Raw genomic sequence first — 72,089 nt, 5'->3', positions numbered from 1 at the left:
CTTTTCTTTGTCAAGAGCCACTTAAACAGACAGGAAACCGAATTCTAGGCAGTCAGTGGGGCTCCTCTTACTTAATCCTCTGTGACGTCATCTTGCTTTGTTTCCTCATGTTTTGAGAAAGACTGTTATCTACCAAGAACCGTTGCTGTGGCAGTTCTGTCAAACATGAGTCATTCCGGAGACCTTAATATATGTAGCACCCTTCACTCATTCAAGAGTTCTCACTATGTGTACCGTTTGCAAATGACACATAGTTCAGGGATTTGGAGTCTGCCATTGGAAGCCTCTACCATTATTCTGTAAAATTTTGTACATGGAACCAGAGAATGACTTTCACAGTAAAAGCTGAACATAACATTTTTAAGGATTTCAACATGAGAAGGCAAACTAGTACAGAATGATATTGGGAACAGTGTAGACTCACAGGAAATACTGACATATCCCGCATGCGAAAGCACAGGTGTGTGATCTGCATTCTACTCAGCACCGTGGCGGAGTGGCAGGTGAGGGTGTGATTCTCTGACTCTCCTAGATCATTAACATGTGGCCCTGTAGCCACCGTGAATTTGTTTTAAGGACATCTTCCCTTCAACTTCTTATATACTCAAGGTGTACAAAACATATCTTGGAAAAAAATCAAATGTTTTGTTTATGAGATAAAACGCTTATAATAACTATAAAAATAGCTAATACAACTGAGCCTTTTAAAATTATTTTTGGAAGGTCAATGAATAAAAATAACTGACTAAATCACAGAAATTAAAAGAAGTTGTATTCATCTCATTGTTAAATTTTCAAAGTACTTACTGGGCATGATTAATTAAAATCAATACGAAAAGTGTGCATAAAGTAATTCAGAACAACCTTCTGTGTCCACTACCACTCCCCCCAGTGCCATTTCTCAGATGTAATCACTGGTATCCATTTGTTTGGGGTTCTTCTGGTGGTTTTTATAACTTTACATAATAATATAGTGGTAGCTCTATCCTTGAATTCACTTTTAGACATTATTAAGTTCCACCAACAAAGGAAAAGAAATGAAATGCCTAACACTGTCTCCCAATCCCATTTGGTTCCCATTTTTTGGTAACATACAGCATAGTTGTATTCTTCTTTATTAAGTTGCCTATATAAAGGACTTTAAACAATATACATAAAACACTGTTTTGGATTTATTGACTTTACATAGGAAATTTTGACTCCCTCTAAATAAAAAAGAGAAATGAATGCATCTTACTTTTTTTCTTTCTTCACTTTTTCACTTCCTAATCTCTTTCCTGACTTTATTACATTAAGATTGCCTTATTTTTTAACTCTAATATCCTATTCTATTACTATAATTAGGATCACTCTGCTTTTTTATGTAGATTATAGAATCAAGTAATACAATGCACCTGTGAAGAAAGATGTAATTTAAACTCTGCTCCTCAGAAGAGAGTCTGCCAGGAACCTCCGTCTCTCAGCCTAGTTTAAAGTGTCTATTCTGTTTCCTTCACTTCTCGGGAGTTCTCTGCTACTCTGTATTCTCTGCTACTCTTTTTTGTACCACATGGCATTCTCTTTCATGTTCTTCCATTAATTTTTTTCCCTCCTAGAGTATCTCCTCAAATACACTTTTTTACATTGGGTGTGTGAGCAGTTAATGTTCCAAGTCCTTATACATCTTAAAATGTATTTTCTTTTACATTAGATTGATAGTTGGCTGTGTATCACATTCTAGTTTCAAATTATTCTACTCGGAACATTATAGTCACTGCTTCATTACCTTCCAATGTTCAGTGTTGCTGTTGAGAAGTTCAATATTATCAGTCTGACATGTTATCACACCTTTTATTTATCTCTGTGAATACTTTTAATTTTAAAGCATATGGTAATGGTTTTTGGATGTTGTTTTTAAATTAAGTAAAAGATTAGCATTCCATCCTCATGAATTATTAAAGCTTTCAAGTGTGTAAGTAAATTTAAGTTTTCCAGCTGTAGTTTTAAGTGAAATTTTAGTGCAATAAATAAAAAAGCTTAATAACTCTGACAATAAAATGCAGAAGGGCCGAGTTAAAATTTCTTGATGTACCTTTAAGTGGGAAATGTATTGGGATGCATTTTTCCATTTTTATTATCAAATATTCTGTACAAACAAAAGCATGTTTATAATGTATATGTAATTTAACAGGGGAAGTGTTAAAAAAGAAAGAACACTTGGGTATTATTTATTCCCTAACTTCAGTATAATTGTTACCCACATGATGTTAGGAAATCATTTGAGATAGATTCCTCATCGGAGGTAGTAATTCTTTTCCCAGATGATTATTATTTAAACCACTGGCTTTCACACTTACTATTTTCTTCTACATGTTTTTTAATGCAGGTAAAAAACATAGAGCTTCAATAGACTTCAGCAGGACCTTGACATAAAGAGGAACTGTGTGGGATCCAAAGAAAGAGCCAGACTGGACTTTCTATGAACACCTTGTATACTGCGTCTGAGTCATAGCCATTTTGTTGACTGTTTACTTTCCCTGTTGTCAGCACTATAGAGCTGACACCAATGGCCTGGAAGTGAGTTACACACTATTCTTAGGTTATTACGACCAGCTCTTGATAACTCGGGGACTCATCATGTACTTTGTGAATTGGTTTCTTTTCCATACTGTGGCCTGCAATATGGTCTTATGCTGAGCATCAGACCCCTTAAAACCAGAGCGTTCATCAGTGTTAAAGGCCAAATAAGGGTAATGAGAAAAGACTAAATTCAGACTGCAAGTATGTTACTGACTTCACTCAGGTTAAGAGATTTGACCAATCTTTGGTGGACATAGAAATCTGTTACCTCTGTGGTACTTTCTAACTTAAAATTCTTATGTATATTGGAGAGGAAGCTTAAGTTTTTGGTTAAAGTGATGGAGACAATTATTAGCCAAGAAAAAAAAAGATACCTTGATTTTTGATGGAGAGGATCTAGTAATTAGAAGGGCTTATACTCTGTATTTTTATTTAATATATAGAGTTATCTAAACAACACAGAATATCACCAACATTAGGGAAATGCAAATCACAACCTCAATGAAATATCACCCTATACCTATTAGAATGGCTATTATCTAAAAGGCAATAGATAATAAGTGTTTTCAAGGATGTAGAGAAAAGAGAACCCTAGTGCACTATTGGAGAGAGTGTGTAAATTGGTGCAGTCACTATAGAATACATGATAAAGTTTCCTCAAAAAATTAAAACTAGAACTACCGTATGGTCCAGCAATTCCACTTCTAGGTGTGTATCCAAAGGACATGAAACCAAATCATTATCTTGAAGAGACCTTTGCTCCGCCATGGTCGCTGCCTCATCATTCACAATAGCAAAGACACGGAAACGGTCTAAGTGCCCGCTGGTAAATGGGTGCGGAAAATGTGAAAAAATATGTATGTACACACAGTTCAACATAGTATGTACACACACACTATGTACACACAGTTATAGTATTCATACATAAAAAAGAAGGAAATGCTGCCAATTGAAACGACATGGACGGGCTTTGAGGGCACTATGCTAAATGGAATATGTCAGACACAGAAAGACAAATACTGTATGATGACCACACTTATGTGTAGAATGAAAAAAAAGCTGAACTCACAGAAACAGAGAGTAAAATGGTAGTTGCCAGGGGCTGGGAGGGTGGGGAAAAATGGGGAGATTTTGCTGAAAGGGCTTAAACTTTCAGTTATAAGATGGATAAGCTTTGGAGACCTAATTCATGGCATGCTGACTGATAAAACAATTAAAATAGCCCTGACTGGTATGAGTGGATTGAGTGTCAGCCTGCACACCAAAGGATCGTTGGTTCAATTCCCAGTCAGGGCACATGCCTGGGTTGCAGGCCAGGTTCCCAGTTGGGGGCATATGAGAGGCTACCAACCACACATTGATGTTTCTCTCCCTCTCTTTCTCCTTCCCTTCTCCTCTCTCTAAAAGTAAATAAATAAAATCTTTTAAAAAACAGTTAAAATAAAATAATACAGAATAATAAGATAAATATCAAATAAAATGAACATTATTGAGTAGTATATAAAAGTTTAAATTTGGGGGCCTGTCTTTAAATCTTGATATTTCTATTTCATTTGTGTATGACTTGAAAAGTTACTTAATCTTTGATTGCCTCAATTTACCAGTCTGCAAAACAGCGGTGTGATTGTGTCTCAATATACGGTTGTGAAGGTTAACTAAAATGATCCATGTACAACACTGTATTTGGCTACTTACAACATGCAAAGACTTTTTTTCTTAGATGCTTTTCCCTCTCTCTCTTTGCCTGAAACACATTTTCTCACTCACTATCTTTTCTTTAGCCTTCAGTTAGGAACTGATTCCTCTAATGAAGCCTTCTATGATTTTTGCCCTCAAATCCAGATTGCGTGCCCCTTCTATGTGTTTCCAAGGCATCCTGCGTTTTCTCTACATATTGTTATCCCTTGTGACTGCCGTTGTTCCCGTCTGCACTGAGATCTTAATGAGACCAGGGCAGTGTTATCTTGATTGAATCTTCAGTGGAGGACCCTTTATTTACCGAGGTCTTAGCACACAGCTTAGCACAGAAAAGTGCTAACTAAATAATTATTTAGCATTTGTATAGTTCATTAGGAATATTTTCTTCATCCACACTTATACAGTCACTTGATTTTTCCACCAAGGTGACAAATCAGCTCATGGGGGAAAGGACAGGTTTTTTTGTTTGTTTGCTTTTTAACAAATCTTATTGCCACAACTCGATATCCATAAGGAAATAAATGTATAATGCTACTTTCTCACTTAACTTATGAAAATTAATTCCAGATCCATCCTAAATCGAACTCCTGGAACTTTAAAACTTCTTGAATTGTTCTTTTGTACAATATTCACTAGCCACAGGTGTCTACTTGAATTAAACAAAATTTAAACATTTGTTTCTCAGTCATACTAGGCACATTTAAAGTGCTTAGTAGCTAGATATGCCTCCAGGATATTGTACTGAATAGTGTAGTCATCTAAAAGAAAATGTGGAAAATTCTTTATGATTTTGGCATGGGCTAAGATTTTCTGGACAAGAAAGAAAAACACTAAACTGTAAAAGAAAAAAAAATTTTGTATTTTTTCAAAATTTCTGAGTCTCAAAAGTCACCATTAAAAAAAGAACAATCTAACAATAGCCAGGGGGGAGTGGGGAGGGGACAGTGAGAAGAGGGGATTACGGGAACTACTATAAAGGACACATGGACAAAATCAAGGGGGAGGGTAGAGGTGGGGGGGGTTGGCTGGGGTGGGGTAGAGGGATGGGGAGAAAAGGCATACAACTGTAATTGAATAACAATAAAAATTAAAAAAAGAAAATAAATAAACCCACAGATTAGAAAAATATATATAGCACACATATCTGACAAAGAGTTTGTATTTAGATTAACAAAGAAGTCAGTCAAAGTGACAATACAAAAATGAACCATCCCGTAAAGCAAAGGGCAAAGACATGAAAAGACATTGTACCAAAGAATATATGAATGAGCAATACATGAATGAAAAGTTACTCAATATCATTAGTCATCAAGGAAATGAAAATTAAAACCACAGTGAGATACTATTTCACAACCACAAGGAGGTTAAAATTGAAAAGACTGACAACATAAAATGTTGGTGATGATGCAGAACAGCTGTCTCGCCTTCGTTGCTGGTGGGAGTGTAAAATGGTGCTACTACTTCGGGGAATTTTTGGCAGGTTTTAATAAAGCTAAACTTACATCTAACTTGTGACCCAGAAATTCCACTCCTATGCATTTATTGAAGAGAATGTAGAAGGCTATTCACAGCAACCTTATTAATAATTGTCCCAGATGGAAACAATGCAGTGCCCATCAACATCAGAAGCGATAAACAAATTCTGGTATATTTGGATAGTGGAATGCTACTCAGCAATAAAGAAGAATGATACAGACCATAACATGGCTGAACCTCAAAATCATCATATTAAGTGAAAGCACTCAGACACAAAAGCTTAAATACTATATTGTTTCAATTATACCAGGTCCAAGAATAGGGAAAATGAGTCTGTGTGTGTATTCTGTGCCATTGAGTGTGGTCCGACTCCTAGCAACCCTGTGAATGAGTGACTCCACGATGTCCTCGGCTCAGCAGCCGTGCTCAGCTCCTGTAGAATAAGCCTACTGCTTCTCGCATTTGGTCTTCCTCTTTTCCCACTGTCTTCTGTTTTTCCCAGCTTTCTGGCCTTTTCCAAAAAAACCCTGCCTTCTTATCATGTGCCATAAGCTGGACAGCTTCAGTTTTGTAATTTTTGCTTCCAACGATGTTTCAAGCTTAATTTGTTCTAGAACCCACTTGTTTGTCTTCCTGGTGGTCTATGGCATCTGTAGAGTTCTCTCCTGACGTCATAGTTCAAATAAATCTATAGTGGTATCATTCAGAAAGTGGATGCTACCCATCAGGGGAGTAATGAATTGGAAAGTGGCCTAAAGAACTTTCCAGGGTGATAAAAATATTTAAATGTGGTTTTCGGTGATAGTGACATGAATGTATTGTCCATGTCAAAACTCCTCAAACTTAGGTCAGGGGTCCATAGTAAGACCCCAGGTGGGAATTCAGGAAGGGCACAAATTCAGGGTCCCAGTAGGAAGAACAAAATAAAGGTCTAAATACTGGAACTATGTCAGCATACAGTTACCATAATCAGCGAGGACTGGAGGAGGCACCAGTCATAGAAGGACCAGCAGCAAACATGGTTTGATGTTCAACCACTATACTGGTGGTCACATACACTTTAAAATGCCCTCTACCTCACTGGAAACACAATTGCCCCTAGTGTATGGTACAGGGGTGGGGTTGTTAGAGGAGCTGTGAGAGCAAAGCGCTGACCAGATACATGGGAACTTGAGACTTAGACCCCACACTTACATGGCCACAGCGAGATGCCCCTGCCCAGCTTAGGTAACAGTCTCTCCTGCTCCATCGCTTCTCCAGAGCTGAGTTGGGAGGACTGAGGTTTCTGTACACTCCCCAAGTTTTTCATGAAAAAACAAGTTTCGACACCTTTTCCCCTCCTATCTCCTCCTCTCCACATTCCATATGCTAACTTCTCCCTAACCTTGCTTAAAGATGTGATTATTTCCTAACAACTTACAAAGATAGCAAAACAGAATCTCACTGTTAAAAGCTGTTTGACAGAAACCATAAATACCAAAGAGGCCAGAAATTGAATGAACGGAGAGTGATAGATGTGGAAAGAACAACACATACTGTCTAGACTGATGCTGAGCCAGATATTTTGGTGCAAGATGTAAATGCAGGAAGGATGGCTCTCTGTTTAGCCCCACTTTCTGCATAGGAATTATAGCTGTTTATATAAAACAGGCCCCCAAAAGATTTCTAAAACACAATAGTCAGTATTCTGCTGCCCAGAGCCTTGAGATAGTTGTTTCCTTCTGTCCTTTCTTTTCTTCTTTCCTTCATCTCTTTCTCCCTCCCTCTCTGCCTCCTCCTCCTCTTTTTCCTTCTTTTTCTTCTTCATACATGGTAAATTAAGTCAAAGTCACAGTGGAAATGAGATCTTAGGGAGAGAAACATGTTCATGAAGAGGCAGAAGTACATAATGTATGTTTTTCAAGGGATTCTATCATTATCAAAAGCTGTCATATTTGGATACCACAGGGAAGGTGGAGGAAGGAGTGGGAACAATGGAAAGCAAATAGAGTTGGTTTTCCTCCTCACTTGCCATTGGTCTTCTGGAGCACATTGGTATAGCAGAAAGCATTAACTTTGGAATCTGAGCTAGCTTTGATTGGGTTGGCCAAAAAATCCAAATGGTTTCTTCCATAAAAGAAAAGACATTTTTCATTTTTACCAATAACTTTATTGATTAGTATATTTTGAGTATGTTGGCTATCTCCCACATGGATTATTCTTGATTATGTCTTGATTTGATCACTATCAACTTCAACTGGTCTAACCAACTGTGGAGTGTTGTCCAGTGACAAATCTCCAGCATGAAACTTTGCAAACCACTTTTGACACGTTCAATCAGTCACAGCACCTTCTCCATACACACTGTACACATCTTTTTTTTGCATTTCAGTTGCATTTTTACCTTAATTTAAATAATAAAGCATAATATGCTGAAAATGTTGCATATTTTTTCCATCTTGAATATTAAAATGCCTACGCAAAAATTCACCAATTTTAATGCTTTTTATTATTTTATTTTTATTTTTAACAATACATTTTTAATTTTTTAATTTTTAAATCATTGTTCTATTACAGTTGTCCTAATTTTCCCCCTTTGCTCTCTCCTGCTCCACCCCCCTTCCCACAGTCAATCTCCACCCCGTTGTCCATGTCCATGGGTCATTCGTACTTGTTCTTTAACTAGGCCTTTTTCCTTCTTTGTTTCCTTACCCTCTCCTCCTGCCTTTCCTCTGGTCACTGTCAGTCTGTTCCTTGTTTCCATGCCTCTGGTTCTGTTTTGCTCATTTGTTTGTTTTGTTCATTAGGTTCCTGTTATAGGTGAGATCATATGGTATTTGTCTTTCACTGCCTGGCTTATTTCACTTAGCATAATACACTCCAGTTCCATCCATGCTATCGCAAAAGGTAGGAGTTCCATCTTTCTTTCTGCTGCACAATATTCCTTCCTGTAAATGTACCACAGTTTTTAGCTGTCACAACACAATCTAAGAAAATTGTTTTGAATTAAGTTAAAGACCACTAAGTGCTTCTAGAACCATCTTGTGGAAAAAACACAAATTTTTGGCCAACCCGATATGTTATGTGATCTTGAATGGGCTAGTCAAAGCTCTCTCCATCTCAATTTCCTCATCTGATGAATGGGAACTGCAAGGAGTATTTTATATGATTATTCTGAGAGCTGTGATTGCACCCAATCCATGGTAGACTGACTCCTAGGAAAAATTGGTTCCTTTCCTTGTGCTGCACCTTCACACAGCTTCTGCCTATTTGCCCCCACGTAACACCAGATTGTTTTCCTCATCTCCAGCTAGAAAGTAGGGTGAAAGTAAGATGACTCTTAGTAATACAAATTAAGACGTTTTATGTTTACAGAGCACTTCGCAGTGTACAAAGAGTTTTCACACATGTACATTAAGAGCATCTGGGAAGAAGAAATGAAAAGGGGAAACCTGAGGACCTATATTCATCTTCTGAGTTTCAGCTCATAAAAGGACCAATCCAGAATTTTTTACTTTTATTTGCTTCAGTTTTCAAATGACTAATTAGTTGCAACATCTAAGCTTTCTTCATTGCTTTCCATTAAATTATTCTATCAGTAAATTTTGCATCACTTTTTTGCTTCATTCATTCATTATTTAACTTAATTTAATATAAATAAATATATTTTAAATTACCACATACCAGGTGCTTATCTAGACATTGGAGATGAGTGGTGAACTCTACATATGAGGTCCCCGCTGTCACTGTAATGTGGGGACACATGCAATAAATAATTAAGTAGACAAAGGCAACAATTTCAAATCTAGAAAAGACTATGAAGAAAATGAAATGAGTAAGAGAGGCCTAGGGTGATTGTGGCTACTGCATGTTGAAAGGGTGAGGGAAGTTTTCTTTGATTATGTATTTGACCTTGGACCATGCAAAGATTTAGGAGGACATGTTCAAGATGGAGGGAACAGAAAGCACAAAGCCCTGAGGCTGGGACTGTTTTCAGGCCTAATATAGTTCCCTAGAAGCCCTTGAAAATAAGCATATACCATTATGTGAGGATAAATAAGAACAAGCATATAGTGGGACTAGTAATCATACGGAATTATGTGATCTGTGAGAAGGTAGAGTTGCAAACATTTCCAGCCAACTGGTCCCAAATTAATGGAATCTACTAAGATTTTTTTTTGGTATCCAATTTAATAATCTATGATCACCTCACACTCACAAGGAGAATCTGGTTTATATGTCCCCAGAAGAGATTGGATAAATCACTTCATGTAGTGAGTTCTATTAACTTTTATTCTTTGACTTTTTCTTTTGACATTTGAGGAACTGTCCAGAGGAATGTAGGGGTGAAAGAATTTTTTTCACATACCCACCTCTGCTTTCACCCCCACTTGCTTTCTCACTCTCTACAGAGGCAGCTGTGACATCCTGCAGGGATAAGGAAATGACATATATCTTCTGCCACCCACTTAGAAATACTTTGTTGTCATTGGCCATGATTGTTCATCTCTCACTCCCACCCCCATCTGAGAACATGGAAACTTACTTTGGAAAATGTGCCCTAGGTGGTCCCCCAATTTAACCTTGCTTATTCTTGGGTGATTATATCAAGGATTTTTTTATTGTATACTACTGTTTTTTTGCAATAAATACAACAAATTATAGTTTTCTTATTTTTAAAAGATACATCATCTCATAGAACTAGACAATATCAGGAAATGATGGATAGACAGATTTAAATCTTTACTTTAATTTCTTTATTTTAAAGCATTCTTCAGAATACCCTTTTCAATAGCAAAGATGTTGTAGTGCATTTAAAATAAATTTGACTCAGTCACACAAGTTAAGGGCATCTCCAGTACAAAGGGAATTAAACTTTCTGGATGTAGGATGGGCAAGGGGTAAGCTAAACAGTTTGGAAAGGATGTGATATCACTCATCTCTTTAGGAAAGCATTTCTCTGTCTTAGAGTTAAAGCTCCAGGCAGAAGAAACGGGAAGGCAGGGAGAGGACATGGACCAGTTCCAGAGGAGATGATGGGTCATGGGGAATGAATGAGTCACCAGGCATCAGAGGGCGTGGAGCAGGGATTGGAAGGAGGGAAGAAAGGAAGCAGTGGGGCCTTTGAACGCCCCTACACCTACACCCAAATACACACACCAGGCTCTTGGTATCCTCAAAGTCCTTAGTATCCTCAAAGAGAGACTGTGTACCCCAAGCAACCGAATCACTGACAGAAACCGGCTTGGCTCTGGGGCAGGATCTGACACACCAAAGTTAGGGAGGTGATGAAAGTAGAAGAATCATTGCAATAGAAGAAAGAGCATTACAAATTGTCAGCATTTCGGTCTTTTGTTCAGAAAGGTTGGGAAGGAAATGAAAAGTCACTTCTTGAAGAGAAGCATTGCAAAGAAAATTGGCAGCATTTAGTTGTAGCAAAATTAGTTGTTGAAGGTACCCCAGAGATCCCTCTGTATCATCTGTATGAGATATTTTCATTTCCCAGAGAACATGATGAGGAGAAGGACCATTGTCTCTATGAATATCTATGTGTTTCTGCACCTCAGGCGTCTAGCACATACACCTGACATTTGACCAGGTCTTTTATCATATCTTGTTCATTATATCCACTTTCTTAGCATTAAAAAATTCTATGAATTTATGTAACATTGATAGTCCAAGGATCTTAAAATTGTTTACAGGAAGTTCTTACTTCACGCTTATGCACTATTAATTAAACAAATGGAAACCCTGTTTTCACCCCCATGATGTCACATAGCATTATGGAATCTTACGTACCCTCATGAAACAAATGAACACAAGAGTACGGCCTCAGTCTTTCTCAAATCAATGTTCTATCTTTTTGACACTACTCCTGAAGAAAGCCAAATATGCTAGGAAATAAAATGAAAAACCTTTGATTCCACTATCCCTACAGCTTCCAGAGTGATCTATTAAACCATACATGAGATTATGTTACTTCTATTAGCTAGGAATTTTTTCCATAAGAGGAAAAAAACCCTAACGATTTTCTTATGGCCAAAAGCCTGTACGATCTGGCCTCTGCCTACCTGTCCACACTAGGGTGGTCACGATACACTTTAGTTTATATTGAATTGTCTTAATGTAATGAAGAATGCGTTCAGTTACTCTCAAAAATATTATTTCATATATAACTAGGTGGTCACTCAACTCCAACCTCATTTCTTTGCTTCTGCTCAAGATATCATTCCTGCCTGGGACACATTTCTCCTCTTCATGTGAACAATTAGGCCTCTTTGGAGACTGCTGAACTCACTTCTGCGTATCCCAGTGTATATGATTGCACCTGTCGTGATTTATGGCGATATATTTGCCATATGTTCATTATCTTTAATGTTGTCTTCTCCACAGGACTCTGACACAAGCACAGGACTGATACTCAGATGGTTCCACTGCAGCCTGTCAGGAGCACTGTGTCTCTGCGTTTCCCTCCATGGATCCCGAGTGCCTCGCACAGGGACGAGAACATAGCGGGCACTCGATACATTTGTTTAGTAAACTGAAAAATGACAAAGCCAGAGCATGCCCTCATGAAATCAGTTTTCTGAGTTCAATTAATCCAGCCTCTGTTGAACTCCTGCTCTTCGTCAGACTTGAACAGAGTAGTTCAAGAACGGTCAGCAGCAGCTGGTGTTTGATTAAAAAGACTGAATCTCAGGTCCCCACCTGCTGAGTCACAGTCTGCTGTTTAACAAGACACTCAGGTGCTTCCGTTGCGCATTAAAGTCTAAATGCAGTAACAGTGCACATTTATGCAATAAACATAGAAAAAATAACCTGACCACTAACACTCTTCATTTTTAAACAACCTTCATGGCCTATCAATTGGGCCAATTCCTGTTTTAAATGTGGGTGAAAATTTTGCCAGTTGTTCTAAACTTCCTAAATCCCATCAATGGTCTTTCTAATGAATCACATAATAAAATAAATAATCCTATTAGAAAGTTTCTAATTTCCTTTCTTGGCATGTTGCCTTCATCTAAGCAAAAATAGTCAGATTTAGGGCCTAATCTGAAATAAATATAAAGGTACACTTATGTCATTTAAAAAATACTAGCAATTAAAGGTAAAATCATAGCGATACATAATGAACTCATCCAGGTTGGTGACTCACATGTCATTTATGCATGTCTTCAAAGTCTCAGTGGACTTTCACATAAAAGGAGTTTTTGCCTTTTACTTATTTCAACAGAGTCCATTGACTTCCTGTTAATCAAGATTTGAAAATGTCACTGAGGTTTGTTGTAGAATAAACTAGGACAATTTAGGAGGATCCATGCCAATATCTGGAATGCTGGGGTTGATCAAATGAACTTTGATTCAGAGCAAACAATGTCACAAATTCCATAGCTGTTCCGGCATTCTTGCGGGCTCAGGAGGCTTTGTTATCAAAGGGCAGAGAGAGAAAACTATTTCACTCGCCACAGCACGCTTAAGCTTCACATTTGGCACGCTAGGTAGCTGCCAAATACAAATCTTGCATATTAAGCAAATCTTAATATATAATTATCATTGTACTTATTAAAAAATGTTTGACTCAGAGTACTGAAAAAAACAAGGTAAGGTGCTAATCTGTCCTATATGGCCCCTAACCCAGAACCTAAAAACACAAGAATGTAAATTACTAAATTGAGTACCTCACTGCAGTGTCTATTGGTGAAATAGGATGCTTTAGCTTACTGCCATTAGCTTCTGTACCAGATGAACAGAGACGAAGAACTAAGTTCCAATGAATGTGAATTTAGGGCACTCCCTAGGTGTGCAAGTGTCCGAGGCTTTTCAGAAGTGTCCAAGAGACCCATGAGGGGCTCCAGTATGCTGAGGCGGTACAGTGTAGAGGCTAAGGCACAGGTTTGGGAGTCAGTGGGGCTGGACTCAAATCCTGATGCCGGTTATCTGCACTAAGCCTGATCTATGAATAACTGATAATAGTTATCTCAGAAAGGTTTTAAAGGATTAAGTCAAATCACAAGATAATACCTGAGAGTTACTATTAACAATTAAATAGGACAATAGAATTAAAACAAAACTATGTGAAAAATCATTAAGCTTTCTGGGAACTTCAAAATCACTAGTGTAAAACGGCTGTATCTTAACACCAGTCTTACTAGTGGTTAGCTTTGGCCAGCTCATTCATTCATTCAACACATATTGATTGAGAATCCACATTGCATTGTGACCATTACTAGGACACAAAAAACTCCACAAAAATGTTGTAAAATAGAACTTTAATGGAGATAAGGTTTTTAAAATAATTGTTATACTATCAAAAACTATATGTATTGTGATAAATGTTATGGAAAAAAATCCTAGAGTGCTATCAGAAAATACATCAGAAGAATTAAGTTGCCAGGTCAGGAAAAGCTTCTAAGAAAAAGTGGCATTTCACTAGAGACGTGAAGAATGAGTAGGACCTAGGTAAGGCGAGAAGGTACAGACAGGGTCCTTCCCAGTACAAAGGTCAGCATAGATGTAGTTTCGAGTTTGACACAGTTTTCACTATGGGAAGAGCTAATCTGTCAAAGAGTGGTGGGAAATGGTGTAAAACCCTGCGGTTGTTTGCCCTGGACGTACGGGCTGCCACCGAATGGCTGTAAGCAACTGTGGTCTGGTCTCCCGGGCTTGAGCGTGGTGGATAAATTAGAATGTGATTAAGCTGGAGGACTAGTTTATTAAGGAAATGTCTCAAAACATTGGAACGTGAATTTATCTTTGGTAAATGTGTGTGTGTGTGTGTGTGTGTGTGTGGCAACTTTGCTGGAGCCTGAGAAGCACAGGGCAAGCTCACACTCCAGTTCCCTTTTAGGCCATGTTAAAATATGTGTTTGTTGGGAGGAGGAGGTGACTGCTAGGAAGAGGAGGGTGTAAGGGGACTAAATGGTAATGGGAAAAAATACAATAAAGATTAAATTAAAAAATAAAATATGTGTTTGCTAAGGGATTGACTAAAAACTGTCTATGTTAGCTCATCCACTTCCAACAAATATTTATTAAGATGTCTCGTGTGCCACTTCCTGTCCTGGGCACTGGGAATACCATTGTGAACAAAACACCAGAAGACCTTGCTCTCATCAATGTAGTGGAGGAAGAACTTAAGTAAGCAAATAAATATATAACATATAATATGGTAATACCTATCAGAAAAACTAAAACCAAGTGAGGGCATAGAGAGTAAAGGAGGGAGGTTTAAATTTAGAGTAGTCAGAAAAGATCTCTCAGAGAAGGTGATTTTTGAGTCCACACAAAGAGTAGGTAATTTAATATCTACAGAAAGATTATTTCAAAGAACATAAGTCAATGCAAAGGCCCTGAGATGAGTGTTGTGTTTAATAGTTTAAAGAAACATCCTGGAATTTTGTTCAAAATGAATATGATTCCATCACCACCACCGCTACCACCTCCACCATCATCATCATGCTCACCACTGTCTCTATCAGCACCATCACCCTCAGCATCGTCTTCATCACCACCTCCACCATCATCATCATCACTATCATCATCACCAAGTAACTTTGGACAAACTGACTAGAGGCTTCATAGGACATGCTCTTGATGCAGCTCCAGTAGAGATAGTCTTACATGAGGCAGAGCTTAAAGCCCAGTAAAAGTCTAAATCTTTGAGTACTCCCAGGTTTTATAACACTTGGATTTTAAAAGTTAGGAATGGAAGTCATTTTTTAGGCAGATATTTTCAGTTTTCAGCATGACTAAGAATCAACTGAGGCACATAATAAAAATGTGCATTTCTGCATAAAGGTTTTGATCTACTAGGTCTGGAGTGGGGTCCAGGACTTCGCATGTGCAGCAAACACTTCATCGGTGTCTTGATGCAAGTGGTCCGAGGGTGATGCTTTGAAAAATGCCATTTTAATGACCTTTTAGTGGTTGAGATCTCACAACTCGTACAGTTTAAAATCACTTTTACCATTGCACATCTGTGCTTGAACTCAATAAAGGGGACCGAAAACATTGTTCTCCAAATTGCAAAAGTGATGGGCAAGTCAAGACAAACCAACCTGAATGAGAAACCATCTAATGTCTGAAAACTGAGGAAGAAGGACACCGAGGAGTCCAAATTCATTGTCACTTGAAGTAGGAGACTGATGACACTTATTAATATTTTCTAATTGGCCTCAATGGCAATTTTTTTCTACTAATATAACTTAAGGGGGAATTCTTCAAATAGATTTTGTAAGTAACAAAAAGCCTGGCATCTGGCATTTCTCAAAAGTAATTTCATAGTTAAGATTTACCAAACATGATTTACATAAGTATTATTTATTTCCAAGTATTAGAGTATACAAATATGCTTGGCCTTTAAATATTGGCCTTTTTTACAATATTTCAATATCTCATTTTTTGTTCCTATAATAATGAATAAAAACTATATATGTACTGGGAATTTAAGAAGCCCCAATAAATAGAGAATTCTGGTTAATAAACTTCCAGGTAGTAGAAAACTGATGACTATATTGTTAGTCAAATATCAATACTTGCAACATAAGAATGTTGTGCCTTCAATAAAATATTCCTTGTTTTCATATCGAGCATCAATTGATCATTTCATCTTGCTTAATTACTTGGTAGTAGCCAAACTCCTCTCTACACAATCTTCATGCCGAGATGATTATCTCAGTTTCCAATTTTTAAAAGTAGTTACTTGATCATCATCCTGTTCTGCCTGAAAAGGAAAGTGATACCCAGTGTGGCTCAGCTGTTTGGATATGCAGTGGCTTTATTTTTCCCTAATACTTAGGGCTATTTATTATCTCATTTCAAAAGGGTAATATGGGACTGGAAGACATCTGTTTTTGAAAACATAAGCCTGAGATTAGCATTCATAAAACACGGCAATGGATACTAACAAAGAAAACACTAATTTTATATCAGACACTGCGATTCTGAACTTCAGATGAGGACCATTCCTTTATAAATATTTGTTAATGTGCTTTCTAAAGTAATTATGATTACTATGATTATTATGATTATATATAATTTTGGTTGAAAATAGACTAATTTTTTTCATTTATGTATATCATTTTTAAATTTGAACTTAAAATTCAGAATAACTCTTCTTTCCCCCCCCGCCTCCACACCTCAGCTCTCCATGTAATGGTAATTCTTTAATCAGTAGTTTGCATTGAATATTATCCTGGCTCCCTGTTAAGCACAAAGAGATTTTTGAACAGAATCACAGCCATTGCTCCATCAGGCCTGCCAGCACTCCCGAAAAGACATTTGATCACACAATTCAATAAGCTTGAATTCTACAATCCAAAGAAGAATTTTAATAGCTGCTGGCAAATTTTTCACCAAACATCTCCCAGCCAACTCCACAGTCTAGGTGCCAGTAAATCAGGATGCTACTCTGAGTTAAGTGGGGGCATTTGTGATTTTTCTTCATTTCTCCTCCCTTCCCAAGGTAGTTTTGATCAGAAAGGCCTGATAAATCTGATTCTCAAATCTCCTGTCTTCAGATCATGCTGTAGCTCCCATCTGCCCCTCTGATGAAACCACATTTATTTTGAGAGTACAGAACTTAATAGAAAGTCATTCATTTAAAATAATAGAGAGAGAAAAAGAAGATCAAAAACTATGAACAGTAAAATGACCCACAAATTCACAGGTATCAATAAGTGAACCTAAAAAACAAAAACTAAGCAAACAGCTAGAACAGGAATAGAATCACAGAAATGGAGATCACATAGAAGGTTATCAGTGGGGAGTGGGAGCGGGAGAATGGGGGAAAATGTACAGGGAATAAGAAGCATAATTGGTAGGCACAAAATAGACAGGGGGAGGTTAAGAATAGTATAGGAAATGGAGAAGCCAAAGACCTTATATGTACAACCATGGACATGAACTAAAGGGAGGGGGGTATGCTGGAGGGAGGGAGGTGCAGGTCGGTGAGGGGTAAGGGTAGAAAAAAATGGGACAACTGTAACACATAGGCAATAAAATATACTTCAAAAAATATCCCTGGCTGGTGTGGCTCAGTGGATTGAGCACTGGTCTGTGAGCCAAAGGGTCACCAGTTTGATTCCTGGCTGGGGCACATGCCTGGGTTGCGGGCTGGGACCCCAGTGGGGGTCGCACGAGAGGCAACCACACATTGATGTTTTTCTCACTCTCTTTCTCCCTCCCTTCTCCTCTGTCTAAAAATAAATAAAACAATCTTTTAAAAAGTAAATAAAACAAAATGATAGAGGGATTGCAACAATGTGACAGGCTGATTCTCCACTCTCTTAGCGAAGGGGAGGCACATGTCTCTGGAGTTTTGGGGTTGTGCCCGTCTGCAGCTCTGCTGCGGCATGTCGGTAACGAATCGCATACGCGGTGGCCCTGGAAGCTGAAGTCTTAGTATTTCATTCATTCCCTGGAATGTTAGCTTTGTGACCGTAGGAACTGTGAGTGTAAGGCTCACTGTGTCTCGAAGGCCGAGAGAGAGGAAGGCACAGACGTGCTCAATAGTGTTAATCGAAGCAGATGGAATTTTCTATACATTTGTTGAAGATAGATTTACTGAACTCTTTCCAAGTAAAAATATTTGTGTAGCATACAAGGATAAATAAGATACAGAAGTTAACCTTAACTTTTTTAGTTTAACCTTAATTTTTAGTTTATTAGAGGAGCGAAGTATGATAATGCAAAGTAGAAATGAAAGGCCGTATTGAGAGGTATTGGTTTTGTATTTTAAAAATCATTTAAAAAGCATTTCCATACCAATTTAATGCCTCGCAAAACACTCTGACATGTACTGCATGCTAAATAAATGCGAAGGATTATTACAGTTACAAATGGCTCTTTTCTCTGGAGAGATCCACTGGTGGAGCCGCCGTTTTAGGAAGCTTCCTTTTCCTAGACTTTCACAGAGGTCTAGACGGAAGATGCAGACACTTTATAAGATCACCTTCTTGGCCTGGCTTCATGTTAGAATCACCTTCAGAGTTCTCAAAACCCCCAGTATTCAGGCCACACTCTAGACTAATTAAGTCTGAAACTCTGGGAGTGGACCCAACATCGCCACTTTGTAAAGCTCTCCAAGGGATCCCATTGGTTAAGACCATTGTTCCTAATCCTGTCTGCTCATAAGCACCATGAGGAGTTACTAAAAACCAAATGTTGCCTCAAGAGATGCTGATTAGTTTGTCTGGAATAGGACCCATCCATAGATACATATTTTTAATCTCTTAAATTCAATAGTAATATATTAACAGGGTTGATATGAACAGAGCTGGGGTATAATAAGAATTATATCTAATTGTGGGAGAAAATACATTTTTGTCAGTGCATATCATTACTAGTCATCTGTAATAACTAAGTAATAGCTGGTTTGAGAGACTACCCTATTTAACTAATTTTTTTCCAATTGTAAGTGATTATGAGGATGATCAGAAAGGATTTCCATCCCTGAACCTATGACAAGTTAGGTCCGGGCAGGCAAGGAGTCTGTCCTGGAATTCTTGGCCCCTGAGCTGGTATGGTCACCCTTAGTCATTTCTTTTTGATGGAAAAGCCCAGGCATGAATAGCGTGCAAGTGTGTGTGATCATTTTAACACAGATGTTGCCACCCATACAAACCACCATCTGGGAAGGAACTTATTTACCCCTTGCACATCTTACATAGATAAAACAAAACATTGGGTTATTTCCACCGTCATTAGCTTATAAATACTCCTATTGTGTACTCCATGATAAAGTGTGGATATTTCTTGGATTGTCAGTTTCTCAGAACTATTGATATGAATGGATCCTTGTGATGCATTGTATCAGCTGTTTATAAAAAGAAAGGACTGCAAAATTCAAAGCTTATTGATGAATTCATATATCTTCTATCAAAGGCAAAATTGCCAAGTGTAATTCAAAATCTAAATAACAGTATGCTGCTGGTTTTACGTGCTGAGAGAGTCTGTGTGGGTTAGTGTACAAGAGAGGCGTGGAAACCCTTCCTGTCGCCGTGCCAGGCGGAGGAAAAGGTGGCATAGTTACAGGAAGACTATGATTCTCGGTGAAGTCAGCGGGAATACTGTTGCTCTTGGAGAACAGAATTTGACTCATCTCTTGACATTCACTTGATTTTAGCTACATCACTTAATATAATTTTTTCCTTTAGCCTTCAAGTAATTTCCGTTCAAATGAATCACACGAATGTTAGCCTAGGGCAGCTTATTTTACTAGAAGTTTTTTTTGTGTTTTTAGTTCAGCTCCACCTGGACAGAGTTTGGCAAGTTATTATGGATTCATAACCACAAAGGTCATCTTTGGGGAAAGCAGTTTTGATGAGAAATGGAATCCGAGATAGCGTTTACGGGTGCTTTCGTTCCACTTTCTTGCACATTGTCTAACTGACCACAGGCTCAAATACAAACTTCTTTGTGACACTTTTCCCATGGAACTGAAGAGAATGAAAGACAGATTTAGTGGGTCCACTCCTTCTGCTTGGCCTTGGCTTCTTCTCAGAATAGTCCTTTTAGCGGAAGGGAACACGCATGTACTGAATGACCACTGGACATGTTATTCCATGTAATTTTCACCACCATCCTAGAAGTTAGGGTAGATATTATACTAATTTTAAAGAGTAGAAAACAAAAATTATTAGAAAAAACTAATATTTGTGTTTTTAAATTATTTTATACTGTTAATTTTTATAGATGTAAATATATAGTTTGGAAACACTCTACATCCATATTGTAGACTATTCACTTGTACTCAGTGGACCCCATACCACTTAAACTAGTTGGCAGCTAAATGAACTACAGGCACTGAAAAAAATTACAGGCATGGAAAGAAAGAAAATCTATGAAATACTGGACTCTCAAATATAAACCTAAAATGTTAGGTCAAATACACACAGATAGAAGGATTTTTAAAAGCCTGTCGTAGTATTGTACTATCTGAAACCTTGAAAAGCTGCCTGGCCCATTGATATCCCTCTTTCTTTTCTTTTCTTTTTAAATAAAACTTTTTGGGGCATAAATTAAGCTTTTGCTAGTTGTCCAAGCTGACAACTCAAAACCCTTCATTTGGAGCCTCTCTGGGAGTAGGAGAGGGGAATAAAGAGATTAGAAGTCAAGTTCCTAATTCTAGCCCTTGAGCGTGGCTTCTGTAAAAGTTGTTGGGTAGGGAGGACACTTTGGTGGGAGTGTGTTGTTGCTCTCTGTACAGGCCAAAATCTGTAATATGACCTTAAGATCCTACATAATCTGTCCACCTCACTAGTCTGATCTCCCACCGTTCACCTCCTCCCAGTCTGGCCTCTGACACAGAGTCTTCTAATTCTCCCATGGCCTCTGCTTCTCCTTCTCCTTCTTATCCTTACCCAAGGACATTTTTTTCATTGCTTTTAGAGAGAGAGGGAGGGTGCAAGAGAGAGAAAGAGAGAGAGAGGGAGACATCGAAGTGAGAGAGAGATATTGATTGGCTGCCGGCAGTACATGCCCCAACCGAGGACTGAACCCGAAACCTAGGTATGTGTCCTGACTGGGAATTGAACCCACAACATTTTGGTGTACGGGATGATGCCCCAACCAACCAAGCCACACTGGCCAGGGCTCCCAGGAATTCTAATGTGACATGTACATTGCATTCTCAGTCTTTGCTCAAATTTCTTTTTCTGCCTGGACAGGAAAATATTCTTCTCATTCCTCCCACTTAGTAAAATGTGCTCAGGGCTCAGTTTAAACATTTGCTCCTCTGGGACACTTTCCTGGTTCCCTCAGATTTGTTTGTGTCCCTCCAGTACATACTGCCAGAGCACTCTCTGGTTCCTCTTCTGGAGCACTCAGTGGCTTCACGATTTCTTACTTAATATCTGTCTTCCGTAGTGAGGATGAAATAACTAACACGTTTAATATCAGTAACAACTTCCTGAGGAGGCTATTCTTATCCCTATTTACCGATGTGGTGACTGAGAATCAGTGATATTGAATAATTTACCCAAGGAGACACTAAGTGATAAAGCCCAGATTCAAACCTGGGACTTCGATTGCAAAGCCGTACTCTTGATCACTATTGTTCCCTGAGCTTCACCTGCCTGCCTTCTTTCCTAATCCATACCTTGTACTTCACACAGTGCCAGGAGCATCCGAAAACTCACACACATTTGTTGAGTATAAGAATAAATTAGTTGCAAAAAAAAGGAAGAATAAAATAAAATAATAGAAAAAGGCCTTGGCAGCTGGCAACTGTCAGCTAGGACTTGGTGTTCTTTATTTACTAAATATAAATGATAGCCACAGAATATCAGAACAGATAGGGTAGTGAAACATGGCAAAGATAAACCACTTCCCAGTTACGCGTCAACACAGAGACAGGTGTGACACAATCACTAAAATACCAAATGCCCTCCTGTCCTGGCTAACACGTGCGGCTATTACTTCTTTACCGATGACAAATCCAGCCTCGCATCCTGCCTCCCTGCCCTTGGAACGTTGTTCTGCCCACTGTGCCCACCGCAGTGGGAGCCATTTTCAAGGGTGTAGCTTTGAGTAAGTAACGTGTCGTTGAGACCACCCAAGCAGTGTACCTTTGTGTAAACTATATAAACTTTAAATATTCTAGCAGGTGGGCACAGAGATCTACTCATCTTGTCGCTGCCCAAGATGAGCCTTCTATGTAAGTCCCTTGCTTATTAAAACTTCCACCTACAATCTGGAGTGGTCTGCATCTTTCTTAGTTCGCTCCTTTCCTACTGTTTAAGGGGACCAGTTTGAGAACTTTTAGCAGGAAATCCATTTACCATTGTTGTCCTGAAGTGTCCAACCCACTGCTGGCAGGTGACATGTGGTCCGGGATGGCTTTGAATGCGGCCGAAAATTGGAAATTCACTTAAAACCTTTTTTTTTTTTTTGCTCATCAGTTTTTGTTAGTGTTTGTGTATTTCATGTGTGGCCCAAGACAACTCTTTTTCTTCCAGTGTGGCCCAGAGATGCCAAAGGTCAGACGCCCCTGGCTCTTACAGAGGGGCATGGGCGGCTAGATTTGTTTCCTGGTGAAAGTTCAAGCCTGAAACCAAACGCTGCACAATCTGATAAGAAAATGCAATATGATGTATTACAACCTGTGAAAAAGGCACACTCTGTTTCTTATTATATGCTAAATTTGTATTTTCTCAATGTCAAGAACTTACAAAGGAATCAAATGATTTCTTCTGTGATTTGATTTCCAAGGTTAGTTCAGTTTCTTTCATGTTTTTAAGGACCTAAATTTCAGATAGTATGAGCCTGGATTCAAAAATGGTTTCTGCATGGTTTTTTTTAAAATCTTTTTTTCTGTCATTCAGCTCTGGAGGTAATTGTTAGTAGTTTTATCTGCTTGTTGTTATGAAAACAAGGTGTGTTGTGTGTGTGCGCGCAGGCATGGGCACTAAGAGGCAGATGCTCTGTCTGTTACAGTCTTGGTTTGGGGCATTTTTACAACCTAGATTGGTACTAATGAGGAATTATTACTTGTATTCCCATATTAGTAATAAATATTGAAGTCTTCTACTAAGTACCACGGGATGAGAAATGGCCAGAAAACAAATACTTATCAAGCATATGAACCATTGGAGTTGGGTCCCACCCTACCGAATAGCACAATGGAGCTTATGACTATTGGAGACTGAGACACAAATTGATACACAACAAAAAGGCAGAAACGATGTTGTAATGAGGCGATTGATTTAGACTGCAAGCCCTTGTTAGGTTTCCCAGTCTTGTATATCAAGGGGAGCAAAAGAAGTCAGCTGTGATTTGTATCCATTAACCTGAAACTTCCTACTGAGGGTTTCTAAATTACATGACACTTCCAACAGATCAGGAGCCATCATCTGCACTGGAAGGGAATGAATTCTCAAGATACTCCCGTGCATGATCTCCAGTTCAACTTTCTGCTCCGCAGCCCAACCCATGTTTTATAAAGAGGCCCTGCCCGGTGATAAGGGGCTTATTTATATTCCCACAGCAATGTTCTCCCAATGTAATCTCGACTTCATCTTATGTAAGCACATGACTCACACGCATTGATTGGTCCCTTTCCTGAAACTTGGGGTGAGAGCCAACTCTCAGTCACCTGTGGTATAGATGTCAGAGATGACTAGAAGAGCTGAAATCCTTTGGTTATTCCCAACCTTCATTTTAACAAATAACCTTAACCTCCTCCCGGATGGCAACTTTGTTTTACTATTGATTTTAACAAACAGAAAAGTCCACAGAGAAAAGCATGGGGTCTGGTAAATTAAAAAAAATGAATTATTAAAAGTTGAGACCTTCTTGCTTCCATTCTCTTTCACAGCCAAGATTGTAGATAAGCGTTTTCTACCAGCAGCCACCACCGACTCTTTTAATCCACTGCAATCTAACCCCCATCCCGTCATCCACTAGACACACGTTTTCAACCTTCATGACATTCAGAAGTCAGAACCAGTGGCTTTTTCCCTCTTCCTCAGTTTTTTCTACATTTCTTTTTTTACGAGAGAGTGTCGACTACCTTAGATTTTTTGTTCTGTTGACTTGCGTGCCATCGGGTTCCCATAGTTGCTCTCCGGGTTATCACCATCAGCAAGTCCTGGGGATATTAAGTATATTCTAAATTCAGCTCGAGGTCAGCCGCTTCTCATCGCCTGTACTGCTGTATCTCTGTCCTAGCCCTGTTATTAAGTGGGTGATTAATATAACCTCCTACCTTTTTCTTCCAGGGTTTTCTTGCCCCTCTTTCGTCCACTTTCCACAGAGCAGCCAGACCAGATAGACTGGCCTTTTGAAATACAGATGATGTCAACGCGCTATCCCCAACCCTCTGATGCCTTACTGCATTTTTAGTAAAAGACAAACACCTTACCAAAGCCCATGCCCCTTACATTTGCTACCATTGCCTACCCCTCGCCTACCCCTCCGACTTGTCACTGACCATTGATCACGCCCCAGCCACACTGATCAGTGTCTTTTGAACTTCTGTGTTTTTGTACTTCCTGTTCCAGGTCAAACATACTTTGGCTCCACAAGTTTGTATGGCTGAGCTCACCTCCTCTCTTACATCTCTGCTGACATGTTACCTCCTCAGACATGCCTCCCTGATCACACCAGCTAAAGCAGCCCTGAACCGAGAGTATATATGTACTACTGCCTTACTTTTGTCACTCCCTGTGTGACCTGGTGCAAGTTACTGTGTGCCTGTTTCCTCATCTGAGAAATTAGTCACATAAAAGTAGTTACATGCCTCACAGTGTTGTTATAAGGATCTCCTGACCTCAAGATCTTTAACCCTAGTGACATCTGTATGTCCCTTCTGCCATGTAAGATAACACAGCCACAGATTCCAAAGACTAGGACATGGGCATCTTGGCAGGATGGTGGGGGAGGGGCATTATTCTGCTGACCATGCCAATTTAGTGGTGTGGCTCCCCTGATCGAGATCTGTAAGTGATATCCATTACCATCGATGTGCAGTTTGTCTTCTCAGTGTGGCTTCGGAGATCCTTCCCACTAAATTCTTTACTGATCCCACATGGAGATCCTATGCCACTGTCAACATGGTCTCCCTGACACACCTCACACATGCTGTGATTTTTCTGGCGTTTTTGCTGATTATTCTTCTATGTCTGACAGCCTTTCCTTTGCTTGTTAAAATCCTGTCAGTTTTCCAAGGTCCAATTAAAGTCCCATCTCCTCAATAAAACCTTCCTTTTGATGTCATCTTTCTTTAAATCATTTGATACAGTACAATTTAGTATATATGGAGGACTTTTGTTTGTCTGTTCAGAATTCACTTATTCTTCCTCTTGTAATGGTGCTCTGGTTTTTCTCGGCGGGGGGGGGGGGGAGTTTTCTCCCATTAGACCCAAGCTGGTGGCTTGTCAAGTAAAATGTACTACCTTCCTGGCCAGGAGGGGAGTCCATGATCCCGGCCAGGAAATCAGATGCTGCCTCCTTAGACTACATGCACCCAAGAACTAAGGACACTATGATTTTTAAAAGTTAACCTTCTAAAAGCAGCACATTGCTAGCCAAATCACTAGAATCGCCCTGGTTCTTTGGCTCTTTAACTCTATCTAACCCCCCATACTCTTCCTACTAACTTCTTCTTCAGCCAGAATTGTTTTCTGTTCCATAAAAATCAAACAAGCCTGACTACTAAAGCCTTGGAATTTGCTTTAAATGTCTCCGTAACTTCAAATTTCTCTTTTACTTTTCTTGAAAACAGTAGTATATTTTATACTTCTTTTATATTCAAAAGTATACTTCTTTTATATTCAAGAAGTATAAAATATACTAATCCTAGATGCAAAAAAGATTTTCAATAAATATTGGTTGGCTAATTCATAAAGTATTGATTTTTATCTTTTTTTAAAGAATGTGAATTGCTCTTGTTGGCAAGTTGAGGGCCAGAAACCTGACACATAGTTCCTTGGAGTCAATCACGCCACCCTCAAAGGATGGGAAATCATTGCCCGCTTCTGCTAGATTGACTGGAAAAGTCACCACTCCTCTGGCTCTGTCTTTTATGTGTATTTTCTTTATCTCCAATGAGCATAGTCGGAGCCCTTACCTAAAGTTTTCTACATGCTGTCACATGGCATTCATCTATGGCGTGTGATGGATCCACTTGAAATGCCTGCATTACATGAACCTAGCCTGGGCTGATTTTTTTAAATAAGTTCTTCGCACTCCAGATTCATATGAAATTTTTGGAAGGCTTTTCTCGTTTTTCAAATATTTAGAAATTGTGATATTCTACCTAACTCTGATTTCCTGGAACTCATTTTCTTCTGCATAATCTCTTCAAAGTGACCAATTCCGCCATTGCTGTGCCATCCTTTTTGAAATTGCTTGAAAGTTAGTCACTCAGCATGTCTCAGAGGAAGATATCAGGGTTTTGGTCTGAGTTATAAGAAGGATGAGGTCAAATTTAATTGAGATGGTAACACTGTAAAAGGAACAACTTTTTGGGGTTGTCACACTTATTATATATAACATGCAATGTGATCACCCTAATAAGTCTGGTACCCATCTGACACCATACATAGTTATTCACATACAGATTTTTTTAAGAAAAAATGTTGTTACTTAAAATAAATGTTTTATGAAGGCAAAAATTCTCCTTAAAGATGGGTTGTTTTGATTACAAAGGATTTATGTTAGACTTTAGCATGTTGCCACTACTTTGCTCTGAGAAATGTCAGTTTGAGAAAGACAAACAACATAGGACTTCACTTATATGTGGAATCTAAAGAATGATACATACTAACAAACAAAACAGAAAGACTCATAGGTACAGAGAAAAGACTGATGCTTGCCAGAGGGGAAAAGGGTTGGGGGGATGGGTAAAAAAGGTGAAGGAATTGAGAAGTACAAATTGGTAGTTACAGAATAGTCATGGGGATATAAAATACAACATAGAGGATATAGTAATAACTATGTAATAACATTGTAATAACTATGTATGGGGCCAGGTGGGTAATGGAAATACCAGAGGAATACTTTGTAAAATATATGATTGTGTAACCACTATGCTATACACCTGAAACGAATGCAAAATAATATTAAATAATGCTTTTGCAAACTAAGACCGTATCATCTGTATATCTAAACACACGGTGGTCTTGTTACTGCTTTTAAGTCTTTTAGTGCATTATGGAAAAAAAGAAAAAGAGACTATCAGTGAAGTTTTTCATGCATGACTGAATGCATTTTTATTTTTCAATTTACTCCAGTTCTCAATAAAAATAAATAAACATCAACAATATCTTGTAAAGTATATTCTCCTTCAATATCTTAAGGTACACAATTATCAAAGCTGATATTGAGCACAAACAAATTGATACAATTCAGTACTCTGATAAAATTCATTATCACATAAATTACTTTAATCTGCAGGCAATACAACTTTACGTTCCATCGCATCTTCTATATAAACTGTATACCAAAATGGCTCTTCAAACTTTGAAAGTGCAATTACAGAGTACAAAAAAAGCAAAGAGAACAATATATATAACATAATTCCAATTTGAATAACATGTTTTAGATAAAATTATTCTTTAGTTAAAGTATTAAAAAGTACTCCAGCTTTTGGGGAGGGGATCGGAGGGTGGAGGGATCAAGCAAAAAAGTAAAAAGGACTCCTGGACATGGACAACAGTGTGGTGATTGTGTGAATTGGGAGGGGGTGCGTGGAGGTGGGAGAGGGTGTAAGGGGGATAAATGGTAATGGAAAAAATACAATTAAAAAAAAGGAGGAGAAAAGTATTCCAGAGCACTGTTTATACATGCTGTTGCTCCTCCTTCCCCCATCTGAGTAAGAGTAGGAAAAAAATCTGAAAATATTGGGCAGCAAATCAAATGTCTTTTTCCCAAGTCTACAAAATAGATATTATAGCAAGTGACCTAAAGTGGATCAGACATAAGTTTTTACAAACTGCACTATTGATATCAATAGAAATCAGCAACTAATATGCACTTGTTTCATGGAAATATGTTATCTGAAAACAATTGCATTTAGCTTTCTTCCCGAGGATGCAAAAATGAAAGTCTGAGTTAGACACAGTCATACCAGTGCGCCACTTCTCCTACTGCTTTGACATTGGGCAGAAAGACGAGAGCAAACAAAGCGTCTAGAACAGTGACGTTCTATTGTACTATAAGTGCTCAATACATTACATAAATATCAATTTTGAGGTCAAGCCTTTCGTACCAATCAATAGAACTTAATGTCCTTGGCTATAGAGTATGCATCAGGTGAGTTATTGTGTGGCCTTCGTGGGAAGCCGTAAATCATGCATTTATGCATTGGATTTGCATTTGTTCTCAATATGTTGGCTTGAACAGTCTCTTCTAGAACTATAGTGAGAAATCTGTGAAATGAGGAAGATAGACTGTGATCAAAATCTTTCCATTGCCTATAGGAAACAAGAGATGATAGCAATCGTATTTTTTATTTTCATTTAGTACTATCCTCATTAAAGCAATTAATTTCTACTTATTTTTCATGCAAAAACAGTGATCTGGCTCGTACTTTTTTATTTAATGAGCATTTCTGAATAAACACTTAAATTTTAGAGGTTAGGGTTTTTTTTAATTCTTTTTTAAAAATTTCTTTAAAAATCTTATTTATTTTTAGAGAGAGGGGAAGAGAGGAGAGAGAGTGGGAGAGAATCATCGGTGTGAGAAAGAAACATCGACCTGTGGCTTCTTGTAACTGCCCCAACCAGGGACCGAACCTACAACCTGGGCGTGTGCCCTGGCCAGGAATCAAAACGTCAACCTTTTGCTTTGCATGTTGATGCCCAACTGAGCTGCACCAGTCAGGGCCAGATTAGAAACACCCCAAACTACTTACAATTAGATCTGTAACATGAGTTAAGATGCTTAAGATCAACCAATATAGGTCCCTTTTTGTCAGTAAAATAAATAAATTGAAGCTGACTTCTTGGTTAGTCAACACATACTCTTTGAAGCAATTAAGATCACTTACAATGGGCTTTTCACTGTTTGCAGGGGCTTTGCTTACAGGGTCAATGTGTATGCACAGGATTTAAAGTGAGTACACAGCACATCTGACTGCAGCTGTATTAAATGGGGAACAGAAATATTCTTTTTGATCTCACTAAATTTTATTCTATTTCTCTTTATCTTGTTATTAAGTTTTATGTATTTTTGATAAAGCAACAAATGACTGATTCTGATTGACTGAGGTCATGTAGCTTTACATGTGAACATCTACATTCCCTTAGTAGTAAGGAACCAGATCCCGGACTTTGGGTAAGAGTCACGTGAATGCACCAGCCTATACAACGCAGGGGTTCTGGAGGGGGCAAGTCCTAGCACCTGGCACTTCGTAGGTTAGCCATTTTCTCTTGGTCGCCCTCACCTACGTCAGGATAAAGAGTAGAGAAAGAAGAGACCATCCCTGACCAGGTGTGTAATCCTGAGGGACTCTACCCAAAGGTCTAGCATCCACGAGACAGTCTCCCCTAAGATCCAATGCTGGTGGCGGCTGTGGCTCCTTATGAGTTGCCCCAGGTACCCTTATTAACTCACTGAGACCATAGGCTCAGAGCACAGGAGAAACTTCAGTCTCTAACAAAAAGTAAACAAAAGACAAAAAAAAAAAAATAGGGCCTGGTTTCATCTCAGCCTCCACAATAAGGATGAATGATTAAGTCTAAATTGGAAAAGCTTTCAAATAAATTTGTTCATTTTGTAAAATACATTGTGACTTACTTTTTCTTATTTTTCCCACAGCCAGCATCAAGATATAATTTTAAATTCTACAAAAAGCAACTTACTGCATTTTTTGAGTTTGAAATCTCTTATGTAGAAAGCAACTGCACTTATGTCTTTGGACAATATATATAGAACTATTGTTTTATGCTTTAAAATAATGATTACTCCATCAAATTTAGGACTATGAGTTAATGTTAGAATTCTTCACCAAAGTCCCAGTGAAAATAAATTAAAAAGAAGCACAGATTTTGGCTTTCAGTATGGACTTTATAATTATCTCATGGGCAACAGTTACCTCACATAAGTGCTGTACAAAAAAGGAGTTGTGAAGCTATAAAATAACTACTATTTGTATAAAAGATGGTATAAAATTAAGCTCTCAGTCCATATCACTTAAGGAGAATCTGTTAGATGGGTGACTAGGACCCACGGGAGTTGCGGGGTGCAATAGAGAATTGTCCACCTCCCTTCTAGACAGATAAACAGTGAGAGCTGAGGACAGGCCAGGAGGGAGCAGGGCCCTCCCAGTTTACTTGGTTTCAAATGGGCAGCGTTTAGTCCATGATTCACATTTGCTTCCCCCCAATTCCCATTGTAGCAAATGTTTCAACACATGACACAGTGGTGCCAACATATACATCAGACTATGGCACAGTCAAACCAATTACCATTGCTTTGAGGAGTAGAAAAATATATTTATTAAATTGATTTGACCATGTATTTAGGTTTACAGAAATCTGTCATTTGCCGATACTTCCTAAGCAACTTATTTGCAGTGGGTAAAGAAGCTTTGAAGCTTTCAACAAAGCATTTAACCCAAGAAAAAATATGTATCTATTTTCTTTCTATACTTGTTTGTGCACATTATACAAATAGGATGTCAAAAATAAAACAAAAGTAAAAATGTTTCCAAGTTACTAAAAATATGCCATTGTCAACAGCACTTGTCCCAACATAAATATTATTAATAAAATAGGAGTATGAACCCCGACAGGCGTGCTGCACAGCCCGGCCTGTGAGCGCGGTGGCAGCATTCAGACTTGTGGCAGCGCCAGGTCCCCCGAGGTCACCCTTTCATATTCCTTCCTTGATTTTTCACTTTTTCGATTTCTGCACCTGGAAATATTCAGAAAGAAAATGTTAGCACTGTACTTAACAGTAATAACAACAGAGGATGTTAACAAAAGGAACAAGTTCATGGACTCAAAAGGCGCATCAGCGTGGTGTTTCCAGAATGACAAAGGAGATTTAGGTTGGACAAGGAGAAATAAGGAGGGAGGAAGGAGGAGCAGTATGTGGTCAAATAATTTTGGAAAGAAATGGTGAAATGCAATTAAAGGAGGCCTCAGAGGCTTTAACTTTATTATGAAAATTGTAAAATTCCAGGAACATGTGACCACATTTAAGCTACTTTGGTTCTTTTTCTTTTTCTTTCTTTCCTTCTCTTTCTCTCTCTCTCTCCCCCCTTCCTCCTTCCCTCTCCCCTCCTCCTTTGCTTCCTTCCTTCCTACCTACAGTAAGGAGCTGGTATTTTGACTATGGCACTATATTATTACATTCCACCCATCACATTGACATAATGCTATCATCAACAAAAATTAAAATAACCAGTATTTACTAGCCACTAATTAGGTGACTAATAATGGCTAAGTACTATACATTCAGTATTTATTTTATCCTCACATTTACCGTTGTCACCTTCATTTTACAGGTGAAGAAAGTAAAGTTCAAGTAAGTTATATAACCTGGCCAAGATCTCCCAAATAGGATTCATAAATCTATCACAATTTGGAATCATTCATTCATTCATTTATTCAAGCTATCTTCCTAATATTTTGAGTTAATTTTCTGCCCATTTTGGAATGAGGCCCACAGTCTATGCTTCGTGGAATAATACAGTTAAGAAGCCTTTGTTTCCACTCGGTTCTGCCACTGGTCAACTCCACGAGCTGGGGCATGACAGTTTACCACTCTAGATCTCATTTCCCCCATCTTCATACGGGAAAGACCCGTAGTCCGACAGCGTTCAGGTGTATTTCCGATTTAATCACATTCAGTCTGCGGTCATAACTCATCAGGAAGGCGTTATTATTTGATGGATACTTAGAATCAAACATGGGCAAAAATAGTGTAGTCTTGCACTTATGCACTAATGTCTTGCACTAATGTAGTGCACTTTCAGACCTTCGAAAGAAGTGCACTGCTTTCAGGGGGGAAATCATTCAAACCATCCTGAACAATTTGTAACAGTTCCAAAATAAGAATTTCATGGAGACATTGCAAAAGCGGCTGCTTTAACTGACGCACACTGTCCCCGCACCCTGGACCTGACCCTGACCCCACGGCACTGCCCATGACCACCCCTGAGGATGGCCAGAGTGAACGTGAGGGTGGGGTGTGACTGTTTCGGGAGACTGCCGTGAATCACTTTTTAAAAGTAAGCTTCTATAATTGTCTGGAAACTCGTTTCTATTAGTATGCCTTAAAATTTAAGACACAAAGTTTCTGGGGTTATTTAATTTATAAGGCTGTGTTTTATAAAATGCAAAAATTTGATCCGATAAATTAAATATAAGGGACGAAGCATAACACTGGCATGGTGGCTTATGAGTTACTTTCACATGCGTTATCACAGTTAACACGGGGGGAGGCTCTGTAGTTAACGCCGGATAAGGATTTCTCCCTGCACTTTATGAAGGACTGACACTCCCAAGTTTGGCCACATGGTCACACGGGTAGTAAGCAACAGAGCTAATAATGGAGTCAAGGCCCAATGTTCTGCCACTAAAACTTCTGTATAAACGTCATTGGTGCAGAGTCTACCTTATTCCTCCAAAAAGATACTTTGTCCATATTTTTAACCAGTTAGAAAGTCCATATAGTATAACAATAACTTACAAAAAAAGAGTATAAAAACAACAACACTGACTTACCACCTCCAGAAGTAGTATATGGACCCGGTGACTAAGAGAAGAAAGAAGATGGTAAGAATCACAGTCAGAGCCACATATTCTTTGCTCAAAGGCTGTTGGACGGTTAAAAAGAAGTGCTCGCATCGGACGCCAGCGTAACCCACTTCACACCTAGAGGAAAGTGCAAGAGGAAGGTCCATTACTTTTTTAAAAACATGGTTATGACTTATTTTGTAAGAGCTGATCTCGCGCTGTAATGCAAGAAATCAATGAAGTTTGCCAGACGTTAAAAGATGAATTCAAAGACAGACCTGGCACTAGGCCAACATGAATCAAAGGAGCTCCACCCAGCTCTCAGGTTGAACTGTGGTGTGAAAATGATGGTCTGGTTCAGCTGCCATTCTAGAATAGTGTTTTGTACCTTTTTTAGGCTTGAAGTGCTTTTTGTCTATATCAGTGGAATCAAGTCCTAAAACAGTGGCTGGTAAGTCCAGAGAAAGGATTGAACGTTGAGCTGCTCTTGTGGCAAGCGTGAGAGGGAGGCATCTGAAGTCCTCTCCAGCCTATACCGCAGAAGTATCTGTGCAATTTGACAACTACTATTTGCCCCATAATTAAAAAAACACAATAAAGTTTTTAATAGTACATATGAACTGCGTACTCAAAGTACATGTAGTCTGCTCCCCATGGAAACACAGAGTAACTTCAAAAGTTAAAAAATAAAGAAATATACATTTCAAAACACTTTTTTTGGTTGTTTGTTGGGGGTGCTACCTGCAGTATTTTTCACTCATGTCCACCAGGTAGATGCACTCTCCGTGCAAACAGTAGCCATTCATGTCAGGGCTGCACTTTGTTCTCGACACCTGAGCCACGCGTGGGTTGTTTCTCGTCTGAACTGTGAGGAAAATGGAAAGTTTCATACATTCTGTTGACTTCTTTGAAACATTAAACATCCTCTTATAACAGTAACCACTAATCTACTGTAAGGAAGCAGGTCAGGTCACTGGAGGAGAGGAGGATTTTCAGGACTAGAAAGCTGCTCTAGTTATCACACTTCCTAAACAAGAAACAAGCACCAGAGCCCAGTGTCCAACAGACTAACCAGAGAAATGTGTGGATTTAATTCTCAAAGGACAACATTTAAAGATAGAGAAGGTAAGTTTAGGACACACACAAATCATTACCCTCCACACTTATTCACTTAGCCAAAGTGTGTCTAAATGTTTTAATCTCAAAATAATTCTGAAAGTCATTATTCTAAAAGTAATTGTAAGCTTAATACATTAATTAACTAAAAAGAGCTCAATTCTATGTTGGCTTCGAAGCTAGTAAGGCTGGTTTCTGTGTACTTCCCAGAACTGTTGAGGTTGCCTTCGAAGCAATCAGTTGAAGCCTCCCAACTTCTCCAACAACAAGAGCTGAACAGGAAGCAGATAAACCCTGAGTTCCAGGTGCCTCAGTGAGGCAGCTACAACCATGAAAACAGGAGCATTGATAGAAACAGTGCTGCAACTTACACGTAAAATTCACCTTGGAATACTTTAGTTACTAAAATGTGAAGTGTTTATGAAATAATTTTTTAAAATAGTATCTTGATTGCAATACTTTTGTTCAAAAAACAAAAAAAAAAAAAAGGAGGGGAGGAGAAGAGGGAGGCAGACTAAACCTCCAGAGAGCCCAACGATGAAGGCAGACAAGAGAGAAGGTGAAGTTTTTGTGCACACCATTTCCTCAGCATAAATAATCCTGGTCTCAACAGCTCAGGACATCCCTTGACTCAATTACACGAAGACCCTTAGCTAAAAAAAAATGCAGAGCACGTCCAGAGTGCTCTCATTCACCTTTGTATCCCTGTGCCTAAACACCATGTTTGGCATGTAGCAAGTACTCCATAAATGTTTCTGAATAAATGCTGTGACTAAAAAGACAGGATATCGTTTGCTACTGTTACAAAAAAACAACAAAAGCACATTGATCATCTACTGTGTACTAAGTTTAAATTTCCCTATTTTGCTTGGGATCCAGCCTCTAACAATAGTTTCACAGCAAAGTTCTGGAGAATGGTCATGGGGAATCTGATTTCCTCGTTCCCTATCTCTTTAAGATCAAATTTCTCCATATAACTACAGGGACTACCCCCAATTAGTTCTTTATGTAAGTTTCCAGGTTGCTAGTTCATAAGGGGGTTAAAAATCCTTTTGTGAACACAGTAGCTGTCATATATGTATAGTCTTTGAGTTTACACTTCTGTTCGAAGTGTGTCATCCTCTGAAGCACTGTTGACAGCGTTGGGCTTACCTAGAGCCGTGCAGTTGTCTCCTGATTCTCCCGGGGCACACGAAGGAACCACAGTAGTACTGAGCACTACTTGTAGAAGATGAAAACCTGTTTATGAAAGAATTGAATATGTAATTAATGCTTCAAGGAAAGAAAGCTTGGTCAGATTTCCACAAAACTGCAGTATTTATACGGTTGTTTAAATTAATTCAAGAACTGATCCATCAAAACCATAAAAGAAAATAATTCATGAAAACAGGCATATAATCGAATAAGAACCCCAGCTCTTATATCCAAGAGTAAAAGCCTTGGCACTATATTTACAGATAGTTGTAGATTATAGATTTAACCGGCCTTAACTGTCTCACAGGAACATTTCAAAGACCTGATTTTGACGTTTGATATCCTGAGAAGCTTAAAAGTTGGAAAATTGTATGATCTCCAGTGTTTTACTCCATGTTAAGCTTGAAGCAATGCTCTAAGGTAGAACCTATCACACTAAAAAGCTTCGAATAAGAATTAGATTCTACTTATGGTACCAACTATACAGGCTCTCCACCTAGGACATATTTGTTGTTGATTTAAGTGTCTAAATCACTCTTTGCTTTGTGAAAGGGAAGCGAAGCAAAGTCGGAACATGTCTCACATGGGAGTGAGCACGCAGGCTAGACGAACCACACGGAGCCCTGGAACACAGTTCCAATCAGCCTGGGAAGCATCTGAACGTCACGTGTCTCCAGTGACATGATAAATATTGGACATAGGCACCAGAATGAGTCAAGTAGTTTCTGAACTGCGTAGAAAGTGTATGAAGGATGATTTTAATTGCACAGATATTTATTAGAGAGAGTTTAGTCTCATCTGTAAGAATTAGTTATTTGTACTTCAACCATTCTTTCCAGTCTGTATGAGTAATTGTTATATAAATACAAATGGTGGTAACATTGGCAGCAGTTAACATTTCTTGAGTATGTACTATATGCAAACATTGTTATATCCTCCTTATTTATATTTTCTCATTTAAACATTTTGTTGACTCTGATGAAGGTACTAGTGCTGCTATTAGACATAGGAGAAAACTGAAACATAAAGAGTTCAAGTAACTATCCTGAGGGTACATAGTATTGTCGTTAATGGACCACATTACAGAATTTGGAAACAGACAACAATACTAGAGCATAACAGACAACACATGGAAGGAACAAGTATAAATGTAATTGAGGTAGATTATTTAACCTCAAAGGGAGGCAACAAAGTATGATGAAAAGGCAATCCTGGGAGAAAACTTGAGCTATGTGATTTATTTCCCTCCTTTAGAGCTTTTGGGAGAATTAAATGAAATGATATTTTTCTGAAATGCCTAGCATACCAGAGATTCCCGTAAGTGTTCTTTGGTACCATCATCTAGCCTCTAGTGTGAGCAGTGAGTATGGGTAGTGCCCTCTGCTGGCCTGTAACAGGATTATAGAATCTGTAATTGGGTATTGTAAACAATGATGTAACCCATGTAATCAAGGACTTTATTTTTTCTCAGAGAAGGCACGTATCTGTTAAGCAAATTGCATATTCGTTTCATCAGCGTAATAGTTTGTAATTTTATGTTTCAAACTTGATACCCGTAACAATCCTGTGAAGTCGTTACTAGCCTCAAACAACCTCTGTGCAGTTAAATTAAATGTCCTAAGTAAAACCAATTATCCAGTGACCGTCGAAGATAAGAGTAAGAAATATATCTTTTGAAATTGTCTCATAATCTTTCAATGACTTGAAAATACTTTTTGAAAAGTTTAAAACTATCTTCTCCCCCTTCTGTGTTTCTACAACAATATAAATGCTATTTCAATTACTCTTATAGGAAAAAATATCATCTTTGTGAAAATAGAAAAATGGCTAAAGTTTGGATTTCACTGTCAGTTGAACAGTGATGAGAAAAGATTACTTTGTCCACATAGTTTTTCATTGAGAATGAGCTGTAATCTCATCCAAGTCAATTTTGTTCTACTTCTCGATATAATTTTGTTATGCACTTTAATGACTGAAGAATTAAACCCTTTCACTTATACAAACTGGAGTTCTAGGTTTCTGCTCAACACAAGCTGGAGTTCTAGATTTATGTTTTTACATCCTTGACCCTAATTCCCCCACGCAGCTGAGGAGTTCTTTGGAGGCAACACCACCAATTCTCCCACCAGGAAAGGGCTAGCATGTCCATTGTGCAAGGGCACATTTGAAGCACACTTCTTTATCCTTTGCAGAAATCAGAAACTAGCCTCTCCTGTTTGGAATTGCTTCCAACTGCAGTCTGGGACTGTTTTAGAATCCAGCTAATCATTTGGGGGTGTTGCTTCTCGGTGTTTTGTTTTGTTTTGTTTTGCCTTAAAGATTCTAATAGTTTGTTAGTTTTTCCATTGTTGGAAACTTTGTTCCAGTTGGTCAGGCCACAGGTGAAATATTTGTCTTTGTGAATTAAAGAATGTTCAGCGCAGGGTGTGCCTCCACGAAAACCAGGCTCTCCTAACCTGTGACACTCCCTTGGACATAGTCCATCGCTCAGGATGGTTTCTGTGAGACTCACTGCATTAATCCAACATCCGGGTATCTTACAGATGAAATTGTAAATGATTTTAAATGTTACCCTCAAAAGAAAGTGTTTAGACTGCAGTTCCATCATCTGTACGTAGCCAATAAGATAGCAAAATTGGTTCTAAATCATGGGTTCATCTACATAGCTCTACTGCTTTAAAAAAGTGATTCTCAAGCTTCCCTCCATCTCACCTGTGCCCCAGGCCCTTGCAAATTGGGGTGGAGGAGTGAGTGGAAGTCAAAAGATTGAAAAACTCCCCCTTAGAAGATTCCGGTATCTATTACCCTGTCACTTTTAAGAATCACTCACTACTTGTTATTTTAAAGTTATATAGGGAAGGAATAGATGCTACAGTCATATTCATATATGTTTTAATCTTCTGGTTTTTTATGACTTGAATGATCTAAGATTCAACTATAAATATTATACTTGAGTTTTGATCCTGGACCATGGGTCCTGCTAAAAAAGTAATTGACTACGATACTAAAAATTTTGGATAGTGCCAGTGTTTCAGAAAACTGATCTAGTGGCAAGTTTATATTGATAAATAATGTACAAGGAATTCTGCACAAGGTGATATGGGGTAAATGATTTATAAAGTCAAAATTGGCAGTTGAAACTTCTACTTCAATACTTCTATGAAAATCAAAATCCCCTTAAAGCCTTTGTTTTTTCTGTCCAATTTCCAAGTGGGTTTTAGGGTTCTGAAGCTTACCTATTCTTCTCTCTGCCTTCACCTTTCAGAGGTTGTGCTGTAGTGAAATCTCAAAGGTGCCAGCAGGAAGTGGTGTCGGTGACTCACAGGATACAAACTATCTCTAACCCGTGAGTCACAGCCAGGCCTACTCCCTTACCCAATATTGGGGACTGCACGCATGGGGCAGGTTGAGTGTTATCACCTGAATGAGGGGTGCACTCAACGCTGTGGGCCCCAGGGCACCAAGACACGCTTGTGCAACAGCAGGAGAAACGCCTCGCGTCAGAAACGGCCTTCTATTGCCCCTGGTCTCTTTTGACCTTGCTTCCTTTGGCCACGCGGAGGCTCATCTAAAAGGAGGCCGGGACTTCCTCACTGGCCTACCAAATCAAGTCAGTACAATCAACGGCAATCTTCAGGGATAAACATGGTTTTCTTGAAAAACAATCAAGCACATAAAAGTGACCCAAAGTAAAATGACATAGGTTACAGAATGAAAAGAATGGAAATGATTTTCCTACTTTTACCTTTTATAATGTGTAGAACAGAACAGCAAACGCATAATAAATCGTAGTATTTGCCCAGCCCAAATAGGCAGCAAAATCACTTTGTTCACACTTTTTGCTGTGGTTGCACACGCGTCTACTCCTGGACTGTTAGCTTTGCTGCCTCCTTCACAGCAGTCTGTAATTTTGGCATTTGTCTACAACATAGTAGGCAGGTTAGATCTTGTATGCTTTGAAGAGTGAACATGCCTTCACAATTTCCAGATGCCTTTGTTTTAAATGACATTCCACTATTAGATATGGTCTCGCTGCACCTTGGTTAAAACAACTAAAATCTGTATTACATTACATAATGTAAAAAGCTACTCTCAGTACTTTCTAGTAACATCCTACAGTTCATATATTTGTAAATAACCTTGCCTCTGTTTCTAGCAATCATTCCCTTCTTACAGTTTTTCAATGTTAACCTTTTAACTAAGCTTCATTAAAAAATGAAATGTAAAAAGCAATTATAACTGTTTGAGATAAAACAGGATGAAACCAGAGGCTGATATCATAATGGTTACAAATAAGTATTTCTTTTCATTTTGACATTAAAGGACAGCCATAGGATCCTCAATTGTCAAGGGACAAAAAAAAAGATTTAATAGGCCATGTTTTTCAATTCATAAACATTATACTCTCCAGTTTTGCTAGTAATTTCTAAAGCCTACTTCAAAGTGCTCACATTTTAGTAACCATACAATACTATTCTTAAAGCTATTCAAATCAAGGGTCAATATGTTGAAATGTAAGGGCATAACTTATTTTATCCTAAAATAGACTAAACGACATATCTTGTTCATAATGGGAATATTCTCATAATGTGAGAGAATGCATTTCAACTCTTGTGTAAAGGTTACAATTTTATTAATCTGAGTATTTAGAATTTGTTAACGAAAGAGCTCCTAATATGGGACTTGTACCTCCTAAAAGCCAAAGATTCATTTCTAGAGTATTATTTCAAATGTCTTTTGGGGGAAATATTTTTTTCTTCAACATGTTACATCAGAGGGTCTTTTTATAAACCTTTTTACCTTCACTCCCGTCCATCTTGCTTCTCACACCTATCCCTATAGACCAATTCAGATATTTCAATTACCATTACATTACTGTTTCAAAAGAAACGTCTCCTAAAAGAGCAACAGTTTGGATTGTGAGTGTTTGCCATTTGCCTTCTTTTCATTATGGTCATATTATGGTCTCAAGCTTTGAATATATAATGACATTTTAAGAAACATATTGACTATCATCTCACGCATTGTTTATAAAGGCCTATTGCTAAAAATGAATTTGCAAAAGAACAGAGTTTTAATCAGTAAACAACAAAAAAGGGGGAAATGAGTACACAAAAGTAATTTTATAAGTCTAAAAGCTAATTACTTTTCATTCAGCAAATCTGCATAATGCACCTAGCACACATGCTAAAAATATATTTCACGAAATATATTTTTGGTTATTTTGGTGACCTCAACTTCAGTGAGAAGCACATATGCATCTGTGCTCAAGTGGGAAGAACTGAGCTGCACCCAATGATAAAAAAGGAGAGGGCGGCTTAGCCTATACTTATTTTTAGTAACTACGCATCTCAAATTATATTTGCTCAATGAGTATCTATTGAGGTTTTTCTGTATGCAAGATATTGAACAAGATGCTGAAAGAAAAATTGATATGAAAGATACAGCTCCTGTCCTATATGGATTTAATAGGGCTACACACCTGAAGATAGAAAGGAAGAGAGAAAATTCATAGATGATGCCAAGTTTCTGGGGAGAAAAGACAAAGAAGGGCGGCGGCATTAAAAGAATAGAAAACAAGCAGACCAGCAGGCTTGTGGTGGCGCTTGCTGCTGGTAGACACGAATGGGAGATGTAGCGAGTGAAGGAATTAGAGTTTGTAGTTCACATAGCATCCATTTATGTAAATTTATTATATTATATTATAACTATATTTCATTATATTAAAGAATGGAGGTGATGGAGTTTATTTGAAAGTCATATGAGAAAATATGACTTTTAAAGGCATAGGAGCCATTCAAATATTCAAGGGAAATAGTATGGAATGGGAAAATAATAGAACATTGGGAAACAGGTGATAAGGAGTGAGCCATGGCCAAAAAAATTGGGAGAAAAAAGTTCCGTGTTATGGGAGACAAGAGATCAGAACTAAAAAAGGAGGCATGGGGTAGTCAGCAAGGCAATGATAAAAGAAGAAAGTATGAGTGGCTCTATCATAAACAAGATTCAACATTATTCGGGGAAAATGGGGCTAAAATCAGCCATAAAAATTGCTAAGTTGATTTTTTAGCACTAGAATTGGTTTTATACTTTCGTCCAGATTACCATAGATGTTAGTTGCCTTGGCAACTTAAGCATCGATCATTCAGACTGTGAATTGCGAGTGCCAGTGTGTTATAGCAATGGAAAACCCATTGGACTAGTGGCTGTCAACCCAGAGTTGGTCAACCCGGGACGTTTGGCAATGCCTGGAGATGTCTTTTGTTGTCACAATGAGAGGGGGCAAGGTAATACTGACATCTAGTGGGTAGAAGCCAGGGTTTGCTCCTAAAGATCCAGCAATTCCTGTAGGAAGGCCCACAACAAAGGATTATGCAGTCCATAAACGCAGATGCACCCAAGGCTGAAAAACCCTCATTAGACCCCTGAGCTAAGGAGTATAGTTCTAGATCAGATAGCAATTTTATTTCCCTGCAGCTGAGTGTTCTTATCTCTGGAAACAGAGACCTAGGAATGGAGTAGACTAGAGAGGAAAATGGAACTTAGATTAGATTACTCTAAGGTTCCTGGCATTTCTAAAACAATACTTTTCTTTCTTTTACTGATTATCCACCCCTCTATCACATCACTGCTCCCTCTCTCTCTCTCTCTCTCTCTCTCTCTCTCTCTCTCTCTCTCCCACAGTTTATGTAATTTAAAATATGTTTAAATTTTGTTAGGCAGACCATTAGTGAATACAGATGATACTAAGAGGTAGAAATGGGAAAAAGAGGGAAGAATAATTATTAGGTTTTATCAGAAACAACAAAATTGAATTTTCAAAAACTATTGCTTAAGTTTCAAAATATTTAGCTTCTCAAGCACATTTTCAAAGAACAGCTGGATGAGTCAAAACATAGTGGTGAGAATTCTAAAAGTATCAACCTAATCATTCATCCAACTAACACTTACTGAGTTTTTCATATTAGCCTATCATAATATAAATGAAAAAAAAAAAGAGTGTGGCACCAGTAAGGAGAGACAGGGCTACATACACGCAGTGTGACTTGAAAAGTGCAGAACCACAGAAATAGGAGAGGTGCAAGGACAGTGGGGAGGAGAGGCTGCACCTTTACTCATTTTATTTTATTTTTTGTAGGGGGAGAATGAGAACACAGTCTCCCACTACCACCAATTATGCAGTCGAGTTTCTCGCATCCGGAGAAATCGCAGGGGTCAGCACATCTAGAGTGCAGTGGGTAAGTTTTGCCCTGGGAAACCACTTTCATAACCGTGGCATCGCCCCTGCCGGGTAAGTATGCACGTTTATTCTTGAGTGATGGGAGAAGAAAGGTGGAGGGGTTATCAGAGAACAGACTTAAAGGATGAGTAAACTTTCACCGGAAGTGAAGAGTGACTTGGGGTCGTCCACAGCAGAGGGTCAGCGCCTTCAAACATAGAGCCTTACACATGGGATGGCACTTCTTTTTAAGTCTGTTTCTTCATTTGCAAAATGGGACTAATAATACCTTTCCTGGTTAAAAGGGAATTATTGTAAGGATCAAATGAAGCATTCTGTAAGAAAGCACTTCATGACGATGATGACGATGATGATGATGGTGATACTTCTAATTTTAAAAGTGATTTTATTATTTTCTAATGTCATCCAACTTATTAAATCCATGTACAATAACCTGATAACACAGGTATTAGGAACTATTTTACAGATGAGAAAACTGAGGTTCACAAAGGAAAAAGTCTTTCTGAAAGTATCAAAAGAGCTGGGCTGTGAAGCCTATATTCTATACACTGTCTATGTCTCTTAATTCAAAACTGTAAAGTTTGGCATATATAAGTGTGTGTATATATATACATATACATATGCATACATACACATATATATAATATGCATATATTTGAGAGTGAGACTTTTCCCTTACGTGGAAGATTTTCAAGAGGATTTGTATTTAACTCACTTTCATGCCTCAAATTTAAAATTTAGCATTTTTGTCCTAAGAAATTAAGGATTAACATTTTTTCTGGACAACTGTCAAATCATTTTGTATATCATAGATAGTTAATTAAATCATTACTTTAACCTAGAACGTCATGAGCCTTTATTTGCCCTGTAACTAGACACCCAGTCTTACATAGTGCATTGCCAGAGGACACTGAGTCTGTCATGTTACTTCATCGTTCCAAAGCTTCCAGAATTGCCACACCAAGGCGATGGCTGTCAGGGTGATCCTCCCCGGGATCTCTCCTATTTTAGCTTTGGAGAGTTTTCCCATTGTCTTCTGAAGGAATGTTCCCAGCAGAAGTTGCAACCACATTGATTAGACGATTTGCATAGGTCATCTAATTCAGAATAAAGATGTGCAGATAAGGAAACCACACCTTAATTTATGGTCTCTTTGAACAGGAGTTCTTACCTGGCATGTGCATCTTTTGGGTGACAATTAACCAGGAAATGGGAAATTCTTGGGCAAAGATGGACAGAAGACATTTACTCTTGCCATTTACCCAAGTTTCTTCACTGAGCCTTAGTTCCTTCATTTGTCAAACTGGGCTAATCCCACCGATCTCATATAGTTATTTTAAGAAGTAAATGATATGCTATGTGTGAAACACCTAACACACAACAGGATTGGCTCACATTAGGCATTTGGTAACTGTTAGTTCCCTTCCCAGCTCCTGGATTTGGCCCCCAGTGCAGAACCACACACCCCAATTACCCAAGTTGCTCGTATGGTAAGATGATGCGGAAGGCAGCTTGGGTACCCAGGTCAAAACCAGAAAGGAGAGGCCTGTCACCGTGTTTCTGCCTGTGATGAATCATCTCAGGTGAGCTACCATTCAGGCAGCTCATCAACTCTCAGGTAAACAGAAAAGATCTGAGGAACGTTAATGTCTCACTGAGATCTGTGCTCATATTTTCACAGAAAATGTTTATATTCTTCTCAATTGTCTGTCACTGGACAATGAAGTAAGGATAAATTGTCTTGGAGATATCACCTAGGAACATGCTCCCAAGACCATCTGGGCATCAATGAAAATGTTTGATTTTAGGTCAAGAGCCCCCAAGCACTAATTGCTGAATTCAAGATAAAAATTTCTCCTCTTCTCTCTGGTATAGACACAAGATTAAAAATGATAATTCAATTTGAAACTGTTGACCTTTTAGAAGTGTGTTATCTAGTTTGGGGAATCTCAAACCTTTTACTTACGTTCAGTAAACTGAAAAGAGCTGGCACACTCAGGTGTGAATTTTCCTAGTTTCACCCTGCTTTTCTATGGGAACTTGGGTTATAGTTTCCCAATATATATAGTAAGAACATCAATATCAAATACTTACAAAATTTAAAAATAACCAAATGATTGTAGCAATTTAAATCTATATGTGTTGGGGGCAGAGGATGGAACTGAAGATGTCTGTATTTTTCCACAGTCATAAAGACATATCAATTCCATAAAAAGGCAATAATAAACTACTGAAATCTAAAATAAATGAGAATATTCATTTGGGAAAAGCATTTCTAGGTAATAATTTGGTGGGGAACAGGCAATTTCAGAAATAACAGATAGCTTTATCTTTTTCCCATGTGCTTTAGAATAAAACTATTGGACTTGCGTACTTGCATAGACTATAGAGATACGATACAGAACTTCAAACAGGAACTTTCCTAGTGGCAGAGGAATATCTAAACACACTGGGAAAACAAAAACTGACCTAGCTCATTTGGAAATGGGCTTGGCAGCTGATGAAATGGGTGAACTATAATTAAGTAATGCAATAAAGGAGTTAAGCACTTTCATAACAACAAAAACACACACAACATACACTAGGTGGGTAGTAACCAGGTTATTCATAGGCCCTTGCTGTCTCAAATTAGAATATTCAATGAGCGTCCCAGAACAGACACATTGTTCAGACGCCACCCGGACGGGGTTGTGGTGGGGGAAGCGCTAAGCCATTCCGACCTCTAGGTTAATTTCTAACTGTAAGAAGACTGTCTCCTTTCCAATTTTGTTCTTTTCACAGAGATTTCAAAACAAAGATAGCAAAGCCACATTATTTACCGAGAATCTTCCACTAAGTCCTTAGCACAGTTTTGGTAGAAACTAGAGATCAATTTCCTCTTCCCTTCCTAAACTTGGACAAGTTCCACTATGCATAGCATGCATTTCATTAAGTCTCACAACCCCTGAGATAAGGTGTGTCGAAATAATAATTTAACTGTCACATCCTGCACAGGTAGGTAGGTAGGTAGGTAGGGGAATTTGCCTCATTGCAAGTCCAGAAAGAATGTGAGACTGGCAAGCTTTATTTCCGTATTAAATTTTCATATACAGCTCCAAATTCCTTTTGAAGTTTAAAGGATTAAGGAGAATTGATATATATATCTTTAAAACCCGGAAGGTTACATAAGGATTCTTTTTTTTTTTTTTTTTTTTTTTTGTCCTACTAGCACTAAATATTCTCAGATAGGATGATGACAGGCATTGAAGCACTCTCAGCGATCACAGGCTGTGGAATGTGCTCGGATGAAAAGCGGGGACTCAGGGCCCAGCTCCACGGCAGGTGCTCGGCTGGCGCGGCGGCGAGCGCCGTTCCAGGCGCGGCGGGAACAGTGGTTAACGCCGTCGGGTCTGGAGCTCCCGCAAACCCGACACTTGCGCTCGCCAGCGCCCCCGGACGTTGAGCCAGGCTGGATTTAGAAAACTGGGGGCAGGACCGGAGGAAAAGCATTCCGTTCCAGGGGGTCTCCTGGGCGCAAGGCTAGTCTCTGCTCACGCCCCCTGCCCACCCCTGCCCCCAACAGAGACACCACGACTTGAAGGTCCACAGTGCATCCCGGTCTTTGGATTTCTGGAACAGCAAATTTACAAAAGCAAAAACCAAAATCTTTACGACCTTTTTTATTTTGCTCAGTACGGAGCTATATTAACTCATGCATGACGAATATACCGATAGTTTATCAATGAAAAGCAGTTTTAACACCAGTTCCCCTCCTCCCGGGCCCCATCCCATTCCAGCCCCAGCAGGAGGGACAGACGGGCTCGCACACGAAGACGTCGTGTTAACGAGGAACTTTCGGCCGGTGGGAAACTTGGACGCGCGGAGCGCGGGCCGCGGGGGTCCCCTCCGCGCGGCGGGCGCTTACCCAGGCCGAGCTGCAGCAGCGCGGGGGCGCGGCGGGCGCGGCGCGACTCCATCCTGCCCGCGGCGGGGCGGCTCGGGGGGCCGCGGGCTCTCGGGCCGGGCGACGGCGGCGCGCGCCTGCCCCGCGGGGCGGCGAGGTGGCCGGGCTGCGGCGGGAGCGCGGCGGGGAGCCTGGAGGGCCAAGGTCGGCCGCGTCCCTGCGACACGGGTCTGCCGGGCGCTGGAGCTCGAAGGCGCCGCGGAGCGCCCTTTATAGGTCTTGGGAGGAGCCTCGCGCCTGAGGACTTACTAGCGGGGCGAGGTGCAAAGTGTCCAGAGTTTCATAATCGTCCCAGGGGAGGAGTGGCCCCGGCGCTGTCCGGATGTCATCCTCCGCATCGAACACCTGAGAGAGTGGTTGAGGAATGAAAAAACGACCTTCTGGTTCGCCGGGGCCACTCCCCAAACTTTTCCATCTCCTGACTCCTGCGGGTGGAGGTGGGGAGCGGGGACCGGATGGGTTGGTATGCTTTGTGGGGTCATCCCCAGATTTGCTGTGGGTGGTTTTAGTTGCCCTGGGTGACAGGCCTAATTTGAATGAAAGTCAGTCTTCCCTCCAGGGCTCTTGTTCCCAATAGGAGCTTTTGGAGGTGCGCGCGCGCTCGCGCGTGTGTGAGACTTAGGGACAGTTTTGAAGTTTTGGGGGTTCAGACGCTCTCCCTGCAGTCGTACCCGCCGCCACCCACGAGTGCCTTTCATGGCTACACCTTCCTTCTCGGAGCCTCTGCTCCTGCGTGGTGTGACATGTATTCCTGGTTTCCAAGTCTAGTAATCATGAAAAAAGTCCCAAGTTATTTTTTTTCTGTCCGATTTGCCGTCCATCAGGCTGCTGCATTTGATTTAACTTCCCCAAATTCTGCCTTAATCCCGCCACTTCCTAGTACGAACTCTTTCAGTGACTTCCCATTGTGTTCTGGACAAGACCTGCCGCAGACCTGAGCCCAGACTTTTCAACCTCAGCTCCCACTAGTTCGCCAAATCGTCTCAGCCCAGCCTGGCTGGGCCGCTCGTTAAGCCTGTGCTCATTCCCACTTCCTGCCCGTGCGGACGGCGGCAGGGTTTGGGGGCATGACTACCTTTAGTGGAGCTAGTCAAGTCCTGCTCATTTTCACAGTTTCCTCAGGGGCCTGGATCTCTTGTCCCTGCAGATCTTTTCGTTCTGACCTCTTACAGCTTGAAGTTTTTATCTTCCACCTAGGCTCACACAATTCTGGATCTGGTACTTCACACCTGATGAAACTACTGTGTATTATTTAACCGTTCTTGTTTGTAAGTCGTAAGTTCAAATCTGTATGATACATAAATTATCTTCCTTTTTATTGTACTCCCCTGTAGGGCCTAAGAACAGTGAGGCAGTACTGAAAACACACGTGAATAGAAAGTGAAATCTGATGAATGCTGACAAGTCCTACCTGTCTACTTTTTATTGTTTTCTTCTTATTACTCCTTTTTATTTTTGTCTCATTCTTCCTCACCCCAAGTGGTGCCCTCAACATGGCCAGAACTTCCGTGTTGGAAACAAGTGCTTATGTAATGTTTCCATCTGTGGTTAAGATCATGGGCTCTGGATTTAGACCGTCTGCTTATGAACCCTTGGACAAGCCATTTAATCTGTCTCAGTTTCCTCATGTGTAAAATAGGGATGATAATAATAACATCTGACTTAAAGGGCAGTAATGAAGTGCTTAGCGCAATGCCTGGCGCGGGGTTAGTGCTCACCGAAGTACCTATTATTATTTGTACACCGATGCTGGTAAGATGGTGGTGGTACTTGGTAGGTGGTTGATATCCCCGAATTGGTGTGTAGCGGCAGGGAGATAGGGTTAGGGGCTCCTATATCTAGCTTCTCCGTCTCTCAAGAAATCAGGCAGAGAGCGACTTCTTACTTAACTGCTCTTTTGTAAAGTCAAAACAAAAGAACAACAACAAAATGGAACCCAGAAAGATAATTCTGGGAATGGCTTCACAGTTTTACTGAGCACTGATAGGGATCACAATCTGGTAAATTAGAATTAGGAACAGGGACTGCTGGCTATGTAACAGCATTTGTTCTACAAAGTAGGTTTGGGAAAGAAATAGCTCAAGTGTTTGAAAAACTAAGGCAGAATTTGAAAGAATGGTGTCACCTGGGAGCATATCCTATTCTGCACAGTGATGAGGTACTTGCAAGGAGTGACAGGAAATATATTTTAGTACTAATTAATGTCTTGTTTCATCAAATATAGTGTTGTGCTTTGTGCTCAAAAAAAGGAGGATGGGATGGGAACACACAGGAGAACGGGGCCGCCCAGCGACAGTCAGCTCTATGGTATGGACACGTGGGGAGGATTTTTTTACTTTGTAGCGGATGTTTAAAGCATTAGATATCATCACTGTGGAAAAAACTCTGTGCTTATCCCCCAAATTTCCACAACAGTGTGCCTTCACGTGGTGTGAAGAAACCTTGTCTTTATTGGTTCTATGTTTACTCAATTTCAAGGCCATTAGTTTCTGAGAGTGACGCCATCATGACGCATCAGGGAAGACTCGCCACTGCCCCCGCATGTCGTCATGGTCATCTTGATTCTTAATAACTGGGGACAATTTTCACTAATTATTCATTTAAATATAAATACATAGTATGAAGTACAATCACAATTTCTCTTAAAGGCACAAACATATTTGAAGATAGAACAATTTGGGAAGAAAATAATGAAGTCATATGGAATTTTCATACTAGAAAGTGACTTAAACACATCAGCCAGAGCAACAATTCCCAGTCTGAGAGGTACCAAAATTTTTTTCAAAGGATTAGTAAATCTGAATGATGTCTATGTTATATTTATGTATTGTCTCCATTGTGATTATTAAAATGTATTCATTTCACATTACACTAAACTCAAGGTGGCTCGGTGGTCTGTGTTTTTAATTAATGCATAAACAACATGTAACCACTCTCAGGCAGGGAAATCCTGCAAAAATAGCCCTCTTACCTTGAAAGGGCATCCTCTGAGGAGAAGGGAGGAAATCCCGGCTGCAGCGTCCACACACGTGCCCTGAACTGGGACTAGCCCTGCAGACTGCTGCCAGATCAAGTCCTGGGCCCCACCTAAAAAGCTAGTATCTAGCCTCAGGCAAGAACTTACAAACTTCATAACCCTTCTTCCATTTCTTGGTTGTTGGTCCCTTCCCCCCTCAAGTTGGTGCACTTTGGGACAGCAACTGGCACTTGTTTATTTTGAAATCATTACTTTTTAAACTGAAAACACAGCACACCTACTTTGGTGAATTAGCTTTCTTATACTACCAATGTTTAAAGTCTTTTTGTTAGCTAGTCCTTAGTAAGAGTCTCTGAGATGAAATGGTAAAGGATCACTTTTGACAATGAAGGCATTGAAAAATAAGGACAGTGTCCAAGATGATATTCTTAAGTTTAATATTCAAAATATGAGACTCTAAACATCATTCTGTTCTATTAGATGCTAACATTTGAAAAACATAATTTTATTCTAAATTTAATTAGATGTTAACCACATGGAGGCCTTTTAAACAAGTTTAACTTAAATGAAGAATTTATGTCTTTCATAATAATTTTTAAAATATATGTTTAAGTTAAATAATATCTTATAAAATAAAATTAAAGCACACATTTCCAAGAAAAATTCTGGACTCTATGTTTACCCATTACCATTATAAGACAATAACAGTTTTGCTTTTCTCTTTGACCCAAATCAACAGACTACAATGCTATTTAGGCAAATCTCTCATTTGGTTACATGTCCAGCAAATATTTGTTGACTATCTTTGCAATGGCATTCTTGTACAGGTACAGATAAGGTAGAGATATGCAAGTATATGCCTGAAGCCAAAGAACATTCAATCCAGTTAGAGACAAATAGAGAGGAGAAACATATATTGAATAACCTCTATCACAGACTCTTTAAAAAGAGTCTTTTTCTCTGGATTAATCTGTTCTTAACTGAGAGTTGGTTTAAGAATTCAAAGGGCAAATTTTTCTTGTTTTCTTTAAGTATATTATTAAAGACACAGAAAAAAACAAAAATTGAGAATGCTTTAAAGTCTCCTAAGGAGTAAATTATATTTTGTCACTGATGGACTTCAAAATTTGAGGGTTGTTCTTAAATTGTAATGGCTTCAATGCATTTGAAAACTCACGTACTATTTGAATGTTAAGTGAGTGGTGTGGATAGCTGATTAACTGATTGGATGAGTGGAGTCACCAAACAAACAGTATCTTCTGTTTGTGGCTTTGTTTTTAGCTTCAGAACTATAGGTGGAAAGGAACACGAAAGTACTTGATATTTGTTCTTAAATCTAAATGAGATGTGCCTGATAATAATAATGATAGCAAGTAATATTCATACCTAACATTTTAAACTTACCTGGCAGTTTAAAATATGTTTGCTTACTTGTTCCTCCTTTGAGGTAAGTACTTTTTCATTTCCATTTTACAGGTGAGACTAAGGCAAAAAAAAAATATTTAAAAATCTGTCCAAGACCGTTCAGCTAATAAATGACAGAGACGGGACTCAAACCAGGCAGCCTGACTCCAGCCAGCACTACTCTTCACTGCCACACTGTGTTACTGCTTTTACTTGGACCATTTAGTGCACCGGAAGTTTGCTGTCTGTGCGATGTGCTTACATAGTTTCATTAAAACCCATTTCTGGTTCTCTAGTTTCAGATTATTTGCTACGAGTACTCACATCCCTTTGCAGATAGTTTTACACTCTTTCCTTCAGAAGAATGGCCTATGTTATTGTTTTCCTCTTAAGGAGAAAAACTGTGTGTGCCTGTCTTCCGTCTTCCATTGTCAAAGTATTTGTTAAACTGTGTAACTGTTCCTTGTGCTTATGAAAAACATTGTATTCTAAAAAGTCACATTAAATATTCCTTCCATGAATTTCATCAACAGGATCCTCTGAAAAAATCATTCAGTAACCACAGAAGGTAAAAGGAGCAGATGCTATTTACATTAGGAATCTAACCAATTCTGAAGCTGCTGCTGCATCTCGTCCTTGCCATAAGGTATGCCCTGGAAGCACCTCCCATTCAAGACTTACGTATGCCCACAGAGCATCAGTTACACAAGCAGTGACGATGAATTAGGAACGCAGGCAGACTTAAACCCCTATTTAAAGCACTACTATTTCATGTGTAGCTGACGCCCGTTTGCATGTAATTGCACATTACCTGTACCTGTGCAGCTGCTCCTTAGCAACACTTTATAGTTAAAATGTTAACCTTCCTAAAGTTACTGATTCAACAATCATTTTACGTTTGGGCACTCAACAGACATTTGATGTCTCACGCAACCCCCAATCGGCCCTTCAAGGAACTGTGCATTTTATTGCTAAATCATTTCCTTGATTATAGCATGATTACATATGGATTTATGTAATTATATAATTTTTTAATGTTAATGGTTTTTTCAGGTGTGGAAAAGGACAAAACATACATTTTAGATATTCAGGCTTGAAATTTTCTTCCTTCTAATCTCCTTGAAGGTACCTGAATTACTTTCTAAGTCTAGATCATAACAAACATTACCTAGGATTGCCTAATTTATGCAGACCCTAGGGGTAAAAATATAGAAGGCAGAGTGGAATGTCTCCAAAATTCTAGGAATAATTTAGGATTGGTTTTTTTTTCTCTCTTTTAGCACTACCACTAATAGACAAGTAAAAAAATTGCTAGTGAAAGCCATAAAACAAAAAACTACTAGTCTTTATTTTTAATATTGCATATTACTGCTAATAATTGATCTAGAAAGTATCCCTCAATAAAATTACACATAAATAATATTCTATCTTGCAATGCATCTTACTATAGAAGAAATTAGTTGTGTAAATTGTTAGCATTTTGTTGTTTGGCTGGCTCAACACTGATTCTAACTCGTGGATGCTCTTTAAAATCACTTTGTCAGCTTCAGAAAAAAACCTGATTCCGGGTCCATTACCTTCCCAGACATGCTGATCCACCTGGTTTGGGAAGAACCTCACATGAATGTATTTTTGCAAACAGCTTATGTTTTAATTAAGCATGAAAAGAGAGAAAGAACACTCAACTACATATTTCAGATCAATTCTGTTCCTGACTGTAATTGTTGTGTGATCTTGTATAGGTCATTTAAGTGCCCTGGGCCAGACTCTTCTCATCCTTAAAATGCAAGTTGGAACAACACAATCTCTAATGGAACCGAGATTCCATTCTTCTTTTCAAAGGTAGAGATTCTAATGACCTCTGTGACCTCTGAAATGTGGTAGTAAAATGGAACCACAGCTTCACTGTCTCTTGATCCTGTGTCTCTAAGCATTGAGCAGTTGTAGGCAAGTGTGCAAAGGCATTGGCTAAAATATCCTTCAGGAACAGCACCGACAATGTCCTCAGGATACGAAAAAGTAGTTTATCTTATAAGCAGGGTTCTCGACTGTTTGAAAATCTTGCCTCCATCACCCCTAGGATCTTTGCTTAGGCCTTTTTAAATTTTCTTCCACTTGCTGGAAACATATGAATCATGAACATCACCAACATTTTTTAAAAGTGGGGATTTAGAAATTAGAAGATCTAAATCCTGTTGCAGATAAAGAAAGCTGCATTGTTGTATGACCCAAACCACATTTATGAGGAAAGTTTTGCTCTTTCTGATGAAAAAAATTTATAGGTATTAAATGTCCTAAAAATCAGAAAATAAAGCAATCAATTAAACAAAAACTGCTATTAAAACAGTAGTCAGAAGCTGTAGGTTTAAACCCTGGCTTCTATCATTGGTTTGTTCAGTCTTTTGACCCTATGACCTTACTTAAACTTTAATCACGTCAGCTATAAAACTTGGTGGTTGTAATTGTTCCTGCCTTTCATTCATCTCAGTATTTTCATGGAACTGAAATTAGATAATGTTTAATAAAATTGTGAGACAGAATTATAAGATATAATTGACACTAGTGAATATCAGATATTTATTTAGTACCAGGATATATATAAGGGAATAAAGAAAAGTTAAAAGGGCAACCAGAGTAGTGCTGGATTCCTAAAGCAAAAACAGGTGGACGTTCCAAAAAGGAGGCAAAGGCACCAAGAGCAGGTGGAACACTGAGGTCAAGGCAATAGGAATGATGGAAGAGATTTAGTAATAATGAGGTCACCGGTAACCTTCCAGGAGAAAGTTCAGTAGAATGGAGAGCACAGAAGTCAAATTACAGACATTAATAGTTTGTAGTTTCCAACTATTGTTATCAGAGAAGATGAGTCAGCTGTGAGCCTCAGCACGGGAATGTTTATAACACAGGCCTCTCACAAACTGTCAAAACTAAGTGTAAAACTCACGTAATGGAAGTGAGTCACTCGTCCTTGCAGGCCTTTGTTTAACCCATACTACATCCAAATGAGGGAGAGGGAGGAGCAGCCTGGGGTGGGTTTTACTATGACATGCATTTCCTATTTTCTTATTTAATTTGAAGGGAAATATAAAAAATAATTTTCTTTAAGACTATATGGCTCTAAGAAATTATCCTTATACATTCTAATGAGGGATTAGGGACAAAATACTTTTCTAAGAATCTGAAATTCTATCCTCACTATTTCATTCACGTCTTATTTAAATGTATTAGTCTTTCCTCTTATTCCTTTCCCATCTGTCCCTATACCACTATTTGTGTATGTGTATGGGGGGAAGGGAGTGTGAGATATATATGTCAGGCAATATATATATATGTTCTGCTTAAGTTTTGTGCTGGCTCACACTCAAATGTGTCTCAACTTTAATGTTCCTTTCTCTTTTCTGATTTTCCTAGACTGCGTTATGCACTCTGTTGAGAGATATCCTTGTGTTACATCCTGAACTTTCTCTATCATGAAACTTATCAGTTCATACATTTGCTTCTTTGCTTTTCTCACTGAAAGATGAGCTCTAGGAGGAAGGGATAAACAATTATGCTTACTGAGTAACTTATGTGCAAGGAAATGTTCTAAAACATGAAGTTAAAAACTTGAGAACCTTCCCCAGCACATAATAAATTATACACTTAGTACTGACTACTGTTATTGCTAATGGTGATTTAAAAGTTGTATGATCTCACCTATAAGTGGAACCTAATGAACAAAACAAACAAGCAAGCAAAATAGAACCAGAGACATGGAAATAAGGAACAAACTGACAGTGACCAGAGGGGAGAGGGGAGAGGGATAACGTGGGAAAGAAGGGGAAGAGTCTAGTCAAGGAACACGTATAAAGGATCCGTGGTAGTAGACAGCAGTGTGGGGACTGCCTTGGGGAGCGGGACATAGGGGTGGGCAGGGCAGGGGAGAGCAGCAGGGGGAAAATTGGGACAACTGTAATTGAACAACAATAAAAAAATTAAAAGTTGCATGCTCAAAACCAGACTGCAATATTCTTGAAGCCAAAGCAATGTTTACTTGTGTTTTGAGGTCGTGCTGTTTCTAGTGTAGTGTCTTGCATATAGTAGTCACTAAATACATAGTTGTTGAATGAATTTGTTGATACCAAAGGTCAATTCCACGTTATAAATTATAGGAAGAGAAGGAAATTACATTGGGACTCAGTTGTCGTGTATCTGGTAGTGATCAGACATTACAAAGTTAATGATTAATGCAGCTGTAATTCCTATTACATTAATGATGTTCAAATAGTTCCTGGACCAGTTTTGTTAGACACCTACAAATCTAATTTAGGGCCAATGGTAGTGAAGACTTGCCCATTAAGCAGGCTACTTAACAATACCTGCCTGTACTGATCAGTAACACTTAAAAGTCACAGTGTCACGTGACTGTGATGGGTTCGGTGTGGAAAACTACAAGCCTGCTGAGCAGAAGGAATTCTTTAAGCAATCTTTATAATTTGCTGTATGTTCAAGACTATAATATCTTGAATCATCCAAACCAAACTTAAACTATAGCATATTTGCTCTCTATCCAATTCTAGCCTGCATTTCTCCCATTCAGGGTAATGTTCAGGCTAATAGCTCCTGCTATAGATATGTTAATTAATTAGAGGACTCCTGTGGGAGGCTTGAGTTTTTGTAAGAATAGCCCCAAGTTGGAAAGCACCTTTCCTGAAGAGGTGGGGAAATATGAACAAAATAATGACTATTTATCAATGTTTTACAGGAGCCTCCAGACCAGACTGAGATCAGTGGGGGTCAGTAGACACACCAGGAACAAAGAGATTGGAAATTTCATGCTCTTACTTGAATTCTGCTGGTGCCTAGCTGCCTGTGATACTCACCCACCTCTTGCCCTGCCCCTCTTCCCTTCCCTTGACATAAAATGCACCCCAATTCAGGGCTCTCCTAAAATGAATTTGAGGAACCTCTAAGACCTCCCCATCTGCTTGTGCTGGTGCCTTCTTGATCAATAAAGCTCTCCTGACCCCAGACTCTGATGTTTTGAATATTGGCTTTTTAAAAAAAGAATCAGGCACACAAACCTTGAACTGGTAACAAAATCAACTTTAATATCAAATATTTACCTAGATCATGTGATACTTTGGTTAGTTTTATTATATTTCTTAACTTACATAAGCATTTAATTTTTTAAGCCAATTAAATATTATAAACTGGTAATATCATCCAGAGGTATAAAATACCATACCATATATAAACAAAATCACACATATCAAAACAGGGGTTATACGCATATGCAGAATTATTAATAATTATAGAGAAAATACAAGATTTTTCACTTATCCTTGATTGAAAGTAAATAGAAAGGGGTCTGAGAGGACTTTGATTTTTGTCCTAATTTCTGTTCTTCCATCTCATTAAGGGTGTCTTAATGGCTAGTAATGATACCAATATGAAAACTCCCTAAAAACATTTTTAATTTAGAAATTTTTCCAATTCAAGACATCCATCACCTGGCCAATGGCAGTAGGATTTTCATAGTGACTCAACCCAGTACATCCTTTATGACCTAACCAGAAAGCAAAAGACTTCTAAGACGGAGCACTAGGCTGCAGCCCTCACAGACCCAACAGGTTCCTCCCAGAGATAGCCTAAGAAAAACGCGGAGCCCCGTCTGGCAACACCTGTGCCCAAACACAGGGACTAACACACTTTCCCCACCCTTAACCAGAACAACGTTTGAGATTTTCTACCTTTGAATTCACAGCCTATTCAGCTGCCCACCAGGTACACATCATCATGCAGCTGGCAGAGATAACAGAGTATCTCTGGAAGGAACGGGATTGATTGAAAACAAGAGACTCAAAACAAGTCTTCATCAGAGTCACGTTTGCCCAAGAAACTAGTTTACAAATATTTTCTCCTGCCAATCTAAATATAGAAAAGAGAAAAAGATTCTCACCACTTTTATATCCATTGGATGAGGCAGATAAGAGGTCAGAGAGGCTATGAGAGTAAAATGCTTACCCCTCTGCTGGCTGTGGTCAGTCGTCCTTGACCTGCCATCTGTAGCAATCCAGGGAGTTAGCAGTGTTCCCAGCCAGTGAATTCTTCTTGGCTGGCCAAAACTGTGGGGCTAATATATGTAACACTTTTCCTCCCACCTTCTAAGTTCTCCTAGCTGGGCTACTTACCGAATTAACAGGAGAAAACTCAAAGTTTAATACCTATGCACTGTATTTACATAAGCATGAAACTTCCAGACACTGAGGCAACACTGGGTATTCATGATATTTATGGACAAGACAGAGGAGAGGGAGGGGCTATTCGATTTCAGAAGTGAGAGTCGGTGATTTACAGGTAGTGGAGGAAGAGCAAAACATATATGTCAGGAAAATTTGTTCTGGGCAACTCAGAAACAATGGAATACAGGAGGTATCTCGATAATATGTACCTGCTCGAAGCCCTCTTATTTACCGTATGTAATTTAAATTAAGCTAAGGTGAACATCCTAAGATCTTCTTCCTGAAGCAAACTTTTCTGTCTGAATCTCTTGAGCAGAAGAGGGAGGAGGTTCTAAGTTTCTCTCTGAGTCTTGTTTCTTAATAAATAGGTTAAAATTAATATCCCAAAAGGGCAATTTTGGGATAGAAAAACATTGATTCCCCTAATGACCTTTAGGAAAAAAATCTAAGATTTCATCTTATTAACTGGACAATGCAATCTGAAATAGAACATTTTCCCCCAAAGAATTCCAATAAAAGCCCCAGGACTAATTTTCATTGATCCGGATTCAGTTGTATGCCTTAGGTAACCCTAGTACTGGGCATGAGGGGATGTTCTGATTGACCCTGGGATCGGACACAAGGAAAGCATACCTAGACTGGATGTAATGCAGGTGAAGGAGAATGGTGTCTCAGAGCACAACGGGGTGCTGTTTTTACAGTAGAAGGGGATCGGATGCTGGGAAGACAAACAAATAAATGAATATTTACTACATTTTACCACATGCCATGCATATATTTCCCTAGCCATGCAACCACAAACCACTGGAGGATAATCCAATTTGGATCAAGTTTGGGAAGTATCAGGAAGTGTGCTCATTCACAAGAGGCTCTCTAGTCTTCATGTAAATGGACTGAAGCTTAGGACCAATTTGTGGACCCACCTGCTTGCCCGGCCTGCCTAGATCAGCCTGAACCGAGACAGTAATATTTGCTAGGCTCAAGCAGGGGACCCTAATAGATGCCAAGTTGACTCTTCTTTCTTACAGACTTCCTTTGCTTAGTAACCCCTTCTGTCTAGGAAATGTTTTAAATTCTTAAGCAATTTCTTGCTTATGGAAGGTCTGTCATTTGGCATAATTTATTGCCTGTCAGACTGTTGAAGAAAGCCAAACTCTTTTTTTGTCCTGCATCATTTAAACAATTTTGAATAAAAGTAATAGTTTATTCAGAGAGTAATAAAAAAGGGGAAGGGAGTAAGCCAAGATGAAAGGAGGAAGAATTGGAACCCTTCATAGAGTGATAATTAATTTAGGAACAAAAATACAGTCGCAAGGTTTTCTGACTATTTGTAGGTTGACGAAGGAAAAGAGCAAACACTACGATACTGAGAGAATTTGAATGCACAGTGACATGAGGCTTTGGAGTTAAGTCCTTAGTACTCTTGACATTTGTGTGGAGAAATGAGAATAATCATAACTTTTGGTCTCCAAGCTCTTGAGTGCCTAATATAATCAGAATATTTTAAATACTTAATAATTATAATTGAGGTTTAGGTTGAGAGACGGTGGTTGTGATAATCTCAAGGTACGGGCCGTTCTGTCTTAATGCTTGTTTTGAAAACATGAATTTATTCCGACATAAAGGAACAATTTGAGCATTTTGTGTTTGCTTACACATGATTTCATCTAGTAGATTGCCTAGATAGATGCAGAAAGCTGTTGAGCTGAGCAGCATAAACTGCACAAAACACACACACACACACACACACAAATCTGGAACGTACACCAGATACCTTGGTTCACATTTGTGTCACGAGCTACACTCACCTACAGCTGCTGTTGCAACTTTCCATGTAATTTTTGTAACTCTTCCTCCTTCACTTGACAATGATTCACAAGCTACAGTCCTCCGACACTGACATCCACAAGCAAACTTCAGGTGTTTTCCAAGACAAAGTGCCATGTCAACTTACGTACATTTACTTATTTATTAACCATTTTAAATGTAGAAAACTGTGCTACATAAAAAAGGTTTTTATATGTCATTGGCAAAGTTTTTGAGTATCATATTCCTTGGCCCTAGTCTTCCCATGAGCCCTGTAGTTTTATTGCTCAATTTGTTAAAGTGATGATTTTTAGGAACCTATCTCATGTTGTAATAAAACTGACTGTATTTAGTACCAATAAGAGCTTCAACATAGTTTCAAATATTTACTAATTATAAGGAATATTTATTGATGAGTACTAGATATTTTGCATACATTAGCTATCTAATTTAACTTATTCCTAAAATGACCCTGTGGGTTAACTATAATTATCTCCATTGTATAATAGGCAGCTGATATTTAAAGGAGTTAAAGAATTTATTCTCCATCACACAGTTAATAAACTATTGAAGTTCAAAAACCCAGCAGATCGTGCTTCAAACAACATTGACCAAGCAACAGCCATAGTCACAGTCCTGAGCTGAACGAAGCATGCCTTGGAACGGGGCAGCCTCGGGGTCAAGTCTAGGTTCAGCCTCTTGCTAGCTGCATGTCATTGAAAAAGTTACTTACACTTTATAAATTTTAGTTTCCTACTCTGTGAAATGGAAGACAGTCATAATAAAACAGTGTTTATCAAAAACTTACTTTCACCCTCAGTATACTCCAGAGATAAATATTATTCCCTTTCTACAAATGACACAATTCAGGCTTAGAAAAGTTAAGAAACTTGACCGAGGTAGCATGGCCACTAAGGGCAGAGCTGGGATTGAAGGCCTCAGTCTGTCAAATTCCAAAGAATTGTCTCCTTAACCACTATTCACCACAGCTCCCTAATAAAACTTTCTCCTGGCTGTCTCCAAGGATTGAAAGAGATGCTGTATATAAATCACTTAACACTGTGCCCAGTCTATGGTATAACTTAATGAAAGAAGTCCATTATTAACATTATTACCACTGGAACTTAGCCAAGAACATAAATCATTATAATACAAGACAATGTAAGCACAATTTGAATTTTTGCTTTTGTTCTTTTAATGGTTCAAAGGAGAGAAAGGTGGCATTTGTAAATAGAAGAGGCAGCATTAAAAAAAAAATTATGTAGGATCTTGGCCCACAGAGAGGAAGGAGGGTAATAAATACGGAGGAAAGAGCAGAGATCCCAACACTGATCGAAATTGCGGCATCTGCCTAAGGAGCACCGAGGGGGTAGACCCACTGAGCCTCCTGGCGGAGAGCCCACCAACTTGGAGAGTAGTCTTCCCTAAACGTGGCATACAATGGGAAGTCAGCATCAGCGCTCGGGCAGGGAGGTAATAGAAGTAGGGATGAACGCTGAGAAAACAAATCTGGCATGGATCGTGGCAGAGCTACCGAGGGTGTGGGCGGGCCAGGTTCTGAGTCATCAGAGGCCGCCCTGCCGGCCTCCAGGTGAATGTGGGTTCTCCTAAAGAGCGCATTCCTGCGCGGCCCATCCCGGGATTTCCCCGGGGCTTGGGCAGTGCGTAGTCCAACAAGGCCCTCTACAGGCACCTTGATGACTAGACTCAGGAATTCAGATGAGGCACCGTCTTAAATTAAATCTAGTCAAAGAACTGAGAGGGTGCAGACTTAAAGGCCCATAGGAACCCTGACCATTTAGCGTAATGACAGAAATGGATTGGGTGTCCAGGACACACTCCTACCAACTAAAGCTGTGTAAGAATAAAGGGCCAGGGCTCTCTAATTCCAGGTTTCAAAAGAAGCTAGAAAAGCTAAATGTTTACAGCAAAACATCTTGATTTTTAGACGTAGTCTTGATTTAAAACAAACTCCATGGAAACCAAAATAAATATGTCTGTGGGCTGGATCTGCCTTCTAGGCTGTACGTTTTTGGTTTTTTCTTTTTACTTTTTTTTTTTTTTTATTGATGTTCGAATACAGTTGTCTCCATTTTCCCACCACCACTGCACAATTTTAACATACAACTTCCAACCCGGAAAGGAATGTGGAGCTCATCTTTAGAGTCTAACTTCACTTAACAGACAACAATGTCATGTTCAAGGGGTCCCAGAAAAGTTAAATGATCACACAGCTGGACAAGATCACAAGTCATTAAGGTATTTATTCACTGCACAATTTCTTAATGTATGTGGTGCTAGGGGTAAGATTGAGGGTGACGGAGTAAAAAGGCCATCGATGAGACTTTACTATAGATGTGACAACCACTCCTCATCCCATCACCAAACTGAGCCAGGCATGTCCCAGGTAGGGTAACGTCAGTGCCAGAGAACCCTTGTTCTCAGGCAGGGGTCAAATATTCCCAACTGACCTTCTCGTACTCAGAGTCCTGAGGGCCAATCAGGGTTCATTCACAGTCTACAGTGTCTCCGCAGCCTGTACATTCAAATGTGAGCAGGTACTTGAGGCCTGCTCTGGCCCCGCCCTAGGACGGTATGCATATCTTAACAATCTGCAGGTGACAGCAGGGAGTTTTTGTGGTTGATCCAGGACAAAAGTTATTATTTTACAAATTTTATATTATTTTATATATTTATCTATTGCATACAAATCACTTGGGTATATCTCTAAGCTCATCAAGAAATTAACTCCAACACTAATATTTTCTATAAAATATTACAAAGCCTTACCATATTGAGTTTAGATGAGAGACCTTGGCATCAGATTTACCTAGTTCAGGTCTAGGCTTTAAAGGCTATGTCCCCTTGAAAAAGTGAATTGCCTTCTCTACACCTCAATTGTACACAGGTGTGCATTAATTAAAATAAGGCTAACAATGCTTATCAAACATCATGAGTACTCATAAATGGTAGTTATATTACACAATTTCTTCATCTTGATCTGTAAAGGGACTTAATATTAAATCAATATGTTTTGTGAGATTTTAAAAGTCTAGAGATACCATTCTTTCCAGAAAGATGTGAGACCCAATTAACATTCTTTTAAAGATCAAAAGCATGGTGAGTTTGCTACTTGGTTGACTGTGCTCTCCACCTAATTTCAATCAAAATAATTTATGTTCCAATAATATCTGAGACATACAAATTACAAAGACAGGACATGGAGTATATAGATAAGCCCTAACTCAACAATTCAATTCTCCTCCTTACCACATAATAACATTCCTAATCTTTATGAGATATCTTTTTGGAAGCTGGGGGTGTTGTCCACAATCTGGAACATCCGTCATGTTGATTTTTGGCAGAGAGGTGAAATATAATGAGGGAACACATTTATTCAGGTGGATAATCTCACGGGGCCTAGCCTTTGAATTTTTAGGAAATTATTTGCTTAGGCTCTTTTACTCTGAGCTGTACATTCATTGATCGAATAATTAACAGAAATTTAGAGCTCAATTGGGAAGACGTGCTACTGAAGAGAACTTGGCCAAAGGTTTGGACAGAAATGTGGACTCACCCAGATTAGCAGAGCCAGCCTCTGACAATTAAATTTCAGCACCTCCAGTTCATCTTGGCAGATGCTGGTATCCTGATGTCGTGCAGCCGTGATGGGCCAGAGAGAGAGGTACTTTGCACCAGACATTCTGGCGACCTTCTCATGAGTGTGAACGGCAGGATATCAATATTTGCACTACACCACACACAGTGTGCCCCTTTTTATAATTCACAGATTTAGGTGGCTTACTCATGGTCTTCTGCAGAGAGGAATTGTTTTTATGTTCAGCATTAAAAGCTTACATTGCTAGGGTTTGCCTTGTGGTTTTCTTAAGACTTTTTTCAATTACATACAATGAATAAAAATCATCTTGATGTCACCAAAAAGGACATTTCAAAGTTAAAGGATTATAATTGTATTGTTCCAGGAAACACTAAATGATAAACTAACATTATAAAACATAATTATACAAAAAACCCCACCTAATTTGGGGAAAGAAGAGACAATAACAAGCAACTGTAATTCCCTTTTTATAACTTTACCGGCTCAAGTGTGACTGGAATTATCACATTTGCTCCCACCCCATCATGCTTCAAAATGCTAATTCATGACTATGGATATCCTGGAATGTGTTCTCAAAGAATGGAAGTATAGACTTGGGAAGAAGACAAAATTGAAATGAAAGACATCGATGAACCCCTTGGCCAGTTCGACTTTGTCAAAAATGCCAGAAAGGTGTTCTCATTTTTTCCCGAAATGATGCACCCAGCTAATGATCCACAAAGCGATAGCTGAAAATGCAGTTCTGATGCAAGGGCTTCCCTGGCAGACTCCTTTCAGGGTCTTATTGCACATAGGAAGAAAATAAAAAGTATAAAAAATTGCAGAACATCTTGTACTTATGCCTTTTTTCACTTAAATCCTGTTTACATACATGATATTGCCAGATGTGGCTCTAGCCCCATCCGAATTCCAGAGATGCCTTCCTTCAAGTTTAACTGCAAGGGTTGTGGGCTCACAGGACCGAGTGTCTGACAGGCCACACACAGACGGCTTCCCAGGAGCCACACTCTACCTTCCCCTCGTCTCCCAGGGCGGATTTGATACTGTTAATGCATACTGTTCCACAGGTGAGAAAATGTTCATCTCTATTGTATTTTGTCTTGGCATACTTTTCTGTTTGGAAACCTGGGAATTTTAATTTTTTCCCTAATGTTGTTTAATTTCAACTATATTGTGTTTAAAATTGAGAACTATTTACAGACAGCAAATATTTATAACTTTTTAGGTTATTGCCTCTCCAGACTCCAGCATTAATTTCTCTTTCATCAGGAGGCAGTCCTTCATTAAGCTTTATTGTTTCTTCCTGGACTCTCCCCAGCTTTTTAACACCTTTGTGAAATGCTCAGAGACAGCGTAGCTTTCTAGGTGTGGTCACTGGAGTCACTGGGAGGAACCTTCGCCTCCCCACTCCTTGGTGTGATGTAACCTTTACATACTTTGTGAGGACAGGCAGAAAGCGCTGACATGTAACCCATCCGCCTTAAATTCCTTCTGAAGGCAAAACAAAGCAAGCAAAATACCTTCGACTCAAAGGAAAGCAGAATGTAAAGTTTTGTTTAAGAGTGGATGAAAAGTCATAACGTACTACAGACAAAAGGCCTGTTACGAGGCAATAGCTGTAAAAAATGTTCATTATTGACCCTGTTTTCACCCACCTCATGATCAAAATTGTTTGCTTCTCAACATCACCATGAAAAAGTCCAGAGTTTTAGATTGAATGTAAAAGAAGAATTGTAGATACTATTTTTAAATTTTGTCTTACTTCCTTTAAAAATAAATTTTAAATCATTATTTTACAAAAACAAACACTGAAATATGCACCTAAGATGGTGCACGCGAAGAACCCAAGCTTGGCATTGCTTTAGCTTGCTGCAAGGTTAACAGTTATTCCCTTGAAAACTCACATCTGACATGGTCAGAAGCATGAAACTCAGCCTCTCTGCACTAAGAACAACAGCCATACAACAACAGCAACAGGCCCAGAGCAGTACTATGAACTTGACTTCTGTCACTGTGAGCTTGTTCCATTGGCTCCCTTGGCACCAGTGGTGTTTTGGATGCAGATGGAGGGGTTTAGAATATCCCACTTTCAGCACAGATAAGGAAAAATTGCTTTCGTCTCCTACTGCCAAAGTTTAGAGCTCGAAGGGCCTTGTAGAAAATGAAACCAAAGCCCAAAGATATCAACCGTCCAGCCCAAGATTATTCTAATCACATGGAAGAAATATGATTAAAGACAAAGGGCCCTAATTTCCATATAGTTATTTCTACCATTGTCCCATTTTCTCTCCCTATGTACAAATCTGCTATTAAGCACTCAGAAATGGTAATGGAAGTTTCCACATGCTGTTGACTGATGAACAAAATTCCTGGGTCCAATTTTTGTTTCTTTTTCGGGGTCAATTGCAGAATTTCATTTATTAGAATTTCAGAATTTCAGTCCAAATGGATAGTCACCAGGTAATTCCACTAACAAGAGGAGGAAGTGATGAACATATAAGCATTAGGGGACTGATGAGTCGAACACAATGTTTTAGAACCCATGCAGAGAACAGAAATGTTCTGCCTACTCGGGGCTCGATATCCAGAGAGCTTTCAGTCATCAGAAATTCTTTAGCTTATTCCATATTTCACAGATAAAGGCTCCATGGTGTTGTCACAAGCTGGTAGGATGTATGTTTGTTTGCCTTGGAATTCCATTTTCTTGTCTCTGACTTAGGCTCCAGGCACATGTTTGGTTCATTGAAGGTGCCATAACACTGATCTCATCCGAAGAGTTGGCATCACATTCTTTTAGATACTATGAAAGCAGCATGTTTGGGATTGGGTCCGTTGAGAGGTGTGGTCCAAACTACTGGTAGCAAGCACATGAAGAACCCAAGCTTGGCATCACTTTAGCTTGCTGCAAGGTTAACAGTTATTCCCAAGAAAACTCACATCTGACATGGTCGGAAGCATGAAACTCAGCCTCTCTGCACTAAGAACAACAGCCATACAACAACAGCAACAGGCCCAGAGCAGTACTATGAACTTGACTTCTGTCACTGTAAGCTTGTTCCATTGGCTCCCACGGCACCATAACAATGACAAAGTCTAAAGACCAATGTTGAAATTTATTCTCTTATTTCCTCATGATCCCAACTTTCGTTATTGTTAAGTCTAGTCAGCTTGGGAAGTTTGGTTGCTTCATTTGAAAATTTTAATTCTGGATCACTCATTTTTACAAATGCATCAGAAAAATTTCTTACGAAGGCCTCACAGTGGTCTTCTCCCGGAACAGACGTTGTAGGGGGATTTCAACTTTCGACATCTGAAACAGAGTATTGATTTCCATATGAATTTGCTATTTGTATAGCATATTGAGGATTTATAAACGTTCTGGTGGAGCAGTTGGTGGTGGTGCCCCAGATCCCTTTTACTCAGTGGTAGATCCAACCCCTGCAGCTATGGGTGTTACCCGGCCCACAGCAGCATCCTTCCCCAGAGCACTGCCCTGGGACGACAGAGAAATTTGCCTGATGATTCCTGGGAGATTCCTGGCCTGTGCCCACTACCCTGCCAGGAACATCCAGCCATCCATGCTTGATGACCCAGGGCACTAAAACCAAGATCCCTCATGTTTTGGGGGATAGGTCATTCATGTTCAAGATCTGCCCTTGGAATCAGGCAGATTAAGCTCCACTTCGGCTAATGCCACACCTTTTCTTACCTTCCTCTGTTCCTTACTTCATTACAAGGTTTCACCTCAGGGTGTCCCTTCACCAATCACTTGCACAAGAATCTTCGTTTTATGTTCTGCTTCTAGGGAACCTGACCTCAGATAGCTGTCTTTTTTTTTTAATCCTCACCAGAGGGCATGCTTATAGATTTTCAGAGAGAGGGGTAGGGGGAGAAAGGGTGGGAGGGAGAAACGTCGATGTGAGGATGTCAGAGAGAAACACTGATTGGCTGCCTCTTGCACGTGCCCCAACCAAGGATTGAACCTGCAACCCAGGTATGTGCCTTGACTGGGAGTCGAACCAGTGACCTTTCTGGTTTACTGATGATGCACCAACCAACTTAGCCATACTGGTCAGGGCAGATAACTGTCTTTTTAACATTAAAAGGTCTACTATTTTTTCTTTCCTTTTTGTTTTCTTAAGAAATTGACCTAATAATATCAATTGATATAACAGATTTTATATCAATTAATCTGCATTTGGTATAACAGATTTTATTCTAAGATATAATTATTAAGCAACCAAAATTTTTCTTACTTTGACAATCTTGGCCATTTTAAAAAATGACAACTTAGTTAATAGAGTATAACAAGGGAAATATGTTTATACTTTTTCTTTAATTTATCTCACATTTTTTCTTGATTTTCCCTAGTTATATGGATTTAAGGAAAAGAATGGCCAGTGTGGATACATCAGAAATAAGAACTAATACACAAGTACTTTATACTTAGTGGATTAAGCTTATCTTCTTAAACTTCTAGCAGTAGATGGTACCTGGTGAGCATACCCTCAATTGATTGCTGGGAAGTAAATGGTCTGTGTCTGTCACACATTTTCATTCATTTAATACTCATTTCTTGACTATTTATTTAACAAATATTTACTTAGTGTCTATTGTGTGCCAGGCATAGTATTTGACACTGAATACATAATTGTGAATGATAGACACTTAATCTCCACCCTTGTGGGGCCCACTGTCCTCCTCATTTATATGTAGGCAGATAGGGATGAAGATGGAGGGAAATCGTAAATTGGAGCTTATTGCAACTACAGGTAAATTTTTACTGCTTGTCTAGGTTTATGAGAAAAAGCATCAGAACAAATATATAGGAGCTTGCCAGACTTGCAACCATATTTTCACTTAAAGACTATACATGTCAATACCTAATACAGTGTAGGGCTCAATAAATATTTTTCAAATGAACAAGTACCCAGCGATGTTATATTTTGTTCTTTTCCATACCTCTTTCTTATGTAGCAGTAAAAAATAGCAAGAAAACCACTTAATAATAATCCAACGCCAATTCCAACTGCAATGTATTTTTCATAAGAATCCACAGCATAGGAAGTTAACGTCAAATGCTCACACCTTTCTCCAGTATAACCAGTAAAACACCTTTGCAAAAAGAAAACGAATAGTTTTAAAACTCATGACGATAGAAATACAACGAAAAGACCAATTTCCAAAATGACACAATTTCAATGGAAAGTATGCAATTTAAATTAAAGGGCCAAATACCAAATGAAAGCCAATCTGTTACAGTATTGAAGACGCTATGTGTTTTACAATAATCATTTCATTAAGGCCCCATATCAGTGTAACTTTCCTTATTGGTAGAAAGGGAAGGTAGCGCATGTGCTTGGACGCCTTGATCTACAAGGTATTTACTCTCTCATAGGAGGATACTGGGCAAATCAATGATCATGAAAATAGTATCTTAGTTGCTGTAGAAGTTTATGTTCTTGAAGTGTCTTTACCATAGCCTGTTTCATTTCATCCTATAATCATATTTGCATGATGTTAAAATGCTGACATGGATTCAGTGGTTTTGAGGTGGAGCATAAACTCCTGCGTTTCTAACCAGCGCCCAGGTAACACAGGTGCTGCTAATCTGGGAGCCATATTTTTGAGTAATGCGGATTAGGTAGTTTAGAAAAAGACTCCTTAGATACTCAGCTACAAAGAGGATTGGTGAGTCACGACCAGATCACGCACTCTTTTTGCTTCACAAAATAGAGGTGTGTGGAAACGTTCTACGGGAAACACCAGAGGCGCACATTCACCTGCTCCGTCCCTAGGACTTGGAAAGCTCTTTGCAATTACCTGCAGATGGCTTCCTTCAACTCGTGATGGAAGGCACATGCACCATTGATGCAGTAACTGTTGTGGTCTTCCAGGCAAGAATGCGAGAACTTCAGGGCTATAGGTCCTTCTAGGTAGTCAGATAGGAAAAGGAGAAACAATATTAATAGACAAAGTGGCTCACACTTTTATAGCAGATTTGAAATATGTTAAAGGGACCTTTAACTGTAAGGATATTCTTGAGCGCTCTGTCCATAGAAGTATTGATTCATTCCCTTGGCAGGTTATATTCACAAAGGTTAGGTGAAGAGTACCTAGGCATATCATTAATTAATTAGGGGGTGGGGGTAAATTGATGATTGTTCCCTTCCTTAGAAGCTACATATAATAAGTATATGAGACGAGTTTGCCAAAAGGTGGCAGTATCAAATAGAGTTTTAGCAAGCTACCTTGAGCAAGGCTTCCCAAATGTATGCCTGAGCACTAATAAGTATTAAAAAGAGCTCGCACAATTTTTTTCACTCTCCCCTTCACACCAAAGGAGTCAGCATTTAGGAAGATATTGATTTATAATTGTGAGATAATAAACTGATTTCTCTTCTCTTCTCCCAGAGGGGGGAGAGATGAGAATTTCCTCTTCTGTGGACGACCACAAGCAGCTGATTGAAAAGGGAACATTTTCCCTACCTGATTTCAGAAGAGGTATGGTTATGACCTATACAAGAAGCCAGAGACAACTTATGGCTCAGGCTTAACATGGTTAAGACAATACTTTCAAATATCATTCAGAAATTTCACTTGTTTAAGAGACATTATGAAATAGTGGGAAGAACCTTGGAATTGGAATTTAAACACCTGGGTTTCGATTTCTAGCTCTTCTACTAAGCAAGTCACCACACTTGACAGAACTTTCATGGGCAAGTGTCCAGAAGCCTCTTCGTGGGAAGCTTCCCTGTGGGAAGCTGTGTTGTGGCGAAACGTAGGTATTTCAGGTTGCGTCCTCTTCATTCCCTGATGTACTATGGACATGTACCCATATCATCCTTGGGATTTATGCACTGGGAATGACAGCAATAAAACTGTATAACTGAGTCCTCTTTGGTATACTTTAATTGCTGGTACTTAAATTTTTCTCAAATAGATTCTAACATCTTACTTTGTCATTGTTGTGAATGAATATGTCATGAATATCTCCTCATCCTTAGTTATTATGTTATACCATATTCATCTTGCTGAGAAGATTAAAAACTCCCATTTATTTGTTCACATCCAAAAAGGCAGACTTTTTTATATTGCAAATACTAAATCTCTAAGTACCGAGGCACCAACTAGATCCTGGGTTGTAGAACTTCCTTTTGATTGAAAACCTTCTGTACCTTAAAATTCACACTCATTTTGTTGAATGTGGTGTCCTGAATCTAATTTCTCATGTTGATAATTAATTCTGAAGCAGTGAGAATTTTGCATTATAAACTGGGCTAGGTTCTTTCTACTTCAAGACACGAGCCTGAATTAAGATTTGCTAGAAAATGTGAGAACCGAAAGAACACTCCCAAAGAAAGGGTATACTATAGAGATTCATCTTTCCCCTAAGGAGAAGAAAATTAGTCATATATAACATTTTAAAATTTCCTAAAATACTGGATTCAGATTTTAACTTACATAAAAAGCAAGGGAAAACTTAAGTTTTCCATCAAGAAAGCCAGGGAAAAGAAGAGAGATGGTATATGCAATTGCTTTTTCCCACTCTGAATACCTGTAACTTGGAGAGTGTTCCTTGCAGATCCCTACCAAGGAAGACAAAGGTGATCTGGGTGCGCTGTTATGAACTCAGTCCCTGAGAGCACACGTACTTTAATTTTCCGCAGTATTAACTTCTAATGAAGGTATTTCTTCTCCTTTTGTTCAAAGGCTCAGAACACATGAAGACATCATAGTTATTCTAAACCCCATGCTGATTTTGGCTTGCAAATGGATACATATTAAAAAACTCAAATGGGCCAAAATATTTTGAACACCTTTTCTTAAAATTGAAAATTTTTGGCCAAATGAAGAATTCTTCATTATTACTATCTTTCATGTTAAGAAAAATATTTGACTTGATCTTTTTTTATTTGTCTGGCTCTGAGAGCCAGATACAGTATTTCCTCCATCCTGTGTCACATCACCAGTCTCCACAGCAGGGGGCAGTATGTGATTTGCGTGTCAATTGTAACCGCCCAGTACACAGGTCTTGGCAGGTGGCAACAAGCTTTCCAAGTTCATCTCTAAGGGTTCAAACAAGTTTGAAAATATGCTGATGCTCGACAGCAGCAGGAAGCTACTCAAATAAAAATAATAATGTAATAAAGAAAACCTATTATCACCATTAAAAATTGGGTAGAGTAGTTAGGAAATATCACCTGTACTAAAACAACAACACAAACCCCTGAAAAGAAGCAAGAAAAAAGATATGTCTGAAGACGAGAGGACACTAATTAAGGTTTCATCTTGTAGCCATAACTTCTTTGGTTGCAAAGGTCATGGTCACTGATCAAAACACGAGGCCCAAATGGTGACAGACTGCCTCTGGACATGTGTGGGGTATGGGGGGGCAGGCAGGAATCAGGCAGAAAATTCTATCATTTGCCTCATTTTCTCCCTTTAAAAAGCCAGTTCTTTGAAGACCCCATTTACCTGTTACTTCCAACTAAAAGAGTTTATTCTCTAATCATAAAATATATGTTAAAATTTTCCAGTGTTTCTCATATCACAATCCAAATTTCTATCAAAAATTAAAAACAAGTCACTTGACATACAAAAGTGCAAAGAAAATACCTTTTGTTTTGTTAACTGTCCAATTACTTTGCTGGGTTGTGACTCCAGGTGTTCCGTTCAAGGCCACCTCTTCTGTTAATGCCGCCATTGCTGGATGAAGAGGAAGAAAGCATCTTTAGCAGGTGAGCCTCCTTCTATGTATAAGCAACAGACTGAAAGTTATTCTATTTATTCCCATTTGTGTTTGATTTTTAATTCATTTACATTTGAGATCCATAAACTGACCTCAGCAATTTCCTGAGTTTCTCATCTACACCTAGTCCATTATAGAAAATAGAAACACAATGATATTTAACAGAAAATATTTATATACTGATTCTATCAAAAGGATGCTGTGATATACTCATAGTAGTTAAAATGTATTAACTACTCTTCAGTTTTATAAAGTAAATATTTTAAAGATCTTTAAAAAAAGAGGTGTTACAACGTATTAGGAGAAGAACATACATTACCTAAGAAACTAAATTAATTCACAGATTCCCTGCTCTAATCTTACTCATAAAGAGCAACTATTAAAAACCAACTTCTCACTAATTCAGAGAAAACAAACCTTATTCACATTCTACACTGATACAAAATGAACAAAAACAAAAAGAAATTACCTACCATTGAATAAGAGACAGACTGATACTGAAACTCCGAAAGCCATCTCCTGCCCTTCTTAGCAGTATCTTGCTCTTATCCTCCTAGACTGACGGGGAGAAGGTTTTTATGGAGCTCTCTGCGTCTTTCTTGCATTTATATTTGATGAAGCGTCATCTGGCAGTTACCAATCAAAAAAATATGTACTTTTGGCAGCAGCATCAAGCCTCGGGGCGCTCACACTCTTGTTAGGATATATGTGTTATCTCGCAATGTGATCAAGTTTTCCTTTGAAACGCTGATTTCCTGTTACCTGTGGACATAATCCAGAGAAGTAAAAATACTTAAAACAACAAAAAATAATCTGAAGTCAGGAAAGGCCCCATTGGTGTAAATAGGATTGGACCAGCTCCAAAATTCCTAGCAACTCTATCAGATTCCAACAAAGGGAGTCTGATATTTGCA

At 38.9% G+C, this 72,089-nt stretch overlaps 2 protein-coding genes and 1 non-coding gene across 7 annotated transcripts; all 3 read right to left on the bottom strand.

Annotated features, from left to right (window-relative positions):
- Positions 1–27,429: 27,429 nt before the first annotated feature.
- Positions 27,430–46,564, bottom strand: EREG (epiregulin). Its single transcript, XM_053923476.2, has 5 exons — positions 46,355–46,564; positions 35,169–35,255; positions 33,642–33,765; positions 32,889–33,038; positions 27,430–31,071 (listed from the first exon to the last, which is right to left on the bottom strand). Exons 1-5 carry the CDS (start codon positions 46,404–46,406, stop codon positions 30,990–30,992), a joined length of 495 nt encoding a protein of 164 aa, XP_053779451.2. The 5' UTR covers positions 46,407–46,564; the 3' UTR covers positions 27,430–30,989.
- LOC112296439 (U1 spliceosomal RNA) lies at positions 42,349–42,509 on the bottom strand. Its single transcript, XR_002973896.1, has one exon. It is a non-coding gene; the product is annotated as a U1 spliceosomal RNA (small nuclear RNA).
- A 19,114-nt stretch (positions 46,565–65,678) lies between the features above and the next one.
- EPGN (epithelial mitogen) lies at positions 65,679–71,777 on the bottom strand. Of its 5 annotated transcripts, none has more exons than XM_024577277.3 (5): positions 71,649–71,777; positions 71,043–71,132; positions 68,247–68,367; positions 67,386–67,538; positions 65,679–65,733 (listed from the first exon to the last, which is right to left on the bottom strand). In XM_024577277.3, the coding sequence occupies exons 1-5, from the start codon at positions 71,689–71,691 to the stop codon at positions 65,679–65,681; spliced, it is 462 nt and encodes a 153-aa protein (XP_024433045.1). In that variant the 5' UTR covers positions 71,692–71,777. The 5 variants fall into 5 exon arrangements, with proteins under 5 accessions (XP_024433045.1, XP_024433053.1, XP_024433061.1 ...); XM_024577285.3 differs by having other exon boundaries at positions 67,512–67,538; XM_024577293.3 differs by having other exon boundaries at positions 67,512–67,538; positions 68,247–68,369; positions 71,072–71,132.
- Between the last annotated feature and the right edge of the window lie 312 nt (positions 71,778–72,089).

This window comes from Desmodus rotundus, chromosome 4, assembly GCF_022682495.2.
Source record: "Desmodus rotundus isolate HL8 chromosome 4, HLdesRot8A.1, whole genome shotgun sequence".
Taxonomy (NCBI): Eukaryota; Metazoa; Chordata; class Mammalia; order Chiroptera; family Phyllostomidae; genus Desmodus; species Desmodus rotundus.
This window is presented reverse-complemented; position numbering and strand designations above follow the sequence as displayed.

Bases quoted from the DNA above. Each gene is read 5' to 3' on its own strand.
- EREG (XM_053923476.2), bottom strand. From the start codon at position 46,406: ATGGAGTCGCGCCGCGCCCGCCGCGCCCCCGCGCTGCTGCAGCTCGGC. The intron at 35,256-46,354 runs GTAAGCGCCCGC...TTTCATAAACAG, and splicing joins GCTGCTGCAGCTCGGCCTGG to GTTTTCATCTTCTACAAGTA. The intron at 33,766-35,168 runs GTAAGCCCAACG...TTTTCCTCACAG, and splicing joins AGACAACTGCACGGCTCTAG to TTCAGACGAGAAACAACCCA.
- EPGN (XM_024577277.3), bottom strand. From the start codon at position 71,691: ATGGCTTTCGGAGTTTCAGTATCAGTCTGTCTCTTATTCAATG. The intron at 68,368-71,042 runs GTATTTTCTTTG...TCCTTTTCCTAT, and splicing joins GACAGTTAACAAAACAAAAG to CTGACTACCTAGAAGGACCT. The intron at 65,734-67,385 runs GTATGGAAAAGA...ACTCTGTTTCAG, and splicing joins TACTGCTACATAAGAAAGAG to ATGTCGAAAGTTGAAATCCC.